Here is a 72,089-nt window from a genome sequence, read left to right on the forward strand (position 1 = left end):
TTGTCATAAAGGAAGGTATCTAAAATGACAATTCATATGCAATGAGGGCGTACGAGGATTACGCACAATGGGGACTGACATTCAAAAGGAACAGCTTCCCAAACCAGTTGCAGTTTTCAGTGAACTCAGCACCCCTCTCTGCTGAGAGTCAGGATCCTCGCCCGTCCCTTCAGTGAATGCAGTGGCTAGTGGCTGAGGAGGAGTCCACCGACCCTGCCCTCCTTCTCCCACAGAGAGGGACCTTTTATTGAAGGAAATTACAATGTACAAAAATTGTAATCTACACGAATGTATGAAAGTTATTATCAAACAGTGTGTTTCTCTATGGTCTAACCAATGCAAACTCAAAGTAATTAACTTTTTTTTTTAACGTGGAAAGGGAGAGATCTTGTCAAACTCTTTTGAAAATATACTTACTTTGTGTTCAGACATTGTCTTATCAGTTCTGGAATGTGACAGTCGTCTCTGCTGCCGTCAAGCCTTTTCTGATGAAGAGCACATCCATCAGGATTTAAAAATAACATGCAGATAAGTCAACGTTGCTTTCGAGAGCATGAAAAGGAGCATGACTCTTTGTAGTGTGACAACCACAACGCAATGTCCTTGTGAATTCCCACTCACAGCGGCCCTAAAACAGCCCAAACCACCTCTTTGGCCTTGCAGAACTATGCAATCTTCATGAAAGAAGCCCACATTACCTTTCTCCTGCAGAATGGCTGGTGGTTTTGAACCTCCAAACATTCCATTCATAGTCTGATGCTTATCCTGCAGTGCCACCAGGGTTCAATGAGTGAATTCCAGCTCATAGTCAACCCTATAGGGCAGGGTAGAACAGCCCCTGGGGCGGTTCTCTTTAAGGGAAAAGAAAGTCTCATATTTGAGTTGCTCTATCCTAACATGACTCTTATTTATTTTTCCTTTATGATAAACTAAAACCCTATCAGATTTTCTCCAAAGTCATCCTGGAAGATTGCCCAACTTCGATCACTCTGCTGGGTGGGTATGTTAGTCTCTGAGCTCAAAGGACTTGTACCTTGGTCTCAATTATCTATACATATCTATGTCAGTTAAAGCTTCGGAAACCTGGGAGGTAAGATTAAAATATCCATGTTATTTGGGGAGGAGCAAAAGAGGAAAGGAAGGATGCCACTTATGATCTTTTGAGCCCTTGAACATACATTACACCCCGACAGGAGCCAGACACAATAAAGCCATGGTTATTTGAATCATTTCATTGAGAAAACTCCAAATCATGGCACCCAACATACTTAGAGTAGGACTTTTCAATGACTATGAGGTCACTGGTTTGAAACCACCAGATTCTCCTTGGGAGAAAGATGAAGTTTTCTACTCCAGTAGAATTACAGAATCTGAAACCCAATGGTGTAGTTCTATAGGATCTGATAAGAGTCGTCCTATAGGGTTGCTATGAGTCAGAATTGATTTGATGGCAGTGAGCTTATGGGGTCTTTTTTCTGATTCTACAGAAGTAACTCACTGTATCTTTCTTAAGCTACACTGCTAGGTGGATTTGAACTGCAAATCATTTTGTTCATAATCAAGTGAAAATTTCAGCATCCAGGGACCTCTTGGCTTATTTATACCTCCTATAAAGATGGAGGAGGACTTAGTAGCTCTGTCTTATGGAGCAAAGAAGTTGAAGTCTGGAGAGTTTAAGCAATTTTTTCTAAGCCTCATAGTCATTAAGTTGCAGACCTTTTATAAAAATAGGACCTTTTCATTGGCATTCCATCATATTACCCAAAAGGAAGCATTTAAATATCTACATTCAATGTAAAACCGTACATTATCTAAATCTGCCTGAGTTCATTTTTTAAAGTAATATGGTATCACTAGGACAAGTACAAAGGGCTTGTTTAACCCCTATTAAAGTGTATTTGCTTATCTTTGAAGTGCACACTTCTGTATTAAGTGTGTTTTACATTAAGCTTTGTTCTTGAAGGCGAAAGGGAACTGTAAGCTAATTTTGAAGTCAGGCTTGCACTAAACTTCTTTTGAAGAAAAAGATGTCAGAGATGAGATTCATTCAGTTCCATTCCAAGGGAAAAACAGAGTCAAATAGTTCAATGCCGAGTCTTTGGTGAAGTGAGGGGGATGGTTGCAATTCTGAAAAGAAAACATCATAAACAAAAAGATGAAATTTACTGGCTCATGACAATTGAAACAAACAAAAGTGGGTGGTGCAAGAGGCAAAAAGACAAAACCTGCCCCTAAGAGCAAAAGACCAGATGTGCAATGAAGCTATCAAGCCTGTCAATACTCTGTCTTTCAAGAGAGAAGAGAAACTTTTCCTGGGGAGTCTCTTGATTAGGAACAGGGGTGGTGGGCATTCCCCTCCTCCACATCCTGGGTTTTACAGGGAGGGTGGAGACCATGTAGGATTTTGCTGCCATGTTGTAGAAACGAAGTAAGAACTCCCTGGTCTGTCTATGTGTGCTCATCACAAAACCCGACTTCCGTCATTAATTACGGAGCCATAGTGGTGCCCAGGCCATTGCAGTGTTGTGAGGATTAAATCAGTGATGCAAAATTCTTGACATAAAAAAATGCCTTTAGAAAATAATAGCGAGTTGATAGATGTCAAACTTTATCATGCCTTTGAATTTGACTCAGTTGCCACTCATAGCAAACAACCTATTAGAACCTAGGTATAAAAATAGAGGCTAGTTAACACAACACAGAACAAGATCAAATCACAAGATGGTTACATTATTAAATAACTGTCCATTTCTTCATTACTTAACTGCGTAATTGTATCACTACATATCTGTCAAACACTGAGAAACGTCAGCCAAGCTTGCATGCAGGCATCAAAACCAGTATTGCTATAGCCTTGCACTTCAGCGTTTGGTACTGCCAGACATAGACGGCTAATTTGACAAATAGTTGGATGGTGGGATTTTTACTCTTGTTATATCCAATGTTGGGGAATGAGATAGTCTGTCAGTAAGCAGTAGGTATACTATAAAATACTCTAATGAGCCGACATTGTTTTTCCGGCGCTCTTCCGCTTTCCCTACCAGGGGAAAAGTCCTCTGAGATAAGCCAAGAGACATCTCCAGGCTCTGAGGACACACAGTTCACGCTGAGTAGAGAGAAGGAACATGAGAAACAGGAAGTAGAATCAGAGAAAGTTCATTTATCAGAAATCTAATCGGCTACAAGTAATATAGCATGCAGCTAACAGAGACGTAAATTATGAGGACTCTTTTTGTCTTCTGTGAAGGAATTTCAAAAAGTTCAGGGGAAAATTCCCTTCTCGTTGAATTTCAGTTTTCCACAAATTATGAGGTCCCTCGTGTAGCTAGCCTGGGGGAAGTGATTTGGTGGTGTTGAATGTGCACACCACAGCTCTGAGAAATAAGAACACTGTGGTCTGTCTATGTGTGCTCATGAGATCCCTTTTCCTCACCACCTATGCTTCAAAGAACATGGCAGCAAAATCCTGCATTGTCTCCACCCTCACTGTAAAACATAGGATGTCGAGGAGGTGAATGCCCAGCCCCCTATTCCTAATCAAGAGACTCCCCAGGAAAATTTTCTCTCCCATCTTGAGAGTCAAAATATTGACAGGCTTGGCTAATTCAAGCTGCAGCCAAAAGTAGGCCAACACACATGTGATGGGTCTCATGACTCAGAAACTCTGTTGGCCCAGTGGGTTAAACCATGGGCTACTGTCTGTAAAATTGGTGGTTCAAATCCACCAACCACTGTGCAAGAAGAAGTGAGACTGTCTGTACCCCTAAGGATTTGCAGTCTCAGGCCCCCAAGGAGCAGGTCTACTCTGTTCTGCTGCGTCAGCATGATTTGGAATTGACTCCATGACAAGAGGTTTTGTTCTGAGTGCTCTGGGCAAAGACTAAGTCTATGAATGGGAACGTGGAGAGACTAATGGGAAGAAATCCAGCAGTGTCTGCCATGGGGCAATTCTCCGTGCTGGCAGAGGAGGTGATGTTCCTTACGGTAAGTGGAGAGATTCTGCCCTGTTCTAAGCTTGCTGGCATTTCTGATGACCGTGGAGGCTTCCAGAAGTCACTGCCCTGGAGTCAGGCCTGCATCACAGAAGGATTAGTAAATGTGTGTAAGACTCGGGGGCGGAGGGAATAATAGAATAGGTGAACATTGAGAGGGTTTTGAGATGCTTAAAGTGATAGAATGGAAGGAAATTTTAACAGATTCCTTGAGAAATAATTTTGTTGTCATTGATAAATTTCTCCTTCAAAGTAATATAATGGGACTTCAAAAAGTTTGTGGAAAATGGAATTCAAAATCTATATATAATAGAAAATTTCCACAAACTTTTGAAACTCCTTTGGCCATGTATTTTATAACTGCTATTCTTGTATTGTATGTAGAAATATTATATTGGCCCCTACATATAGGTTGTTTTTTTTTGTTTTTGTTTTGTTCTTCTAGGTGAAATAAATCTCATTTGATCGAGTCTTCAGACTGGTACCATTATGTTTAGGCACTGTGTTCAATGCTGTTTAGCACTCCATTTGAAAAGCACATTTAGCTAGGGATGTTCTGATTTAAACGTTTTACGTTTAGAGGGACTCGGGGAGGGGGTGGAGAGGATTATTCCTCAGTTCTATTCCACTGGGTGTAACATGGAAAGTTGTTCCCTGAACATTTGAACGAGTCAAGGCTTGTAATTAAGGGAGACCTGATAAACTCTCCATATCTATTAGAAAACAATCCACATTGGGAGTATTTTGTTTTGTTTTAGTAGTGTGAGTTTCAGGGAACAGATGATGGATTCTATCCCTTTACTTCATTACAACCACTTTTTATAATATGGAATCAGGATAGCGAACGGACCTAGTACTGTAAGACTGTAAACTTTTACTTTTTAAAGTGATTTCACTTCATTCCAGGAGTAGTATTTGGTTCCAGCACCACCCAGTGACAAATCTAAAAATTACATGTTGCTGAATGCGAGTTCAGACTTCATGGGATGTTGTTCCACACACAGACCTTTGAACATGGGCAGCTATTAAAAAAACAAACTTTGCTCATTAATAATTTAATATATCGATTACATATTAAAATGATAATATCTGAAGTTAGAGAAGGTTACAGAAAATTCATTAAAATTAATTTAGCACTCTCCCTTTTTCCTTCATGGTTTCTATTACAAGGAGCCCTGGTCCTAGCCACAAGGCCAGCTGTTCAAACCCACCAGTCATTGCACAGGAGAAAGATTAAGCCATTTTCTCCTGTAAAGATTTACAGTCGGATACCCAGAGAGGCAGCTCTAGTCTGTCTTAGTGGATCACGATCTATGATGCTTGGTGTTCTAGAGAAACATAACCAGTGAGAGGCGTATGTGTACTACAAAGAGATGTTTAGCGACAGTTCACGTCCCACAGAGGCAGAGAGACATAAATCCATGGCTGGAGCCTCCTCCCGACTAATGTAGGTAGGTTATTGGAAGGTTTTCTGGACTCATCTGGCTGTGGCAGCTGGGAAACCAGGAAATCAGAAAACAAACCAGGATGTAAATGGGTAAAGCAAGAAGCAGGGACCCTGGCTGGCCGGCAGGAAGAAGAAGGGACGAGTCAGCTCTGCGCAGTCTTTATCAGTATGAAATAGGCTACACCCACAAGGAGCTCTATGAGGCCACGTCCGCACCACACTTCTCAGCGTCCGGCGCAGGAAATACGAAACCATCACAGACTGCTGCAGCTTAAAGTTGTAGGGCAAGGCTAGGGTAGGACTCTAAAGCAGACGTTCTCAACCTGTGGGTCGTGACCCCTTTAGGGGTCAAATGACCCTGTCACGGGGGGCGTCCAATTCATAATAGTAATAAAATGACAGTTATGAAGTAGTAACGAAAATCATTTTATGGTTGGGAGTCACCGCAACATGAGGAACTGTATTAAAGGGTCACAGCATTAGGAAGGTTGAGAACCACTGATATAAAGGAATTGTCCCAGAGGGCATTATTCATGCCACTGTGGTTAACTGAGAAACGGGCCAGCCTCACAGTGGATCAATGGAGGCAAATGTAACTTTGGTGGGAGATGAAAAGTTCTGAATTTGACTTGAACTATCTCCCTCCCCCTCCTCCTTTAATATTATCTTTTCATGTAATGAGATGTATCTCATGGGCTTAAATTTTTTTTCTAGGAAACTGCAGTTCACAGAACTAGTTCAAAAATATGTCACACTAAACTTGAAATATGCCGTGGGCTTCCTGAAAATCAAAGGGAATCATATGGGTGACAATGTTTTGAATACTGCTCCGTGTCACTGTAATGGATTGAATCTCCCCAAACACGAGTTGTGCAGGCTAACTTCTATACCTGTGGTAACAATCCCACTGTGGAATGGGTCGCCGTGGGTAGGCTCCCCATGCAGAATGAGCGTATGCAATGTCTTGAGGTAATCTCCTCTGAGGCATAAGATGATTAAGCAAACAGGCCAGCGAGGTAGAAGTGGGAGGACAGAGAAGTGAAGTCACACGAGGATGGTCTCAGCGCAGAAGCTCAGAAGAGACAAAGACCTTCCTTCTGAGTGGACAGAGGGGAAAGCATTGGGCATCTAATCTCTAAAAGAGTGCGAAAACAAAGTTTCCTTTGCTAAAACCACACAGTTGGTGCGTTCTGGCGACAGCACGCTGGAGAACTGGGAACAACATGTAGATGGAGGTGTTCAAATGTTTGCCCACTTAGAGCTAAATCCATCAGGCTATTATTGGTATGTTTTTGTTGTTGGGTATCATCAGACTGGTCCGCCCTCCCAGTGATCCCAAGTACAACAGAAAGAAACACTGCCAGGTCCTGCACCATCCTCACAATTGTTTTGTTTTGAACTTGTTATTTCAGCCATTGAGTCAGTCTGTCTCAGGGAAGGTCTTCCTCTTTTTTACTGACTCTCTATTTGACCAAACATGATGTCTTCTCTTGGGACTGAACTTTCCTGAAAACATTTCTGAAGTACATAAGATCTTTTGTGCAGATGAATAAAGGTTCTACTGGATGTGAATACTATCAACTATTTGTCCAAAAATTTAGAGCTGTTCCTAATATGTCTTTTCCCGTAGCAGATACAAATACTCAGACGCTGATATTGTGATGTTTAAAGAATACCTTAGTTAATACTCTCTTGTCAGTCTCATTTAATCTGGCCTCAGCATTCTAAGGAATTCACGTTAAACCATCTCCCAGCTTGCTTGCTAATGAGCATTGTGGTAAATCCTCCATCAATTGCTTTTCTTCCTTAAGAGAAAACAATAACAACAATCAATTTTCCCTATTTCCATAGAGAAATTCCAATTACTTGTAGTATATCTGGAATAAAAGAATAGGTAAATAGATAGATAGATGATAGATAAATGATAGATAGATGATACATAGATGATAGATAGATAAAGATAGATATATAGATGATAGATGATAGACAGGTGATAGATAGATGATAGATGATAGATTGATAGATAGATAAATGGTAGATAGATAGATAGACAGATAGATGGCATTTGGTAGATAGATAGATGATAGATAGATATATAGATGATAGATGATAGATAGAGATAGATAAATAGATGATAGATATATAGATAGATTATAGGTAGATAGAAGATAGAGAGATAGATTGATGATAGATCGGTGATAGATAAAATCTGATTTGAAATTAGTAGCCACATCAGTTTACAATTAGACCAATAAATAGATAAACCTATTCAATGCACTTGATGTTATCTGAGTACTGTGTTTTCAAATTAGATAATGAATAATGTTATAAAATTCCTGATTTTTTAAAGGTGATGAAGATATATGACATATAAACAGGTATATAATGGAGACATATGTTGTATGGCTTTTTTGGCATATTTATCTGAAGGCACAATGGGTTGTGTAAAGTGCCTATTTTCCTGGTTTTATGCTTGGCAAAAAAGTCTTTCTTTTGAGCCTGTTTTCCCCTTTGAAGAGCTGTTATATATGTGTTTCTATGTTCTGTGGCAGAATTAAACCAAAAGAGTGATGTTTGAGAAATGAATATGTAAGACAAGGGTGTAATTATAGTTTAGTGTGCATTTGGTTATGATATTCTTACCCATATGGTGTTATGGTCTTAAAAAATAACATAGAAAAACAGCATTTTTTTCAATTTCACATTGAGTCTTGGTTAATACAGCGGTCAGAAATATGACCACATTAAGTAATACTTCTCTCACTTAACTTACTGCCACTGAGTTGATTGTGACTCCCAGTGACCCTATGGGACAGTGCAGAAGAGCCTCTGGGGGTTTCTGAGACCATAACTTAGTGGTTCTCAACCTTCCTGATTCCGCGGCCCTTTGATACAGTTAATCATGTTGTGGTGACCCCCAACCATAAAATGATTTTTGCTGCTTCATCATAGCTAATGTTGCTACTGCTATGAATTGGGTGATCCCTATGATAGGGTCGTTCGACCCCCAGAGGGTTCGTAACCCACAGATTGAGAACTGCTGCCATAACTCTTTAAAGGGGTAAAAAGACTAGTCTTTCTCCTTTGAAGCATCCGCTAGTTTGTTTCTGAAAAACAGAATGATGGGTAAAAGGAGAAATGGTATTTCAGATCAAGAGAACGTAGGCAAAGTTTCAGAAGAACGGTGAAATTTAGACAAAAATTTAAAGGAATGATTAGTTAAATCAAATGATCCATGTGAAACTTTCTGGGATAATTTTAAGTAAATTTTCAGAAAACCACCTGACCTCTGCACTCGCGAATGAATGGAAGTGTGGGTGCTGAATGGGGTTCAGGGGAATACAGATGACGGCCACAGACTGACAATCTCTCCCGCATGCTTTCTCCTCACTTCCCATCATTTAGAGAATGTCTAACCTACTTAGTGCCCGAGATTACTTCTTTCATAAGCGAACTCTTCCTCACCTAATTTCCTCACTCTTCACCAGTCTGTTAATTAGGAGGAAATATTAATTTCCCTTTTGAGCACATAGCAAAACTTGAAACAGAGATGGATCTATGCTCTATTTTGCTCCATTTGTAACAGTAAAGGTATTTGGGTGACATTTTATTTTCATAAAGAAAATATCTCCTTATTATTATACTGTTACAATTTTAACTCTTCATTTGGGCAACAGGGAGAATTTGGCATATAGCACATTAATAGTCAGGATTGCAATGGTTCAAAGGCATCAGCTTTAGGCTGGTGTGGGGGCACTGGGGGGAGTTGTACAAGAATAGAGAGACAAACACAGGCACACAGTCATTACTTTTTAAGCTTGAAGCAAGCGACAAGTTAGATCTAAGCTAGTATAGAGAGGGCACTGCAAATGCTGGACAGCACTAATAGCTATGGTAATGTTATTTCCTCTAGATGTTCTCAGATAATAGAACTACATAGCATTATCCCTAGATTGCCTGCCCCTGAGAATCACATTTCTGTGTTTCTACAATGTAAGTCTGAATCGAAGAACAGAGCTCTAAATTCCATCTGTGGCTGAGTCATTGCCCTCCAGGGCTGGCAGGATTGCTGAAGACTTTGAATGGAATATTATCTTTCTGATCTCCCCCTCCCCTGCCCCCACCAACCCTGGGAATATTTAACATGTCACATTTAGAGGAAAATCGGTGCTATTGGAGATATGGAGGGGACGATGGTGTCTGTGTGTGACCAGTTTCATTCACATAAATCCAGGGATATAAATTACAGGTAAGGATTCAGTTACTACTCTAGCTTGCTTTAAATGTGATTTATACAACATGTTTCCTGTGTGTGCAGTCATGAAAAAATATTGGTTTTGGTTTCTCTGATGTGTTATCTATTCACGTTAAGGCAAGTTGTGTTCATGTGTGCATGTGTTGGGGCATGCATGTGATCTGGAGAGCCAGAGTGAGAGTATCTAAGGTTCTGCAGTTAGTACGCAGATGCTGATTAAAGGCAATTGTCTAACTACACATTTTTGTACTGAAATGTATATCACTTACCTATGCAGGAATTCATGATTGACCGAGTCATTGCAGTTGGTTCCAACTCATAACAACCCATGGGCATTAGACTCAAGCCCTGCTGGGTTCTGGGCTATCCTCCTCGTAGTTGCAAAGTCTGCGCTCATTATTGCAACCCGGTGTCAACCCATCGTACTGAGTCTTCTGTGCAGACCCTCTGTTTCCAAGCATGATGTCCAAGTATGAGAAACACAGTTTCACCCTCTTTGCTTCTAAGGACTATTCTGGCCACCTTTCTTCCAAATCAGATTTGGTCCCCCTCATTATTCTGGCTGTGTATTCGATATTATTTCCCAACCCATCATTCAAAGACATCTTTATTCTTTATTCCCTGTCCAACTTACACATTAATGTGAAGTGTTTGAAAATACCATGACTTGGGTCAAGTATACCTTAATCCTCAAATTGATACCTTTGCTTACATTCAAGAGGTCTTGTGTAGCAGATTGACTATAGATCTCTAAAATATTGGAAAGGCAAGAGAATATGAGGAGATGTGGCAACAATTTAAAGAATTCAAATTACCTTGATATATAAGAAGTTCAGAAGTTAAAGATGATAAGCATGTATCTAAATTTTATGCTATTGTTCCCTTTCTTATGCTTTAAAGTATAGACTTTTCTATGATAGCAATTAACAAAACATTGGATCCTGGAATTCAAAAGAGGAAGAAAAATACAGATCATTATTCATTTTTAGAATGCATCAAAAGAAGATATTATTAGAGTCATTTGAGAGTTCTGATATAATTTTCTAATCCTACACATTCAACATTTTTAATTCATGTCCCACGGATTTAATTTTTTATTAGAAATGCTCTTAATTGGAATCATAAGACTAATACCCTTGTTAGATGAAGTCCTTTATTTTACATATGACTAACATATGTAATATTACTCTAAAGCTTGATATTAAAAAAACAACAACAAACTAACACTTCATTTTCTATTGTTTCTTTCCATATATTAAAGCAGGTTTTTACTTAGTAATAACTGTAAGAATTTCTAATCTGTTTATATGTGATTACAATTTAGCATTAAATCCTATGCTTGCTGCCTACTTTACTCAGGCGAGAACAGTAAAATTGTTTTATGTTTTATGGAAGAAATAACTAAGGTGAGAGAGATGTTTTTCAAATGAAGTTGCCAATGGTCCAATAAGCCCTTGTGGTGAGTCAGAGGAAATTCAGATCCGGTGAAGGAAATCCTTATTGACCACAAGGTAGCAGCACTGCCCAGCTAGCTACTTTGGAGCTTAGAGAGGGCTGCCATAAAACTGCATTGACTAATGACAGTGAACTTGGAGTTTCTTATTTATTGTGTAGAGTCAGCAAAAAAAAAAAAGAGTGAAAAGATGCTTAGGACAATGGTTTGACGCTGTAGCTAGAGCCATGGGTCTAAACACAGGAAGAACATGCGGACTATGCTGGTCTGGACATTGTTGTGTTCTGCAGGACCCAGAGTCAGTCTGAGTTGGAACTAACTAGTGGGCACTAGCAGCAAGAATAACGAAGGGAACCCCAGTGGGGCAGGGGTTCAGTGCTCATGAGCACTCAGTTAAGCTTCGGTCTGGGAAATTCTCTGGGAGAGTTCTAGAGTTAGACTAGACTCTAATTTAGTGGTGGTGGTGGTTTTTCCTTTTTTCAGTCAGTTAACCATTGACAAAAAGCTCTGGTTGCTAATGGTTAAGACACTTACCTACTAGCTAAAGGCTGGCTACTCAAACCACCTGCTCCTCTGAAGGAGAAAGATGTAACCACCACTTCCACAAGGTTGACAGCCTCTAAAGCCCCATGTGACAGTGCTGCTCCGATCCAGCGAGGTTGCCGTGACTCAGACTCTGCTCAGTGCTGTTCTCACTCAGCTCAGTGCTGCTCTCACCTACAGGGTTGTTATGACTCAGGCTCTGCTCAGTGCTGCTCGCACCTACAGGGTTGCCGTGACTCAGGCTCTGCTCAGTGCTGCTCTCACCTACAGGGTTGTTATGAGTCAGGCTCTGCTCAGTGCTGCTCTCACCTACAGGGTTGCCGTGACTCAGGCTCTGCTCAGTGCTGCTCTCACCTACAGGGTTGTTATGACTCAGACTCTGCTCAGTGCTGCTCTCACCTACAGGGTTGTTATGACCCAGGCTCTGCTCAGTGCTGCTCTCACCTACAGGGTTGTAATAAGTCAGACACTGCTGAGTGCTGCTCTCACCTACAGGGTTGTTATGACTCAGGCTCTACTCAGTGCTGCTCTCACCTACAGGGTTGTTATATGTCAGACTCTGCTGAGTGCTGCTCTCACCTACAGGGTTGCCGTGACTCAGGCTCTGCTCAGTGCTGCTCTCACCTACAGGGTTGTTATGACTCAGACTCTGTTCAGTGCTGCTCTCACCTACAGGGTTGTTATATGTAAGGCTCTGCTGAGTGCTGCTCTCACCTACAGGGTTGCCGTGACTCAGGCTCTGCTCAGTGCTGCTCTCACCTATAGGGTTGTTATGAGTCAGGCTCTGTTCAGTGCTGCTCTCACCTACAGGGTTGTTATGAGTCAGGCTCTGCTCAGTGCTGCTCTCACCTACAGGGTTGTTATGACTCAGACTCTGCTCAGTGCTGCTCTCACCTACAGTGTTGTTATGACTCAGACTCTGCTCAGTGCTGCTCTCACCTACAGGGTTGTTATGACTCAGGCTCTACTCAGTGCTGCTCTCACCTACAGGGTTGTTATATGTCAGACTCTGCTGAGTGTTGCTCTCACCTACAGGGTTGCCGTGACTCAGGCTCTGCTCAGTGCTGCTCTCACCTACAGGGTTGTTATGACTCAGGCTATGTTCAGTGCTGCTCTCACCTACAGGGTTGTTATGAGTCAGGCTCTGCTGAGTGCTGCTCTCACCTACAGGGTTGCCGTGACTCAGGCTCTGCTCAGTGCTGCTCTCACCTATAGGGTTGTTATGAGTCAGGCTCTGTTCAGTGCTGCTCTCACCTACAGGGTTGTTATGAGTCAGGCTCTGCTCAGTGCTGCTCTCACCTACAGGGTTGTTATGACTCAGACTCTGCTCAGTGCTGCTCTCACCTACAGGGTTGTTATGACTCAGACTCTGCTCAGTGCTGCTCTCACCTACAGGGTTGTTATGACTCAGGCTCTACTCAGTGCTGCTCTCACCTACAGGGTTGTTATATGTCAGACTCTGCTGAGTGCTGCTCTCACCTACAGGGTTGCCGTGACTCAGGCTATGCTCAGTGCTGCTCTCACCTACAGGGTTGTTATGAGTCAGGCTCTGTTCAGTGCTGCTCTCACCTACAGGGTTGTTATGAGTCAGGCTCTGCTCACTGCTGCTCTCACCTACAGGGTTGTTATGACTCAGGCTCTGCTCAGTGCTGCTCTCACCTACAGTGTTGTTATGACTCAGACTCTGCTCAGTGCTGCTCTCACCTACAGGGTTGTTATGACTCAGGCTCTACTCAGTGCTGCTCTCACCTACAGGGTTGTTATATGTCAGAATCTGCTGAGTGCTGCTCTCACCTACAGGGTTGCCGTGACTCAGGCTCTGCTCAGTGCTGCTCTCACCTACAGGGTTGTTATGACTCAGACTCTGTTCAGTGCTGCTCTCACCTACAGGGTTGTTATATGTAAGGCTCTGCTGAGTGCTGCTCTCACCTACAGGGTTGCCGTGACTCAGGCTCTGCTCAGTGCTGCTCTCACCTATAGGGTTGTTATGAGTCAGGCTCTGTGCAGTGCTGCTCTCACCTACAGGGTTGTTATGAGTCAGGCTCTGCTCAGTGCTGCTCTCACCTACAGGGTTGTTATGACTCAGACTCTGCTCAGTGCTGCTCTCACCTACAGGGTTGTTATGACTCAGACTCTGCTCAGTGCTGCTCTCACCTACAGGGTTGTTATGACTCAGGCTCTACTCAGTGCTGCTCTCACCTACAGGGTTGTTATATGTCAGACTCTGCTGAGTGCTGCTCTCACCTACAGGGTTGCCGTGACTCAGGCTCTGCTCAGTGCCGCTCTCACCTACAGGGTTGTTATGACTCAGGCTCTGCTCAGTGCTGCTCTCACCTACAGGGTTGTTATGACTCAGGCTCTGCTCAGTGCTGCTCTCACCTACAGGGTTGTTATGACTCAGACTCTGCTCAGTGCTGCTCTCACCTACAGGGTTGTTATGAGTCAGGCTCTGTTCAGTGCTGCTCTCACCTACAGGGTTGTTATGAGTCAGGCTCTGTTCAGTGCTGCTCTCACCTACAGGGTTGTTATGAGTCAGACTCTGCTCAGTGCTACTCTCACCTACAGGGTTGTTATGAGTCAGGCTGTGCTCAGGGCTGCTCTCTCCTACAGTGTTGCTGTCACTCAGACTCTGCTTAAAGGCCATGGGTTCCAGAGGTCTATACATTGACAGCAACATGTGGGGGATGGCCCGCAGCAAGCATTCTTCCTCACTCAAGCAGCTCAGGGCCCTCAAAAGGGAAGTTGTTAGGTGCCATAGAGACCCCATTAACAACAGCACAAAACATTGCACTGTCCTGTGCCATCCTCACTTTTTACTATACCAGAGCCCATTGGGGCCACCACTGTGGCAATTCATTCCCTCGTGGGAACTTCCACTTTTTCTGCTGTCCCTCACCTTTACCAAGCACAGTGTCCTTCAGGAACTGTTCTCTCCTGACAACATGTCCACATTATGTAAGACGAAGACCTGCCATCCTGGCCTGGTAGGATCACTCTGGCCTTACTTCTTCCAATACAGATTGGTTTGTCCTTCTAGCCGTCCATGGTACTTGCAGTATTTTTCACCAGCACAACCATTCAAATGCATCCATTCATCCAAGGTGCTACTTATTCAATGTCCAACTTCCACAAGTATATATATGGCTTGGGTCGGGCACACCTGAATCCTCAAAGTAACATCATTGCTCTTCAAGGTGCTACAGATCTTGTTTAGCCTTAGTGAATCTGTTACACACATGGAAAAGGGGTATAGGTAGACCTACGGGGGAAAGAAGAGGGAGTGGAGGACCATCATCACACCTCCCGATGGCCCCCTGCAGCACGAGCCAGGAGCCCCCAAGGAACAGCTGTGTCCTTGGGTCCTGAAATCCATAACTGAAGAACTCCATAGATAGATAGATAGATAGATAGATAGATAGATAGATAGATAGATAGATAGATAGATAAAAACCTCACTGACATCAACTTGATGACGGCTCATAGCAACCCTTTAGGAAAGGGTAGAACCCCCTGAGTGTTTCTCAAATGGCAACTGTTGATGGTAGCAGAAAGCCTTGTCTTTCTTCCGGGGAAAGGCTGGTAGCTTCAAACTTTGGACCTTTCAGGGTTGTAGCCCAAAGTATAAGCCCTGCACCACCAGGGCCTGATAATCATGGGTTATCTTTTCTAAGGCTGACGCATATGGGTTGCAATTTCTAAGGACATGAAATGAAGGCAGTCCATATAGAGATTTTGAAATTTTGAGGGGGACAGGTAGAAGATAAAGTTTTGGGTTTTTTTGTTTTGTTTTGTTTTTTAGGATGACAAGCTATTGGACCTCAGCTTCCTATAAGAAGTAAGCAACCTAAGCCCCAGTACACATAATGAACTTTGGCTCATTTGTATAACATTCACTGAGTGACAAGGGAGTTTACGTGGTACAACAGTCAAGCACATGGTTGCTCCCCACAAGGTTAGCAGTTCAAACCTCCCTAGCAGCTCCCTGGGAGAAGACCTGGCAATCTGCTCAAGTTTACAGCCGAGAAAACCTTCCGGGGCAATTCCCTGGTGTGCCAGCTGGGTGCTCTGGCTCAAAAGACCCCAACTGCCACAAACCTATGAGGAATGAATTTCAGAATCTCAAATCCAGGCTTGTTGACTCCAAGCGAGTGTTCTACCGGCTATCCAGCACACTCGAGAGGGATGATTATTGGAAGTGAAGTGACATGATCTTTTCGCGGCGCCCATGCTGGTTTGAAAGGGGCCCGGGCAGCATACTGGCTGCCCACAAGCTCAGCAGTTTGAAGCCACCACTCGACCCTTGGGAGAAAGGCAGAGCTTTGTCCCTCCATAGAGACTCACAGCCTCCATGGCTTCACTAGAAGCCAGCGATGGTTTTGAGGGAGTCTGACGATGGATGCAAAGATATGAACATTTTAAAATCCTAAATAATATCGAGGTGAAATGTTTACTGTCTTGTAGTTGATTGTGTTAGTTGGTTGCTGTAGTTTTTCATTTACTCCCTATATCCTAGATTTTGAAAGGAATTTAATTATTATTGCCTTCATATGTGGATTTTGGTTTACCGCAAATAAATTATAGGAAATTGTAAATTCCACGCAGGATGTACTGTTTGTATTTCTCTCAGGAATTAAGCCTGCATTGTAAATATTCATTATCTTTGTGTATGTGTGTATGTTTAGGCCTGGGTGTAATTGTAATAAAAACCGTCTAATATATTGCTTAGGATATAAAACAACTTTTCAAAGAATGGCTATTTTTATGAACTGTGAAATCAAAGTGTCTATGGATTATAATGTTCTATTTCAAAATGACTGCAAAATTATTAGTTTTATTAAGCTTTCTGAAAATGAATTTACTTCACCACACTACTCTTCCCAGTGGAATTTCTCCATGTACTCAAAGATAACAAGATTTTATTTTTTATCTACAAATTTTACAATTTTTTTCTACACAATTTCCCCCACTTATTCTAAATATTTAAAAGCGCACTTAAGTATTTTCCAGTCGGATATAACCTGAAGAATTTTCTATGTGGAGAAAAGAAGTATCCTTGGAGACCTCTTACTCCCAATATGACGTAAATATCAATGATCTTACTTTGAGGCCTAAGGTGGACTTGACCCATGCCATAGTAGTTTAAATAACCTTACACACAGTTGTGAAAGCTGGACAATGAACAAGGAAGACTGAAGAAGAGCGTATGCATTGGAATTATGGTGCTAGCAGAGCATATTTAACGTACCATAGACTGCCAAAACACACACAAATTTGTCTTGGAAGAAGAACAGCCGGAGTGCTGCTAGAGGCAGGGATGGGAGACTACAGTTCACATACTTCGGGCATGTTCTCAGGGGACACTGGGACCTGGAAAAGGACAACATGCTTGATAAAGGAAAAGGGCAGCTCAGAAAAGGAAAACTCTAGACCAGGTGGAATGTCGCGGTGGCTTGCAGCAAAAGGCTCACATAAAGCCACTGTGTGGAGGATGCCGTGGTTCCTTCTGTTGTGCATAGGGTTGCTATGGGTCAGCACCAACTTGAGCACACCCAACAACAAGAGTAACTGACTGGAACTTTAAAGTATATTGCTTATGCTGTCACAAAGTCCCATTGGATTTTAATCACTATTATGACATATCTTCTATTTTTAAGACCTTCAATGATCTGTGAGGAAGGGACTTTATTGAAGGGATTTTTACACTTCTTATGGTGAGTAGCTTTGTAACTAATCTACTTCCCAAGAAGAACAGCGATTTTTTTTATGTTAAAAATGTCTGCCCAGGTGTGACTCCATCCTGCGCTGCTGTATTCTGCAGCAGTAGTGGTTTGTCTCTGATTTCCGTTTCTGTCACCGAAGTGCGTGCCACCACCCATGGAGGATTCGAGGGATAGGACATGGACCTCCTGAAGCCTCAAAGCTATATTTTTGTGGACTAAAGACCCACGAAGATGGTCATTTTGAGATGGGCAATGGTGAAAGTGAGCACCCTTCTCTTTCAGAAGGGTCAGTTCACGTGCTGGTGCTAAGGGTGGATCACACACCATTGAAACCGAGGTAGCGGAGGATGAGGCAGCTCCCTGCGAGAAACACTGGAAACTGACAACGTCTCTACAGCCAACAGTGCCCCCTGGGGGCTTTGAAATCGCACCACCAGTGGTCTTCTGCCGTAAGTGTGACTCAGGGCCCGTGCATGGTAGTGGACAACAGTTAGTAGCTGTGGAGGGAGCGGCAGAGGCCGATGATGGAGAGGAGAAGGATGTGAAACAGGCAAGTCTGTCCCCACAAGTGGTAACAAGGTTCCACGGGGAAAAGTACACCTTGCTGCAGATGAAGATGATGAGGGCGATTTGATGAGGTTGATGAAAGTGAAGAAAGACTCCAATGGAGAAATCCACGTGGGATCCCATGACCAAAATGCACGCAAATCAAACCACAATGGAAACAACTCAAAACCATCACAATCAAGATCCAAAGGTCAAGAATTCATCAAAAAAAAAAAATGGAAAGAATCTTCCCAAACACAGAAAGGACCTCGTTCTGTAAAAGACATGAAAGCAAAACAAAGCGAGTGTAGAAAATGGTGGTTCCTGAAGCGGAAGCCAGGCTCATCATTTATGGAAAGAATTGCTTCTGAATAACTGGTAGTGGAGGACGTCTCTTTAAGAAAACCATTTAAACAGTTTGTTAAAATGTCCTACCTTTTCTCATGTCTGTCACAGTAGCTATCTGGCCGTCCATTTTCATAAAGCAGTGAGGAAGACTGTCTGTCTCCCGACTGGTGAATGGTGTCCAGTTTCCTTCACCAAGACTGTGCTGTCCAAAATACCTGCTTGGCTTTTGAAAGACGAAACTCCCCCCTTGGTTGGCTCTAAGCATGTATGGAATGTTATGATAGGACAGAGTAGTAGCCGTGGTCAGACAAATGGAAATGCTGAGGAGACAAAAATGACACTCACTATTTTATTCAAGTGACATAAAAAATGCCAATGCATAGGAAGACCATAGGACAGAGTAGAACTTACCCATAGGATTAGGAGTTAGTTTATTGTGCCAACCTGGCCGATAAACACATATGGGGTTAATTGAAGGGTAGAGGGAGGGTAGAGGGATAAATGGCTCAGTGAGCCTCGCCTTTCTAGTTCTCAGGTCTCTGGCTTTGTTATGGTCGGGCCAGGGTGCAGCTGCCTTAGCCAGTTCCCTGCTTCAGCTTGCAAGGCTCCCTTCCTGCAAGACATTCCTCACCTAACCCTGGTGTAGCCCTGGGTGCTGGAGAGGCCTTGTGGAGACCCCTGCCAGAGCTCACATGTTTGCACATTCACTGATTCGGCTTTCCTCCTGCAGTCGGCATGATTGTGTCTGTTTTGTGAGATGGGGGAGGACTTTGTGGATTGGTGTCGGACATATGGGTTAATGTCGGACTGGAGGGCTTGGGCAGCACTGGGTTGGGATGTGTTCTTGATGTGCACTTACCCTTTATATTAGACTCTCCCTTATACATATGAATTTCTGTGGATTTGTTTCTCTGAATGTACCCAGACTCACACAGATTGTGATAAGTCTTCAGAGGAGCAGAATGCTCTTTTCGGTGGAGCAGCTAGTAGATTCCCATGGTTGATGCTTCATTAGCAGCCTAACACTTAGCCATGGAACCAGCAGATCAGTAGCCGACATTATCCCTTGCTCCCTTCCTGGTTGTGAACTTCCCAGTTAGGTTTTGATGTGCATTTGCTTGTGGGACAGTTGTTCTTTGTTGGTGGGTTGGTAAGTGAATAAGGCCTATGCATTTTTTGTGAGACAGAGATGCATAATTGATCTTACTGGCACACCTACCACGTCTATCTTCTCTCTCTTGTCCACTCATTCATATTCTTGACAAGCTAGAGCCCAAGACTTTAAACTACACCAATTTGGGCTTCAATAGATTGTTCTGTCAATTTCTCTTATTTTGCTACATTATTTATTTATATACCTTGCTCAATAAAATTAGTAGATCAAGGTGATAAAATGTAAATTAAAATAATAAAAGAGTCTAGGGCACAGAAGAAGGACAAAAGAAAATTCGAATGCAAAGTTTGCACAAATAGATAACCTTGTTAATCTGCTTTCTGTGATCGGGGTTCTCCTTGCTGGGCTTCCTTTGCTCACTGTCAACCCTTACGTACCTGCTCCAATTCTTGTTTGATGTGCTCTTGTGTTTAGTTTGTTTGACATCGCTATCAAAGTTTCCCTAGCCTAGACTGCTTTAATGTCAGTACTTCTTTCAGGTTTTATGCATCTCTACCTGACTTGATATATAGCTTCTTTGCCATTTCCTTTCATTTTGCTTCATATAACATGCTTTGAATTTATGTCTCTTTTCCTACTCAATATTTTCCTGTTTCAAGGAAATCAGACATTAGAAATTAAATAACTGGGTTGTTTTCCACAGGGCTACAAGTTCTGAGATCGCTGCACATCCATAGTAGAATTTAACAATTGAATAAGTTCATCGTGAATGGTAAAATCTAAAATATACTTTTGATGTAGGAGAAGAAAATTTAAATTCTCTTACACTGCAACTATTCTGGCTAATAATAACCCTACAGGACAGAACAGAACTGCCCCTGTAGGTTTCCAAGACTGTAACTCTTTATGGGAGTAAAAAAACCTCCTCTTTATCCTAAGGAGCAGCTAGTAATTTCAAACTTCTCACCTTGCAGTTACCAGCTCAACACCGCTATGACACCATATGCAAGTAGAGGCTAGAGTGATGCCTGTGGCAATGAATTAGAGTCAGAGACATCAGAACTACTTCCTGTTTTGTTAAATGTAGGCATAAATAGCTATACACATGTAAGTATTTATATGTGAAAATGTATGTGTTTTGCATAGGTTAATGTAGAGACATGCATTTCCTCTATCAACTGAGAAGGCCTGGAAGCGAAGAAAGCCCAGTAGTAACAAGTGGAAATGGTCCAACGATTTTGGTTTCTAATATCAGGAATCCTTAAATAGTTAATTCTAGGACTGCAGAGGACCTATACAATATGAAAGTTTCGCAATTTCAATAAGTAAAAAAGTGATCACAAAAGAGTTAAAATAGAAACACAAGGGTCTCACTGCCATTAAGTCAGTGCCAACTCATAGTAACCTTATAGCACAGAGTAGAGCTTCCCCTGTGGGTTTCTGAGACTGTAGCTCTGTAGAAGAGTAGAGAGCCCCACCTCTCTTCCAAGGAGTGGCTAGTGGTTTTGAACTGCTGACCTTGTGGTTAGTAGTTCAATTTGTAACCACTATCCCACTAGGGCTCCTTCACTATAATTATGGGTGATTGGAAAGGAGTATGTATATGTAATTTTATTGGGGGCTTGTACAGCTCTTATCACAGTCCACATATACAGCCATTGTGTCAGGCACATTTGTACATTTGTTACATAACAGATAATATATGTCAAAGGGATACAGGGGCCAACTGAAAGAACTCCCATTAGCTGAGGCTAAAACAGTCTGAGTAACCACAAAATGTGTGATCAAATAAGTCAATTGGAAAAGGTAGACACATATCTCATGCAAAATAACCCTAAATGTATTTCTTTTAAAACTATTCATAACGAGTAGGGACATACATACCCACACCTTCAGTGTGGCATGTGCAAAGTGACTTCTTTTGAAAGGGTGGAGGATGACATAGGCAGGACAAGAGTTATTTTACAGTGGAGAAAAATCACCCACAGCGACTTAGAAATCATGTGGTAAAATTGACACTTTTGCCTCTGTGACTTTCCTAACAAAAACATCTATTGTTCAAATCTTTGCAAGAAAAATATCTAAAAATGCAACTGACATACATGCTCTAAAATACTTGACTAGCTCACCTTAAAGCGATCAGGGTCAATCAAAACAATGTCTAGGCACCTGGCACAACCAAGAGGAGCCTGAGAAGATATGCGGTGGATGGACTATTGAACGGTCCACCCATGTAAGTCACGGATGGCTAAGTCCACATGAAATAACTTTAGGGAATAAGGAAATCTGAACGAAATAGAGATTTTGTATGAATAAATATTGCAGTGATTGTACAAATGTGAAATGTTATTTATAAGTGAAACTAAGTATGACATATGAGATAACTGCTTTATATCTATGTGTATATGTACATCTATCCATTTTTTAAATTAAGAAACAATTTGATCTACATAATCATCTGTTTTCAATGTGTTCTAGTTTTCTGCTTTCTTTCCATTTGAGGTTGTTATCTGTTGTTATCTGTTTTGTTGTTTTGTTTGTAATTTTTTTCTGTATATGATATCCGGAATAAATGAATGCATATGGCCAGTCAGTGGATTAATGGTGCCTTGTTAACATGTCAGGGGAGGTTGTGGGAAAATGGGGAGTTAATAACGATGAGAACAAAATGAAGAAAATGCTGTAATTTAATTTTGATGTGATTGAACTGTTGACTTGTATGATATGTAACTGATAGGCCCCTAAATCTGTTAAAAGTAATCACAAAAAAATTTGGATAGAAACTGGCCTGTTTGGGAGAGACAAAATTTTGAAAGAACATTTAGAATTAGTTTTAGCTGCTACACATGAGAACAATTTTACTTTGCCTAGTCATTTTTGAGAAAGGGGAAAGAAACTCAGTTTCCCCTTAACATTTTTCATGCCCAGTCAATATATTAGCAAGAGGTAAAGCTTCGTAGCATACTGATATGTCCAAAACCCACAGCTGCACTGATGGAGTTGGAGATGAATGCTTCCAATTCCTTTGATCTGGGGGGACCGGGAGATAAAACACGGAAACCATCTAAAATACATTACTTACTTCTTATCTTCCGTGTTCAGAGCATCTCTGTATTTACAAATTCAGCTTTTATCTTCGAAGTTGCTTTTGAGTTGTGGAATTATTAGCTCGGTGTCCTAATCCAAGCCCAGAGCACACTCCTAAACCTCTGAAGTGCCTGCAGCTCCCACCCACAGCATTGCAAGAGGAACTGAATAATTCATTGTAAAAATAGAGGAGCTTGGAGAGGTCATGTCCAGAAACATTTTCATAGGGATGAAACAGCATTGGGGCAAATTTAAAGTAAGTAAAGTCGATGCAGTCAGTCTCCATGATAGGTAAGCCTGCCCTGGGATAGTCAGCTACTTGAGCCAGAGGGTGGAGAAAGTGAGAAGCTGGGTCTCTTGGAGTCTAGAGTGTTCATCCTTACGCCACATGGAGGGAAAAATATAATCAGAATGATTCCAACTCGATGCCTGGCTCACCTGTGAAAGGCAACCGTGAATGCTTTCCAGAGGGAATTCTCACAGAAGGACTGCTTAGAGACTGCCCTGAACTAGATTTTCTTTGCTCCTGGCTCCTTTATCACTCAATAGTTGACTGGCTTTTACATTCTTGCCACTGACACTTAATGTGGGTACATGTCTTTGTTTTCTGATGTCTCTCTAATGGAAATACCGAAGTGTATGTCTTTAAGTGACATACATTTATATTCTCACAGACCTGGAGCTCCAAAATCCAAACCAGGTACTTGACCCTGTAGACTCCTTCCTTGCTGGTAGACTTGAGTTCTCCATGATTCCTCATATGGCATTGTTCTTCTTCTCTAGTGTGCTTTCTCTGCATGGAATCAGAGGACTCCTGGTGGTAAACGGGCCATATGTTGACATGTGAACCATAAGGTCAGCCATTGGCAACTACTAGCCACTCTTCAGGAGAAAGGCTAACCAATCTACTCCCATGAAGAGTTACGGTCTCAGAAACCCACAGGGTCAGTTGGTATCAACTCAATAGCAGTGAGGTCAGTTTTGGTTTGTTGTGTAACTTACTATTTTCAGAATTCAGAAGCTAGTTTAATTGCTCTGTGCACTCATGGAGAAGCAAGCAGGAAATAGTTGGATGTAAGTCAAAATGACATGTACCAGACCTGAGATCTTTAAGAAGACCCTTTAACATTACAAGACTCAAGTAGTCGGTGGGAAGAAGGCATACAATCTGGATTAAGACAAGTGTTCCCAAAGAAACAGTCGAGTTCCAGTTTCACTTGGTTCAAACCTGAATCACCTCCCACCCACCCCTACCCATTACATTGCAGCGGAAATGCCATCCCAAGGGTCTTTGTGACCTTGATCCTTTGGAGGAAGGAAACGAGAGCTCTCATCTGAGGAGCATCTTAATGAGCTTTAGCACTCTGTTCTGCATAGAAGGCAGTTAATTCTTGGTTAAAAACAAAACAAAAGAAAATAGGGACGTGGATGGGAATGAAAAATCAAAGTCAAACAAACGAGGCTTTAAATCCAGACTTCAAAGTTAATTTGAAAAGGTTCAGAAATGGACATTAAAACAGTGGGCCGAGAAAGAGAGGGGGGAGAGATACATCAAAGAAAGATGAAAGGAAAAATAGAAAAAGTTCAATTGCTTGAAAAATAAGAAAATAATAAGCAAATTGTTTTACTTGGTGGTGTTGTCCAATAAATAGAATGGAATAATCATGAAACAGGAAGGATATGTGGACAGGTCAATGTCATAGGCCTAGAGACATGGAAACCCGAGCGTGTGGAACTTCAACTTGCTTAATAATTAGTTGGCCTAGTGCTTAACAAATTTCATAAAGGAACAAACTAGAAGATAAATGTGGATGCAGATTTTTGCAAATCGTACAGGAAAATGCATCCTGCTTTGCATTTCTTAGGAAAAAACACTCCATTGGTAGTCTGACATTAGGGTAACACTTCAGTTTGAGGCAGGTCCACAATTTTAATCACTCCCTGTGAGCTGTTCATGGAACTTCTGTACCTAGCACACTCATGGGTTATTAATTATATTGTCCATTTAAAATATTTTTGAGAGACCATTATGAGAAGTAACATGTTATTTCAAATAGGGTAACCTCCTTTCTCTCTATGGTAAATGAATAGATGCAGAATGTCAAGGAAAAGCACAGGGCAGTCACCTTTGTCACAGAAAAGCTTCTGACTCTGCCCCCAGGGCCTGGATCATCCATGGTGCTGTGGACACCGTGACACATGGTAGGTCGTTAAATGGAAGTCTCTCGTCAAAGAGGGGGCAATTTTACCTCCAGAGCCCGAGACAAATCGCTAGGAGTCAATGGGATTCTATTTTGGTCTCTGGGTTAGATATCTTCATCAATTCTTTGAAGGAAGACTATCACACAAGTTTATTAACGTTTATGTTGAAGAAAGGATACCAGGCACAGTTTTGAAGAATGACATGGCATGGCAGTGTAAAGTGGCCCTAGCAACCTACAAAAATATATTTAAAATAATTATTCATTAAAAAATTCAGAATAATAGACAAAGTGAAGACTAGTTGGCTTTAGGAATATGGTCACATAGACTGTGGGTTCTAAGCCATTAGAACCTCGGTAGTGCAATGTCTCAGCACTGAGTTTCTAACTAGAAGATCAGGAGTTCCAATCCTCCAGCTGCTCGACAGGAGAGAAAAGTGAAAACAGCTCACTGTCATCCATGGCTTTGGACTCTGAGTGCTCAGTTAGGATGGAGTAGAAAAGGCCTGAGGTTCTGCTCCAGAGGAGCTCAGTCTAGGAAAGGGAGAAGTTTTACTCTGTGCTATGGGGTCACCATGAGCCAGGATCAACTTGACAGCACATAGGAATTAAAAAATAATTATATTGATATAATGGATTCAATCTATCGCACTGCTTTTTAAAGTTCAATTTTAATCATTTTTCAAGGGAGAAAAGCACGTCACTAGGACAGTCCTGGAGGTCAAGGCCTGAGGTGCACCGGTACACCTGCAACAGCTCCTGGTGAAGGTGAAGGGTTCTAACCTAAAAATGTGTCCAAGGAGAACAAGAACTGAGGTTACTCCATTCTACGCTGTAAAATGAGCTTATTCAAGTGGAAACAAGTACATAAGCTTTACAAACTCTATAAGTTTCATATAAAGCTCTTAATATTAAAATATAACAGCCACACTGCTATGGAGGCACTTAAAAGGCATAGGGATCTTATTCATGAGTTTGAAACTTTGTAAATCTTTATGGGAGAGTCGGCTGCACCTTTCCCCCATGGAGAGGCTGGTGGGTTTGAGGCTGGGTGCTACTTGCAGATAGCAGTACAAATCCTCCTGTTCAATAATACCACCATGTTAACATTACTGTGATACAGTAACTATTTTTTTGATACAGTAACTATTGAAGAGAGTATAAGTCCCATCTTTCTACTGAGGTGTGGTTGGTGGTTTTGAACTGTGGACCTTGTGGCAGCCCAACATGTAACAATTATGCCACCAGGGAAGGCCAATATATAATCTGCTCTTCCATGAATTATTATTTCTATATAAGGAAACATTTATAGTTCCGGAGGTTGAATCATGGGTCATTTGGGGGTGGCCTATTGATCATCCTACCCAAAATCGTTTTTAATGTAACCATTTTCATTCCTAACTTGACTTTCACTGAGAAATTCAGCTAGTAGAATTCTGAAAGTCTTTATCAAGCCTTTGGTTTTGGTCCCATAAGTATGTAACGACATTCATGATGTGACTCACCTGTCAATGTGGCAGCATGAGTTCACCGTCACTCCTGTCTTCTCTATGTTTTAGTTTCTTCTGAAATATCAAGGTATAAGTATCCATCAGACTATAACTCAGGTTGGGGTAAAGTGAAACTGATGTGTAAACATCCTAGCAAATTAAAATCCACTTTCATATAAAATAGAGAATTGTTCATTTACCAAAGAATACTCCACAGTGGTATTTTAGAGGCAAGAGGGTAACATGGTTTCTTTAAAAACCAGTTGCCCTTCAATCTTGGGAGTCATCAGTCTGCTCTCAGGTGTGCTGACCTTAGGCTCATTACCTCTGCATCCATCAACATTGGTCTTCCTGCTTCCCTGCTTCCCTGTTTGCTGCCTATTTCATCAGACACAGCTAACTCTTGCGACAAATTAAAACTTTCGACCACTGATCTTTTTTAACTAGACCTTCTTCGGAGGTGCCTTTGAGTGTACTTTAATCTAAACTATTTTATGTAGCACACAGTATGGTTACAATTTGCACAGTTTAGGAACTCTAGTGGAGCGCTGGTGGCATAATGGTTACTCTGTGCGTTGCTAACTTCAAGGACAGTGGTTTGAAACTACCAGCTGCTCCATCAGTGAAAGAAGAGGCTTTATACTCCCTTAACTATTTACAGGCATGGAAACGCACAGAGGCAGTTCAAACCTGCCCAGTAGGGGGTGCTATGACTTGGAATTGATCCCTTGAGAGTGTGTTTTTGAGTAAGAGGAACTGCAGTGATGCTAAACTTATAATAAGAATATGTGAAAAGAAACACCAGGATAGAGAAACTGTGGAAAACCTAAAGAAGACAGAAAACAGAGGACTTTAAAAAATGTTGTTGTATTTGCTTGCTTCCTCCTTACAAAATGGCCCCTCCTGCTTCTTTACCCTTCCGCTTCCCTCACCCTTGCCTGACCCTGTTCAGCCTCTGCCTAAAGCCATCAATAAAAGAGATGCTACTGGGGCAAGGCCTTCTCCTGATTGAATCTTGGGAATTCTGGGCTGGGAGGTAGGGAGACTTCCATATTTTATATTTCATAAGTTTCCATTTCGTTTTTAAAGAATGACTAATATAATTAATCTCATAGATGGGTGATATACTATCCTACAAAAGGAAGAAGGTGGGGAATAAAAGGACAGAAAGCTATTGGGAAGTTTGATGTGTTAGGTGGAATCAAAGCAATGACATTTATATGCATATGAAGCAAGAAAACTATCTCAAGGGACAGTGTCAAACAGACGTAGAAAAAGGTAAGTCCAGTTCAAATCTGTGGGTCTGCTGTTAAGCAGGAAGCTTTGCCTGACTCTCATAACTGCCGGGCTGAGGAAACAAGAAGCAGAATCAGGCAGTAGGGAATCAGAAAGACAAAGAAGAACGATGATGGCTGGTGGATTCAAAGGCTGATGGATCCGTGGCTGGCAGGTGTGATGACAGGCGCTGATGGCTTCCAGGGATGGTAGACCATAAAGAACCAGACACAGGATTCAAATCAGCAAGATGTGACAAGGCATCCCTTAGGGCCTGCTGAAGTAGGAGTTGACCACACCCCCAAGGGAAAGTCCTTCCAGGTGCATCAGGACTATACCTTGATTAAGAGTGTTACACTCAACCCTGATCTTCCTGGAACGCTTGCTTGCCCACAGCAGATCCCATCATGACGTAGACAAGACTGTGTTTGATCCCATCGTGGGGCAGTATTTCTACACTACTGAGGATCTTGGTCTAACCAAGTTGACACAAGACTCACAACTACAACATTTCATAAGCTTAAGTTGTGAAATACAAAAATGATGATCTGACGTGTAGCTCCCCCTCCGCCCCGCCCCCCCCACCCGCCACACAATTACTTCACAACTTAAAACAGAGGGCAAAGAAGCATAACCTGTGGCATGCCATGTCCTCAGACTTCAGATTTGCTGCAACTGTTTCATTATGATTACAGAAACATGAGCATAAAAATATTACCGGTTCCATCTGCAGACTCCAGGCTAATGGAACTATGGTGCAGTAAATCGCTCAGTATACTGTGAAAGTTCATTAAAAACCTTACCCAGTGGAAGTGATTGATGGACACAATCCTCATTGTTACGCATTTGTTTTCGTCTTGACTGCTCTGGAGCAGACATTTGGTTAAATATGTCCAACAAAGAAAATTCATGAGTGAAGATGATTAACACCCGCCTGAAATAAAATAAAGGCCAGCCATTTATTGGAGAGAGCTAACATGATTCTCCACAGCTGTCAATTCTTTACCAAACTCTTACTTCACAGTCTTATTATAAATCCTGAGTGTTCTTTGCTTCCCTGCTACCTCCACGTAACTTCTGAAAATACTGACTTGACTTCAATCTAAAAGAGTTCCTCTCCAAGCTTTCTTTTTACACCCACTAAAATTATCTCACCTAATTGAATGATATAAATGGATTTTCTGCAAAGTCCCCATTTCTACTGCTCAAATCTGAACCTCTAACAGACAATATGGAAATCAGATCTTATTTTCAGGCTTTTATTTAGTTAGTTTTGTGTGTCTTTATAGCAACCATCAGAAAAATGTTTAATTGTCTTTAAAATTTATATCATCCCCTGGAAGTGGATCAGACATAGCTTACATTGCCTGTTATCAGTAGCAACTCACACGAGACAAGGAGCAAAGACTCGTTTTTCTATTTCTAGGTGAAATGATAGGCAATGTAAAATATTTTCCTATATTCTGTAAGACCCATAGCTTGATATGTATCTGTCAGGACAGAGTGGAGTTTTCTGCAGTTGCAAATGCTCCTGAAATAACCATGACTTACGAAATCCAAAGTCATTGTCCATTATTGTGGCTTTTTTTTCAAGTTATCTTTATATTGAGACCATAAGAATGCAGTATTTATCAGTAAAAGTTTGGCAGTCACCATGTCAGAAAGAAAAGAGATCAAATTTTAATTTTCCTGGTACAAAGCCCTCCCAGTTTAACTTTCTAGGCCCTAGTGAAGCCCCTGGTAAAACCTGATGAGAGTAAGGCAGTGAAGTATAATTTTTCCTTAGGAAGGAGCTAAAAATATCTGTGGACTTCTGCCGCCAGCTACTCATGATACTTGTGAGGCGTGTACTAAACTAAGCATCGCAGATCCTAATTCCACTCCTATTTTATTTTAATCATGGGGTATTGGCATTTTTAACCAACTGCATGCTTATACTCATACATCAAGGAAAGGAAGAGCCATGTATGGTGGGATCCAGATATATCTGAATCGATAGCCTGACTTAAGCAATATTTCTAATTGTATTTCAAATTATGCATTTTTCATGGTTATTAATTATGGAGAAATAAACAGCAAGTCCCTCAAAATCTGTAACCCAGTGTATGAAACTTTGTAATCCATATTTTCTCAAACATGAAAATTCTCTCACTAAATGTGTCATCTAAAGGAGGAAATGAAATGCATGAATTGGGATGTGACTAGTCAGTATGATAAGAAATCAAATATAGCGATTGGGAGGCTGGTCCGGGCCAGCACATGTCTGGGCCGGTTGTCGCTGGGATTGCTCTGGGTTGGAACACACTGGACATCACCTCATCCGAACAGCATGAGAAGAAACTCCCCACATTTCTACCACATTCACACAAAATAATTGTTGTCACTCCAATAACTACTTCGCGTGTAGTTTCTTGGGAGACTGAAGATTTTCTCTCCCAGCGTTCAGAATTCTAAGGTTCCAGTCATCTGCTTTCTCTACCACCTCCTAGCACCTCAGTCTCTTCCAACTTCCATGGATGGTAAAGGGGTGAAGGAAGTACACAGGGTTCCCACCTGCATTACTCTGGACTTGATTCCCGGCCATGGCTCCCTTTGGATGTAAAGAAATGAACACCTTGACGAGGGAGGGGCTTCCGAACAACAACAACAGGATATTCTCTAAGAGGGCCCATGGCTTTTGCTGTGGGGAATTGTGTGGCATGCTTGCAAAATAAAAACACACCAATGGGGTGGGGGGGTGGGGAAGGACAACCAAAAAACACCCAAAGGCTCTGGGTTTGGGAATACCTTTAGAACTCCTTTTGGCCCAGGATTCTCTGTGCCCCTTTCTTCTCTGGACCAGTGTTTCTCAGCCTTCCTGATGCTGTGACTCTCACATAGCTCCTCATGTGGTGGTGACCCCCAACATGACATTATTTTCACTGCTACTTCGTAACTGACATTTTGCTACTGTTAGGAATCCTAATGTAAATATCTGATAGGCAGGATGTATTTTCATTGCTACAACTTGAACATAATTAAAGCATAGTGAATCACAAAACAATAAGGAATTATATAGTGTAAATATTTATTTCTAATGAAAATAAATGAAATTTTGTCTTGAAGCATGGTGTAGCATGGGTTACAGTCTTCATACCAGGTACTCGTATGTGGGCGTATCTGAATGTGGGGGACCCACCTGGAGACAGATAAAGGAGTGGTGTCTCAGTTCCTAAGACCATCGGACATATGGTCTTACATATCCTATGTTGCCATTTTCTTCCTGCCTCCTTCTTCCCTCTCTCTTTTCTCCTCCTCTCCCCCTCGTTCCCTGACCCAAGACCAATGGGCGAAAACAAGAACAAAAACATTGTTTCTGTGGAGTCCACTTTGACTCACAGCAGATCTCATATATGTCAAAGTACAACTCTTCTCTAAAGGGTGCAGTGGGTGATGTTCACGGAGTAGGTAGGCTGCATGGTCCGTCTGCGAAGGCCCTTTGGCACAATGGAACCTCCACCTTTACTTAGCAGCCAGTAGATCCATTTTTGGTACGACCCAGAGACCCCATGCAAAAAACTGACTCAAGCTAGCCTAGTCCTCCTTTGCTATCCCCACCCAATAGTTTTAAAAGGCCAACCAACCTCCCTGAAACCCTGGTAGTGTAGGGGTTACACATTGGTCATCACTTCAATAACCCCTGAGGCTCTGCAGGTGAAAATGAGGCTCTCTACTCTCCATGAGATTCTGAGCGTGGGAAACTCTTCAGGGCCAGTTCTGTTCTGAACTGAAGGGTCTGTCTAAGATGTTGGAATTGACGTGACAGCAGCGAGGGTGTTTCGGTTGTTGTTTTCTTCTGTTGTCATCATGACCAGATCTGATTTTCCTGTTCTGGTACAATTCACATACTAAGAATCTGACTAAAGTCCTCACAGATCACTCTGCTCCGATGTGTGTTAGTTAGATGAGATAATGAAGAAACATATAAAACTCCCTGAGTAATACTTTTAGGGATTTGGGCAGACATTCCCAGTGTGATCTATATTGGCCTCCATCTCTTTCCCCAGGCTGTTTATGGAATACTCGTGTTTAGCGCTGCTGAGTCGGCTGCCCCTCATAGAGGCCCCTGGACAACTCATGGACCATCCTCCCAATCATTATGTTTGAGTCCATGATTGAAACCAATGTGTCGATCCATCTTATGACGGGCCTTCCTGTTGGTCACTGACGCTCCACTTTACCCAGTATGTTGTCCTTTTCCAGGGACTAATGTCTCCTGGCAACATGTCAAAGATATGGAATTAAGTCTCACTATCCACATTTCTAAGGATGATCTGGCGTCCTTCCTCTAAGAAAGATACGTTTGTTCTTCTGATGGTCCGTGAAATGGTCAGTATTCTTTGCTGACATCATAATTCAAATGCATTTGTTCTTCTTCCGTCTTCTTCATCCATTGTCCAACTCTCCTGTACATATGAAGGGACTCTGAAAAAACCATAGCTTGGGGCAGGCTGTGACTTCCTCACAGGGACTTCTTTATCACTTTAAATAGGTCCATTGAACCTGATTTGCTTAAGTTATGAAGTAGGCAACAGAAAACACACGCGCGTGCGCACTCCTTGAATCTTCTAGAAGTAATGGGTGTTTCTTAAACTCAAAAGACTGGTCATTCTCTTGATGGGATCGTGTATTCAGACATAAGTAAGAGGGACCTACATAATTGATAATCTTCATATTTGGAAATAAGATTCCCCCCCTCTCTTTCAGCTTTTCGGTCTTCAACAGGTTCATTCGTATTACATTTATGTCGACATGCTTTGCCCCAGGATATCTGGCAGCAATTAATACTTAGTTTCATTCTCCTTGGGGTCTCCCATAACTCTGGTAGTTCAAGTAAAAAAATAACAAAAAAAATTATTGTTATGTTTGTCTTGAACTTTAGGGGGCAGTAGAGGAGCTGTCTGAAAAATGCGTACTTGAAAAAGAAAAGCACTGTTCATTCTTAGATTATAAGGTTTTCTCTTTGTAATTAAGGGGGTTATTAAAGTGCTTTCAATATATTTTAAAACAAACAGCATATTCTATTGTATTTTATACATAAAAGTCATATTTCCCTCTATGCAATACTATTTGCCTCCTATTCAGTATTTGGTTGTTGGGGGTGGGGGGTGGGGGCTGGGGGAATAGACTACATCCAGAAAACATGTTAAAAAGAGATCATTGGCTATAATAAACTAATTTAGATTTTTTGTTAGAAGCGTTTATTCTGCTGGTTTGTTTTTCAATATAGCCCAGAAAGGGGAAGGACGTTGCAGGGGAATGAGACTGAGGCAAAGCTAACTGACTTTGTTCCAAAACAGATATCCCAAGTAATGAAGGACAGAAGGGACTTGATTTTAAGAATTTACAAACATCCAAACAAAGGTAAAAGGAATGTAGAAAGAAAGAAAGAAAGAAAGAAAGAAAGAAAGAAAGAAAAAGAAAGAAAGAAAAGGCTGCTGATATGGGTGATTAGTTCATTTAACTGGCTTTGTGAAACTCACAAATCCAAATTAAGCCAATATTCAGTTTAACAGAAAGAAAAACAAAAGGTCAGAAAGGGGTCCTTAAACTCTGTGAGAACCACTGTGAGAAGTGCTTGCCCTGAATTCCTACCTAATCTCTGGTTGACTCCTCAACCCACAATGTCATAGCCACCACCATGACACACCCCTGTATCCAGCGGATGGGACCTCCTGAGGTCTGGAGACCAATGTCCATGACAGAAACTATTGAACTCTGAACTGTTTCTGGGGTGCTGTACAAGCAAACAAAGGTGCACTGCATAATATGGGGGGCCCAAAAAGGAACCTTCCCACCACGCTCTTGTTTGTTAAAATTACTGCTCCTTTTATTTATCTTTCTGGGGAAAAGAGATAGATTCAGTTGTGCTTGCTGCCAGTCCACTCTGTCTACCATGAATCCAATTTACACAAATGTCATAAAAAGGGGGTGCCCACCCCCACGGGCAGCTTAGTACACAACGTGGAATGATATCCACAGGCATATGAGCAAGCTCTGTGAAGCTTCCCCCAAACGTCTGTCTCCAGAGAAAGAAGCAGAAGTTTCCCTTGGGGAAGGCAGTTTATTTAAGCATTTATCACATTTATTTTGGAAGTTGGCTACAGAGAACTTATGTTTTCTCACTTACCCACCTTAAACAAGCAAAGCTGTCTACCAAAATAGGCTCTGATCTTGATACTTTTGTGTAGAATTTTTAAGCAATTAACATGGAAATTATATCAAAACTACAGTGAAAAAAGCCATTTCAGATTTGTTTTCTTTTGTGTTTGCATTTAAGTCCTTGGGCTGTGTGTGTGTATGCGTGTTTGCAGTTGGAAAAATTGATATGGCACATTTTACAATTTCTTGTTTGCACATGTACAATTTTGGGACTTAAAATGCACTGATCATGCTATGTAATAATCACCAATACTTCTTCCCCAATTCCCATCAACTAACAATAGAAATTCAATGCTTCCTAAAAGTTATTCCACCTTTCTTTTTATTTCTTCTCTCTGTTAACTACGAGTAAGCTTTAGTCTCTATACTTTCATCTGTTCTTACTCTCCTCTAGAGCATAATGGTGACCACTCAGCTACGAATGTAAAGTTTGGCCACCTGAAGGTACCCAGCTTCTGAAAGGGCACAGCTTTACAGTCTTACCTGATAGAATGAACTCCAAATGTACTACACATTTACATTTTCATCTGTTCGGGAAGTTGACAGATGTCCAGAGTGAGGTTTGTCATTAATCAACAGTTCACCTTTTTTTAACATTTTATTGGGGGCTCATACAACTCTTATCACCATCCATCCATCCATTGTTTTAAGCACATTTGTACATTTGTTGCCATCATCCTCAATACATTTGCATTCTACTTGAGCCCTTGATATCAGCTCCTCATTTTTCCCCTTCCCTCCCTGCTCCCACTCCCTCATCAACCCTTGATAATTTATAAATTATTATTTTGTCATATCTTACACTGTCCGATGTCTCCCTTCACCCACTTTTCTGTTGTCCATCCCCCAGGGAGGGGGTTTTATGTAGATCCTTATAATCGGTTCCCCCTTTCTACCGCACCTTCCCTCCACCCTCCCGGTATTGCCACTCTCACCACTGGTCCTGAAGGGATTCCATGATACACACCTACCCTACATGACTACTGAAGACAATTATGTGCATAAGAAAATGCGGTGAAGAAAGTTGATGATTCCTGGCTATCAAAAGATATAGAATCTGGGGTCTTAAAGGCTTGAAGATATATAATTGGCCATCTAGCTCAGAAGCAACATTTCACCTTTTTTGATACAAGAAAACCACTCAGACACTTGAGTTCTTCCCATAGTGCTGTCCTTTTAAGATGTGTTCAACATAATAAGTTTCTGCAGCACTTTTCCCAAGCAGGGAACAAAGTTTCAGAGCTACACACTGTTCTCTTAAATTTCCCAACACATACACACACACACACACACACACACACGAGATTTGAGCAAAACTGCTTTTATAAAAATATTCGACACGACCAGAGAGAAACTTCCCAGGAGACGCCACTGAATGCACTGACTCAGAGCAAGTTGTTGGATGCTTGCCTAGCAGGAAAAAATGCATACTATGAGAGGTCCACTCTGCCCAGCACAATTCTGTTTTTTGGGGAGTACCCCCTCATATAGCGTCAATATAATTTGGCTCCTAATTAATAACAGAGCATTTGATTTTGGTTTGGTCCCCATATTTCAAAGTCCATGGTGGCACTGTGGAGCATTGGGTTTTTCACTGAACACTTGGCAGTGTCAATCAGTACACAGAGAAAGAGAAGGCAGCCTTTTTTTTATAAAGCTTTTTAGGTTTGCAAAACGCATGAAGCAGTCTGCTCTCTCCCATAAGGTCACTATGAGTCAGAATTGACTCAATAGCCTGGGTTTTTGATTAGGTAACATTTTGCATTCTGACCAGCAGTGACTCAGATCATGTTCTCTACACCCTCACCAGCATTTGTTGCTTTCCTTTATCTTTTTTCCTTTGAAGTCTTAGTAGTAAAGGGGAATTCGTATCTCATTATGACTTTGAATTGCATCGTCACAAAGGACAATGTGGACTAGTATGGTAGCTGGACTGTGGGGGCAATCCGTTAAGATGGAAAGGACGGTTCAGGATCAACTACTGTTTGGTTCCGTTGTACATAATAAGACCACAACAATATTTGAGCATATTTTATAGGTATTTTAATCACTTGTTTTTCTTTTTTGATAAAATAGTTAATCAAATGGTTGGTCAACTTTTCATTGAGTTGTTTAGATTTTTTGATGTTAACTTGTCAGAGTTCTTTATATTTTCTTGATTTAAAACTATTATTCAATTTATGCTTCCTAAAAATTATCTCCCAGTCTGGTGGTTGTCTGTTCTCTTTGTTGTCAAAGTCTTTATTTTGATGAAATTCAATTTACCCTTTTTTTTTTTGCTGACAGTGCTTTGGTGTCACATGTAAGATTCTTTAAAAAGATAAACAACGCAATTATAGACATATTATTTATTGATATGTGTATCAATATATTTATTATTATCACTATAATCATTGTCAATTCCTTTATTAATTTTCAATTCTCTTCTATGGGTCTTTCTGTCCAGTATTATGCAAGTACAAAATTATTGTCTGATAACTGTAGCGTTATACTTTGTTTTTAAAGTGGAAAACATAAGCCTACTTGTCCTTTGCCTTCAAGATTGATTTGTTATAGAGTCTCTTGCAATCCCATATATTGTTTGGGTTTTTTTTAACCCTCATTTCAGCTAATAAAACATTTTTAATGGGATCACAATGACTGTAGAAATCACTTTAGGTAATAGTAATATTTGACCATGTTCAGTCTTCAGGTTCGTGAACATGGGCTGTCTTTCCAGTTCTTTGAGTATTTTTTAGTCTCTATCAGCAGTGTTTTGTCATTTTTCTTGTATAAGGATTTCATCACCATCGTTGAGTTTATTCCTAGGAATTCATGTCTTTTAGGTGCAGTTGCTAATAAAACTGTTTTCTTAATTTACTTTTCAGATTGTTCATTGCTGGTGTCTAAAAACCTAACTATTTCTTGTATGTTCACATTGTACCCTATAATTTTGCTGCATTTTCCTATTTCTTCAAGAAGCTTTCTTGTGAATTATTTGCTTACCCTGCTATATTTTAGGAGCTATGTTTCATCATTATAAAAATATTTAAGGTCAGGTTTATGGAAAGGATGGTTGTTTCTTTTCAACTGCACATAAAATAATGTTGACTAATGCAATATCTCTGCCAGGATTATAAATGAGCTTGCAAGGTCAGGAAAACGACGTGTGTGTGTGTGTGTGTGTGTGTGTGTGTATGTGTGTGTGTGTGTGTGTGTGTGTGAATTCTATTTGTTCTAAATACAAGTAGTAAATATGATATTGACTAACGGGTTATTGAGGAAATTGTGTGGGGCTTATGTCTGACCTCCTTTAATTTAACCAAGGGGAAAGAGATTCAAAGTCATCCACATTAGCTGCCAAAATCCAATTCCTATGAGCCTGATGTCAGACAGGCCTCTACCCTCTAACTTTCCTCACAATTTTTGTACCAATTTTCATTCCCATTCTAGACATCTCAGCTGAGTTTAATACTTCATTGCATGACCCCACAGAACTCACGTATCTTACTCATGTGTATGGGTTTTACTAGGGAAGTAATAGGTTACAATTAGGGACCAGAAATATCCAAGATATAGGTCTTAGGTCGATGCAGCCTGCTCTCAGTGGTGCCCACAAACACACCTCTCTGTGGTATTTGATTTCTCAGCTACATGGTCCTTTGGTCTCTACCCTGATTGAGCATGATTACAGACGTCCTTTCGTGCTGCTTATAAATTCCCAGAGGGTACATACACCACTTAGTCCTAAGCCTCAGTCCTAAGGAGATCAACATTAACTCCCCTGCACCAGCAGCTGTCCATCGAAGTGTCTGCAGGCACCCTACGGCACATGTAGGCTTCCTGCCAGAATGCACTCAGCTTCACGTGCTCTTTGGGCCAAGAAGCCATCACTCTATCTTGTCTTTGGCTCTTATTTCAGACACTGCTTCTCCCCTGACACCTATTGTGACAGTTTTATGTCCCTGGATTAAGGAGGTTCAATGTGCAGATAGAGTTCTTAGGGTCCAAAGGATAGCCATCATTTCTGGATATTTTTTCTTTCTTCTCATTTTCCCCTCACAGTTATATTTTAATGCTGGTAAAATCTCCTCTTTCTGCTTCTGAGATAGCTAATTTTAGATGTCCTGTCCCACCCCAAAGCAAAAGAAAACAAAACAAACTCACTACTATTGAGTAGATGCTGACTCATAACAACTCTATTGGACAAGGTAGAACTGCCCCTGTCCGTTTCTGAGACTAACTCATTATAAGAGTAGAAAGCCTCAGGTTTCTCCTTTGAAGAAGCTAGTAGTTTTGAACTGCTGATCTTGTAATTACCAGTCCAACTTGTGACCACTACGCCACACCAGGGCTCCATTTTAAACCCAATAGGAAGGCAAAACTGACCATTCCTCATGTTAGAGTTCTAGGTTTTTATAATCACAATTAGTTTGTGTCAGCAAGGACTCACAGCTAAATCATGTAATCCTATCAGTATCTTCCCCATCTTTTCTTAATTAGACCAACCAGGAAAAAAGTCTTTTTGCGGGAGTTTTAAGACTATAGCTAAAGGGCCAATTAAATAATTCACTATGTTGCAATTATCTCTACCGGAATCAAGAGGTTTTCTGTGCCATTAACAAAAGTCTGAGATAGTATACTTGATGAACTTCTTAAATTACATCATTTGAGGGGACTACAGGTTGGGAATAATGTTTCTTGGACAATACTTCTTGGAAATGAACCACTGGATAGGGACCATGCTTCAGTAATTTAGCCAATAGAAATTACATAGATTGCCTCGATATATTATGAAACCCTTGTCTTGTATGGCAACATGCCTGTAGGTGGGATGGGGATTCCAAAATGAGGCAGAAACATACCTTATGTCCTTAGTATTGACACTGTACTGAGCATGAGTTAACGTCTTTCTGCTGTTCTCACATTGGCTTTCTTTTTCTCTCACTCTCTCACAATCCCCACATTCTAAAGTGATTTTAGAATCTTCTAGCGCCTCCGGTTTATCACTGAGATAATTAAGTTTCTTCGAGCTGGCAGTGAAAATGCTAGGTAATGGATGGTATTTGTTGATAAAGTGCCAGATAACAGATAATTAATTGCAATGGGTCATTTTTCGGGGAAAACAAGTCTATCAGAATAAGGTTAATGATCAATTTGCCATCTGGTCTAGATGAGGCCACAGTCCAGGTCAGTGTTGAGTCACTCTTAGGCCCCTGAAGTGGCTTAATACAGATCATTGCATAATAGAACCATGTGGAGATGACACTAGATTTCAGCCTCCCCTGTTACCATGTGGCTGAGCTCACTACTGAGAGGAACAAGGGTTTCAGTAAATGGAATAAATGAGACAAGGTGGAATAATAACAAGACAGGACAGATCCCAAGACTGTGGTCTCAGAGAGGAGCAAGACCCAGGCTGGAGCAGCAGCACCTGAGACCATGTGGCACACGTGAGTGATGTCAGAACAGGCTGTTACTCACCAGCAGAACATTGGGAACAGGTGGCCAATCCTTTCATGACAGAATCCACCTGATGACCAGAAAAGTAAGAGTAAAGACCACCACAATCCCTCTCATTGGAACCCCATAGAAGGGTGTTGGTCTTTGTAAGCACTAGACAAGCTAGAAGTCATACGTAGTGTAGCACTGACAAAACATACAACTTTCCTCTAGGTTCTGAATGCTTCCTCCGCCCACTGTGATGAATCAGTTCTACCTTACAAATCCGGCTAGACCAGAGCAGGTACATTGACACAGATAAGAGCTCTCAACACATGGAATCCAGGACAGATAAACCCCTCAGGAGCAGTAGTGGGAGTAGTGTTACCTGAAGATAGGGTTTGGGGGGAGGGAGAAAGGGGAACTGATAACAAGGTTGGGTATATAACCTTGACGCCCACCCCACCCCCACCCCGGGGAGACAGATAACAGAAACATGGGTGAAGGGAGAGAACAAACGATATATAGTCCAAAATAGCAATAATAATATATAATTGATAAGGATTCAGGAGGATGGGAGGGGCGGGAGGCAGGGGAGGAGAAAGGAGCTGATATCAAGGGCTCAAGTGGAAAGAAAATGCTTTAGAATAATGATGGCAACATGTGTACAGTGTGCTTAATACAATTTAATGATTACTAAAATCTTTTAATAAGCTTGTTTCAAAATGCTTTCAACTACTAGCTGAGTGGCCAGAAAACAGAATCGTGGGTTCTTTAGCTACTGCATGAGTCTAAACAGAATCAATGTCAATGGTTTTAAGCTGCCAGTGGTGAAAAATGCCTATCATATTCCACATTCATCAATTCTATGGATTCTGGTTTTTTATTTCAGTTTTCCAGATTAAAATGGAGAAACAGAGATGCGAGGAAAATTGATCAATATCAGACATCCAATACATTTTAGGATTCGGTTTTCACCAGGCTTGATCTTTATCCAGAGATTTAACAACTTTAAGATAGTAAATGAATGTAAAGAAGATGAATATCAGGAAGTGATGCCTGGTAGACCCCCCTGGACACTAGAAATTCCTTAGGATGCATCGAAAAGTGCAATCGGGGTCTAATTCCCATTTCCTTGTAGGCAAGGTTATCAGGTAAAATGATCTTTGCCTAAGTCAGCCGTTGATTTTGGTGGGAAATGTAGTCCAGGGTGAATCCTGTGGAGAGTAAATAAGCATAATTCCACCTTTACTTGGAAGCTCAGGCTGGAATTGCATTGGAGGAGATTCTTGGTTTGTCTTCGTGGGAAAACCCTGTGAAGCCTGTGGGTATTCCAAGTATCGGGCTCCACACAGAACAGCAAAGCAAGTCAAGTGCTATTGTGGTGCAGTGACCCTGGAGGACAGACTGTCACTGCTCCAAAGGGTTTCTGAAAAGATACATCTCTGGAGAAACAGACTACTTCATTGGTCTCTCCAGGAGCAACTGAGAGGTTTGAACCACTGACCTTGTGGTTAGAAGGTAAACATTTAACCTACTGCTGCAATCTGGCTGCTTGTTTGGCTCCAATGAGACATTAAATCCATTGCTCTTGAATCATGAAACAAATAGGTTCATCCTCACCAATAACAGAAAGCAGTGGCACTGCCCTGCTGTATGCGTCCAAGGGTGAGGGCTGCTTCACAGGAGAGAAGATCCAGCAATTTTCCCGCTGCCATCCATCCCAAAAGAATTCTCCCAGAAACAACCTTCTTTGAACTTTTCAGCGAACCAGTTCAGTGATGGTCTGTTTTATAGAAACCTCTGGGATTGTAGTAAACCCTTGATGATGGATGGAATTGTGCCCCTGTCTAAAATCTAAAGGCAGTGCAAACAGAGAAGATGCAAATGACATTAAGATCCTTCTCCCAGAGCAGATAGAAGATAGAGACTTGTACCTTCCGACTGGTTGGTAACCTTCTAAATGATGAACAACTAAAGTTCTCTGAATTAGAGTCACCTATTTCTGGCAGTGCAGCACTAAGAAGCTAATATGCCACAGAAATTGCTACATTCGACACCCGCCCTTGGTGGAGTGTTATTAAAATACAAATTTTTGCTTATGAGCAACTAATGAGACTATCAAAAGGAAAATGAAGGCTTGAACAGACTGTCACCTAGATCTAGTGGACCTCCACAAAAACCCCCACTCAGAATCAAAATGCACAGTCTCTAGAGAGATCATCTGCCGGGTTGACACATAAACCACTAAAGACTTGAGGTCATGCGAGTTATGTTCTGCAACCGCAAGAGAATGACATTAAAAATCAATCATGAAATATAAATTAAGAAAGTATAGATGTGTTTAAATAAATTAACACTCTCCTAAGTGATCAGTAATTCATAGGAGACAACCCAAGATAAATGAGAACATTTACTGAGATGAATGAAAATGAAGACAGACATGTTAGAATATATGGACTGCACCGAAAGCAGTGAGGCATTCATCACAGTGAATGCCTATCAGGCAGCTCCTGAATCATGAACTTCCCTGCTTAAACAATGAGAATATCAAAGTAAACGCCAAGCAAACAGAAAGGGCGATGAATAAGGGCTAGAACCGAAATAGAGAATTAAAAAAAGAGTGGAGAAAAGTCAAAAAACCCCAATTGGCTCTTTGAAAAATTCATTGTACTTGACCAGCCTTTATTCCCAGAATAGTGGATTAAAAAGCAGTTCTGGTGGCACTACCAGGTAAGTGTTGAACTAACCACAAGGCCAGTGTTCAGACCCCTCCCCCTGATCAGCTGTGTGCTCTAAAGATGTGGCTTTCTGCTCCTGTAAAGATCTCCAGCCTCAGAAACCCTGCGGAGACTCCCTGTGAGTCAGAAGCAACTTGATGCTAGTGGGTAATGAAGAAAAATACACATAAGCCACAAACAAAAGGGAGCTACCACTAACAGAAATAAAAATGGGTTTAAAGGCATGCCAGATCATGCAGGGTCCTTAAAAGAATTTGATTTTTCCCTAAATGAGAGTAGAGGTTATTGGAAGGTTGAGATAGGGAAGTAATATCATGAACACACCCAGGCTGCTCTGCAGAGAGAAAATCAAGGGAGACAAGGGTTAAGCAGACAGATAGCTGTGAGGTTATTATAATAATCTAGGTTTGAAATGAACAAAACTCAGAGCAATTGTAGACCCAGGGAAGGCAGTGAATGCACTTGGAGTCTGCGTATATTTTTAAAGTAACTTTGACAATGTTTACTCAAAGTTTGCACATGAGGTATTAGAGAAGACAATCAGGATTCTAAGGTGTTGGGCAACGACTGGAAGAATTTACATATAGAGAGATAGAGAAAATTCAAACACGAGATTTGGGAGTGCGGAAATCAGGGGCTCAGTTTTGAACATGAGACATTTGAGACACTGACTAAACATTCAGGCAGGCATTTGTGCTTGATCTGGAGGACAAAGGGAAGACTGTGGCTGATGAAAGACTTTAAAGATCTCCTAGTATTGTACTTTCTCCTTAACATCATAGCACAAGGTACAATATTCAAGGGCTGAATGCGGGCTGAATGGAGAAATCCAGAATACTGCCTATTGAAGATGCTGCAGGGATCAGGAGGAAGAGCGCAGGAGACAAGAACAGCCTGAGGAAATGAGAGCACCATAAGCACTCTGTGTCACAGTAACCAAGTACGGAATGCGTTTCCAGCATCCAGTTGTGTTGCTGCTGAAAGATGCCATCACATGCAGAACAGAATAAAACACTGTCTAGTGCTATGCCATCCTCACATTGTTATGTTTGAACCCACTGTTGCAGCCACGATGTCACTCCATCTCATTGACCATATTCTTCTTTTTTCTTTTTCCCCTCCACGTTACCAACCGTGACGTTCTTCTCCAAGGACTGATCTCTCCTAACAACAGAGCCAATCGTAGTGATATCAAATCATGACACTAGTCAGGTAAGACTAGGACTATGAAGCAGCCATGGCATTTAACAAAGTGGATATCTTAGTAACTTTAACAAAAGCAGTTCAGATGAGTAGCCAGAAGATAGATTAAAGTGTGCATAATAGAGATTTGGAATAAAGGCATTGAAGGTTGTTGTTGTTAGATGCCACAACGTTAGTACCAACCCATAGCGACTATCTATACAACAGAATTAACACACCCAATCCTGCAAAATCCTCACACTCATTCCAATGTTTGAGTTCATTGTTTCAGCTACTGAATCAGTCCATTTGATTAAGGGCCTTCGTCCTTTCTACTGCAACTCTACATTACCAAGTATGTTGTCCTTTTCCAGGGACTGGTATCACCCGATGACGTGTCCAAAGCACATGAGATGCGGTCTTACTATTCTTGCTTCCAAGGAGAATTATTTTTGTACTTCAAGACATAGCTATTTGTTATTTTGCCAGTCCATTGGACTTCCAATAGTCTTCACCACCCACGCCATACACCAAACACACAGAATCACTCTACTGTCCTCTTCCTTATTCAATGTGTAACTTTGCCACGCATATAAGAGGATTACCATTGTTTGGGTCAGACACAGCTCAATCCTTAAAATAACACCCTTGCTTCTGAACATTTTAAAAGAGTTCGTTTCAGTAGATTTAACCAATGCTTTGCTTCTTTTGATCTCTTGACTACTGTTTCCATGAACATTGGTTGTGGATCCAAGAAAGATGGAATCCTTGACAGCGTCAAACTTTTCCCCATTTATCATCACGTTGTAAGGATTTTTGTTTTCTTTTTGTTGAGTTGTAATTTATACTTAAGTCTGCAATCCTTTATCTTCATCAGCAAGTGCTTCAAGCTCTCCTCTGTGACAGTTAAGTTTACTGTGCCAACTAGGCTGCCTTAGGAACATGTTGACAGAGTGTAATCAGGTCACGGCTTGATTGGAGGACAACTGAGATTGCAGCTGGCATCCAATCTCTCTTCCTCACTGGTGATGGGGCCAGTGTGCTGCTGCCTGAGCAAGTCCTTTGCCTCAACCATGTGCTGCACTACCTGTAGGCTGAGCCACCCAGTGGTTCAGGTCGCTTGAGTTGGAGGCAGGCTCCTTTGAGACCTGCTTCGCTGTGCTGCCGCTCCATGCTTCACTTGAGTTTGAGATCCCATCTGGGCCTACTTTGCTAAGCTCTCATGCTACTGACTGTTGCTGCCCACCCTACCTATCTTATCTGAGAACAGACTCTACTTCCTGCTTCCTTGACCTGGGACCTGCACCCCTCATGAGTTGAAGGACCTTCAGTTATATTAACAGTTCCGTGAAAGTGAGTTGGACTGAGTCCCCTTTCCTTTGTGGACTAATTAGCCATTCTATTCCTTCTTGCTGCATAAGCCTTTATCTCTATTTCTGTATCATCTGTATCTATATAATCACAAGTATCCTGGTTTTACTTCTCTAGAGAACCCTGCTTAACACACCCTCATTTCATACAACAGCCTAATAAACCTCTTCTTCATATAATCTAGCTTCTCTGATCGAAGGCAGAGTCCATGAAAACTCTTTCTAGCATTTTTGTAGGGACCGAAAGTAAGTTGTATTTGGAGAGAAGATGAGAATATATGAAATTAAACACATTGATATCATTGTTAGTAATGTATTGGTGGTCGTGGTCAAATTAGTGGTTAGCAGTGTTAAGTGGGCAAAGCAGCATGCTTTCACATTGATGAAAAAGTTAAAGTACGGGAGAAACAATGGATAGATCTCCAGCGGAGAGGAGATGGGGTCTTGTGCATAGGCAAACGGGTGGGATTCATTAGGAATAAGTGCCATCGGTCCAAATTAACAGAAAGGAGATGTGTTTGACCACAGAAGCTGGTCAGTGGGCAGTTGTGGTGGATGCCAAAGAAAATTCTCTTCTGATTGCTTCTATTTTCTTAAGATATGAGAAAAATCAATGTTACTTCAGGAGAGAGAAGTCTAGGAAAGTTGTCTAGGAAAGGGTAGGAGAGAGTTGTCTAGAGAAATCTGGCCAAATGCTTTGATGACACTGTGGGTTCTCAGGAGCTAGTGATAATGAACTTCAAGTGACACCTACAAGAAAGGCTTTGCTATTTAAATCCAGAACACTTTAATGTGCCACTTGTGCCAACCTGCCCAAACTCTTTGTGAAGCTCTAGGTTATAGTTGGACGGTGTTAAGTAGAACAATGACATGGACAAATTGACATCTTAGAAGACCACAGGGGCAGCAATATACAGGAGTGGACTCTTGGTGAGCAACATTGGAAACAGGAACTTTGCTAATAGGACACTTACTGAGTTGCGAAAAATGCATGAACTTGAAAACAAATACTTTTTTTTCTTCCTGTGGGGTTCCAGGGATGTCATGTTTGAGAAAGTACTCCCTTTTCTCATAGACCAACACCAGTGTACATGCTCAGCAGTCTTGTTTGTCAGACGACTTTGGCATTTGAATGTGATATTAATCTTGTTCGGGAACTGCCATATGCCAGCTCTGCATACCCTACGATCTTCCATCTGTCCCTCCTCTCTAGATGGGACAGGTCCACAGGAAGGAAGGCTGCTGGCCAGGTAGTTTGGGTTTTTTATTTTCCCGAATGTACTGATCTTACTGTGCTTACACTGTGATTTTTTTCTACCTCTGTCCATCACCAGCCCTAGAGCACGTTTTATTAAGATTATATAATGTTCTGATGTTTATGGTGGTTCTTTAGATGGAGGGACAAATTCTGTGGGTGATGAATTGAGCGAGGGAAGGATGGTGAAAGGTATCTGAACATATTGCTGGATACTTGCTTTGTCTCGTCTCCCTTTGTGGAGGAACTGAAAATGTAACTGGCATGCTAAGAGGCATTACGCCTGGCATGGGGGTAAACAGAAAGGGCCAGCAAGGCGCCAATAAGGAATTAAAATGGATCATGGAATACAGCCCACGGAGCTGTCAGGCTGCGAGGGTGATCCAGGCAAGGCTGCAACAGATGACAAATGATCTGAAGTGGATACCTGATCCATTCCATGGGAAATAAAGATGGCAGCAAGGGCAGGAACCGAGTCTCCTTTCCTAAAGGCTGACTTTGTAAAATGGAAGGAGAGGGACAACAAAAGTTAGGCACAATAGATATCAGGGGTTCACATAACTGAAGAAGCTACAGGAAATGCCACAAAAGATTTCCAGGTACAAGTTTGGACTCCTCTGAAATGTCCAGCAGAGAACATGCTTGTAGAAAGGCTTAAGAAAACCTAGAGCTGATGGAAGGGCAAGGGCAGTCACAGAAAGAGGTGTCCCTTGGAGTTCTTAAAAGCCCACTTGGAAATTTCTGGGAATTTGCAAATTCATGAAATAGCACTGTAGTGATATTTCTTCCCATAAAGTGAATTGCTTACACCTTTAAAGTAGAAGAGCCGCTCCAGCTCGGCACTAATGAGCACTAGCCAACAATAACTGAGGAACAGTGAATCTGCAAGGAGCTACAGAGGTTGGCTAGCTCACCCCAAAGTCTTGTAACTTACCAGGAAAACCGCTTTTCTTCAGGCATCTATCTCAAATGGGGCTTAACAATAAAAGACTCAAAGATAAAAACAGAACATGCAAAGTGCCCTTACATCGAGAGTTCCCAGAATGCTCTAGTTCATTTCTGTTTTGCACGTATTAGTGAGAAGTTAAATCAGAAGACTTTCTTTTCTAGCAAAGCAGGGAATGAAAACCACCGGCTAGAAAATCTACCATTTATTATGTGTATGTTTGGACATCTCAGCCTGACAAGATGGTGAATTATTTTTTAATTGTTACATATTCCTCGAAGGTTTAATAGAAATGACATAACAATCTGTAATTTCACAGATATTACTTTGAGTTAGTTGAACTATTGTAGGTGATAAGAAATTATGCAGGTAGGTGGTGGATTACTTTGACAAAACTCACACCGAGGTATTAATGTAATTTTATTTACAAATGTAAGTTGCAGCATGAGAGAGAACATTGATTTTGTATGAAGCCATCATGCACCACCATTCAATCCTTGCTGGCCCAAATAGGATGTGCAATCAAACCCCAGTCTGAATGGGAGGCTCCATTTTAGACTAGAGAGGTCGCAGGCTTTGGGAGAGAGATAGATCGAGATTCACCTGGCTCCACTTATGTGTTTGCTTTATGTTTTAGGGAAGCGATTATGCTTGCTGTTAGGGGCCATTGAGATGATTTCAATGAAGTGAATTCTGTGTGACAGAGTGGAGATGCTTTACAGGGCTTTCTAGGCTGGAGCCTAGAAATAGAGACCAGGAGACACTGCCAAGGAAGCGTTGTACTGCTAATCCGAAGGCCTTTCTTTCTTTTTTTATTTTTTTAAACATTTTATTAAGGGCTCATACAACTCTTATCACAATCCATACATATACATACATTAATTGTATAAAGCACATGCGCACATTCCCTGCCCCAATTATTCTCAAAGCATTTACTCTCCACTTAAGCCCTTTGCATCAGGTCCTCCTTTTTTTTCCCTCCCTCCCCGCTCCCCCCTCCTTCATGTACCCTTGGTAATTTATACATCATTATTTTGTCATATCTTGCCCTATCCGGAGTCTCCCTTCCCCCACTTCTCTGCCGTCCATCTCCCTTGGAGGAGGTCACATGTGGATCCTTGTAATCAGTTCCCCCTTTCCAACCCACTCACCCTCCACTCTCCCAGCATCGCCCCTCACACACTTGGTCCTGAAGGTATCATCCACCCTGGATTCCCTGTGCCTCCAGCCCCCATATGCACCAGTGTATAACCTCTGCCCTATCCAGCCCTGCAAGGTAGAATTCGGATCATGGTAATTGGGGGGAGGAAGCATCCAGGATCTGGGGGAAAGCTGTGTTCTTCATCGGTACTACCTCGCACCCTAATTGACCCATCTCCTCTCCTGAACCCCTCTATGAGGGGATCTCCATTGGCCGACACTTGGGCCTTGGGTCTCCACTCTGAACTTCCCCCTTCATTCAATATGGCATATATATATATATATATATATACATATACACATATATACATACACACACATATATACATATACACACATATATCTTTTTTTTTTTTTGCATGATACCTTATACCTGGTCCCTTTGGCACCTCGTGATCACACTGGCCGGTGTGCTTCTTCCATGTGGGCTTTTTTGCTTCTGAGCTAGATGGCCACTTGTTCACCTTCAAGCCTTTAAGACCCCAGACACTATCTCTTTTGATAGCTGGGCACCATCAGCTTTCTTCGCCACATTTGCTTATGCACCCACTTGTCTTCAGCAATTCTATCATGGAGGTGTGCAGCCAATGATATGATTTTTTGTTCTATGATGCCTGGTAACTGATCTCTTCGGGACCAGTAGATCACACAGGCTGGTGTCTTCTTCCATGTGGGATTTGTTGATTCTGAGCTAGATGGCCGCTTGTTTATCTTTAAGCCGAAGGCCTTTATTTCAAACACATTAGCTGCTCTTTAGGTAGAAAGACCAGAGTATCTGCTCCTGTAAATATTTGCAGCCTCAGGAACCCTCGCTTGGCTCACTGAGTCAGCATGAACTCCATGGCACTGAGACACGTTACAAAGTCAGATCACCTGATTTCTGTCCTGGGTGGGTTTGCAAAACAAAATATGAAACTCACTGCCCTCAAGTTCATGCCAACTCATAGCAAACCTCTCGGGCAGGCTAGAACTGCCCCTGTGAGGTTCTGAGATGGGTGTAGAAAGCCGAGTTTTTTCTGTCTTTTTTCCCTCTGAGTCACTGGTGATTTCAAACTGCTGACCTTACGGTAAGCGGCCCGTCGCCTACCCACTATGCCAGGAGGGATTCCGAGCGGGTGTGAAATGCCAGCATTTTATTCAGCAGCAACGTTTGCACCCTCTGGGTTGCTCCTTTTGTTGAGGGTTGGTGGTGTTGCTGTTGGGCGAGTCCCTCCTCCTGGCACTCCTAAGCAAGAAGAAGGAAACGGCCCTGTCTTTCACTCTCCTCATCAATTTCATATGTGAGCCCACGGATACAGTTACGGAGTCAACCCAGCTTGTCAAAGTCTGCGGCTTTGTGCTGACCCTCACCCTAACCAAGCATGATAGCTCTGTCCAGGAAGTGGTCTTGCCTGATACCGTGTCCCAAATTCTCCCCAGCCTCACTTCTAAGAAGCATTCTGGCTGTACTTCTTACAAAACAGATTTGTTGATTCTTGTGATAGTCCATGATATGTTCAAGGTTCTTGGCCAAAGATGTACTTTGAATTCTTCCATCATTTGGAGGCATCCTACGCCTTGCCCAGCTTTGACAAGCGTATGAGGTAACTGGAAGTACAATGGATTGTGTCAGGCCACAGTACTTCATTCTTAAAATGCCCCCGTCCTCTTCAGTACTTTAAAAAAGGTCTTCTCCAGCAGAATTGGCCGATGAAATGCCATTTCATTTCTTGGCTACTACGTTCATTAGTGTTCCTTGTGGATCCAAGCTAAATGAGATTCTTTACTTTCTTCGCTCATGGTGGTATTGTCTATTGATCCAAATGTGAGGATTTGGGTTTTGTTTACATTGAGTGGACATCCATTCTGATGGCTGTAGTCATGTGCAGTAAGTTCTGTCATCAGCATCTCACAGGTTATTAATGAAACCTTGTCTTATCTGGCTACAAAATTCTTTTTCATGTCGCCGAGCTTCTCACAGGACTTGTTTATCAAACAGATTGGATATGTGTGGGGAATGGATGTAGGTCTGATGAACACATTGTCTGATTTTTTAAAAATCATTTTATTGGGGGCTCAAACAACTCATCACAATCCATACATACATCGACTGTGTAAAGCACATGTGTATGTTCGTTGCCCTCAACATTCCCAAAACATTTGCTCTTCATTTAAGCCCTTGGCATCAGCTCCTCATTTCCCCCCTCCCTCCCCACTTCCCCCACCCTCATGATCCTTGATAATTTATAAATTATTATTTTGTCATATCTTGCCCTGTCCATCATCTCCCTTCACCTGCTTTTCTGTTGTCCATCTCCCAGGGAGGAGGTTATATGTAAGTCCTTGTAATCAGTTCCCCCTTTCCATTCCACCCTCCTGGTATCGCCACTCTTATCACTGTTCCTGGATTCCCTGTGTTCCCAGCTCCTATCTCTACCAGTGTACATCCTCTGGTCTAGTCAGACTTGCAAGGTAGAATTGGTATCATGATATTTGGGGGGAGGATACATTTAGGAATTGGAGGAAAGTTGTTTGCTTCATCGTTGCTACACTGCACCCTCATTGGCTCATCTTCTCTCCGTGACCCTTCTGTAAGAGGGTGTCCAGTTGCCTACAGATGAGTCTTGGGTCTCCAATCTGCACTCCCCCTAATTCACAATGATTTGATTTTTGATTATTTGATGCCTGATGCCTCATCCTTTCGACACCTTGCGATTACACAGGCTGGTGTGCTTCTTCGTGTGGGCTTGATTGCCTCTCTGGTATGTCGTATCCCTTTGTTCTGTTAGAATGTTTGTCTCTTGGTGTTTCCTGTTTCCCAAAGAGGGTGATAGCAACCTGAAGGGGTGGGGAGCAGGGCAGATGCATCACTAGAATAATCAGAAGGGCTGCAAAAGAAAATGCCTACACTTTGTTCTGGATTATGGGCTTTAGTACAAAGTATTGACCTGCCAGGTGGAGTGCTAATTTTAATTAGTTTTTTGGTTGTTTTCCGAAAGAGGGTTGGTAAGCCATGTAAGTTTGGAAACTCCTGGTCTGTATACCGATTCTGCATGAGCACAATTAAGTGTTCTGAAATTCCCATGATTCTCAAGGATATCTTTAGTTTGTTATGATTCACAAAGTTTAATGACTTGGTATAGTCAATAAAACACAAGTAGCCCTCTTCTAGGTATTCTTGGTGTTCAACCAAGATCCATCTGATGTTAGCAATGATATCCCTTGACCCACATCCTGTGTAGAATCCAGCTTGAATTTATGGCAGCTCCCTATTGATGTACTGCCAAACGGTTTCTAAATTATCTTCAGTAAAAATTCACTACAGGTGATGTTGATGACATTATTCAATGATTTATACCCTATGTTGTCCCCCTTTTTTGAAAGGAGTACAAACATGGGTTTTTTCCAGTCAATTTGTCTGGTAGCTATCTTCTGAATTTTTTAGCATTTATGAGTGAGTTGCCTCCGCTTATTGAAACATTTCCATTGATATTTCTTCAATGCCTGGAGTATTGTTTTTTGCTAATGCCTTGATACCATTTGAACTGCTTTCTTATATGTGATCAGTTCTTGAATATGCACAACCTTCTTGACATGCTTGAATGTCAACTAATTATCTTTAGCATCGTGACTGTGTCAACCAGGTCCTTGTAGTGCAGTGCCTGTGCAGTGTAGTGCAGTGCCTGTGTGGGCCTACCATCTTCTTTTGTATAATTCAGTAATGTTCCCACAGGATCTTGCAGGATGCGAACTTGAGAGGCTTGACTTTATGTCCCAGTTTGTTTAGCTGGAGGTTAACTGAATTTGTTATTGTTACAGTGAGGGTGACACCTGGAAAATATTTTGCTCAACGAAGATACTGAAGACATTCTGTCGCCACCATCGCAAATGTCATAACAGGGTCGGTTTTCTTCTCTCTGTCAACAGTCTGGTGGTGTGATTTGATCTTAAGAGTCCAAGATACAAACACAAAAGATTTGGGTTTAGTATACAGCATCAAATATTTTGGTCTTAATGAATGTGCAAGATCTTTGCTAAGGTAGTCATCCATGCTTGTTGACCTATAACTGAGCGATTTCCCATAATATGAGATTCTCATTGCGAAAAGTGGCACAATCACAGGCAAAAGACCAATTTGTCGTGCTGATCTGCTTCGGTCACTATTCATAGCTTCGTTGTTAATCCTTTCTTGGATGCCTCCCCTTGTATCTGCCCAATCAACTGCATTTCTAAGCTAAAATTATTCATATCGGGACCAATGACACTACAGTAACAAACAAAGCAAAACATGGCCCTATCTCCAGAAGGCAGTGAAAGAAGTGTTATTGAAAAGCACCTCAATATAAAACAGGAACTGTTCTTCAAGCTGGCAACCTGGAATGGAATTTTTCATTGTCAGTATTCGTGCTAGAAAACTACTGCTTACTTGAGCTTGCAGAATGCATGCCTTTCCTGATGTTCCTTAAAATATGTTGAATTATGTTAGTAAATGGAAAGGGATTATCTACTTACCCAGTTAGGAAAATTGACTCATTACCTCTGTTACAGAAAGGGATGAGGATGTCTTAAGCATTAGAGGCGTTTTGCCCTGAAGTCCTGATGATGAATCAGGAATTCGATCAGGCAGCGCCTCTTGTGAATTGCACTGTCAAGTGATGTTAATAGAACCCACTGAAGCCTCTCTCACAGCTTCCCCAAGTTTCGGTGTGCCTTTAATTCCTTCTGAAAGCTGCTTAAACATTCAGTCTCCTAGCTCTTTCCCATTTTTTCAAATGATTCCCTAGATCATAGCCAAGTCCCATCCATCCACACTGTTGTAAAGCCCCCGAGGTTTCTACTAGTCGCTGTCACCTGGGACGGCAGCATCAGGATCATCAAAGAGGTTATGATACCGTAGATACCACTCTGACTCTGGAGTCCATGAGTGGTATGAGCACGAGGGTTCTCAGTGGTTAACCAGCCATTGGGTAGTCTGGTACATCCCGAGGCATCTCAGGAGAAAGACCATGTGATCCACTTCAGGAAAACAGTTAGCCATTGAACTTTCTATGGAGCACTCATCTACTCTGACACACACGGCGTCTCTATGCATGTGAGTCTTCTCCACACTAACTGGTTTGGATTTCCCTAGATCTACTGAATAGGAATGTTTAAAGGGGGCTGCCCTATGGGGATTTTGGACCATATTTTGAATCAATGTCTTTTAGCATCTCATTGGCCAACAGGAACAAGGGTTTCTATTTATTGAGGACTTATTAAGTCTGAATGTTTTTCTTTTTTTTTAAAAAACAATTTATTAGGGGCTCATACAGCTCTTATCACTGTCCATACATATACATACATCAATTGTATAAAGCACATCTGTACATTCTTTGCCCTAATCATTTTCTTTTTATTTTCTCCTCTTTTCTTTTTTTTTTTACATTTTATTAGGGGCTCATACAACTCTTATCACAATCCATACATATACATACATCAATTATATAAATCACATCCATACATTCCCTGCCCCAATCATTCTCAAAACATTTGCTCTCCACTTAAGCCCTTTGCATCAGGTCCTCTTTTTTTTCCCCTTCCTCCCCGCTCCCCCCTCCCTAATGTGCCCTTGGTAATTTATACATCATTATTTTGTCATATCTTGCCCTATCCGGAGTCTCCCTCCCCACCCTTCTCTGCCCTCCCTCTCCCAGTGAGGAGGTCACATGTGGATCCTTGTAATCAGTTCCCCCTTTCCAACCCACTCACCCTCCACTCTCCCAGCATTGCCCCTCACACCCTTGGTCCTGAAGGTATCGTCCACCCTGGATTCCCTGTACCCCCAGCCCTCATATGTACCAGTGTGCAACCTCTGCCCTACCCAGCCCTGCAAGGTAGAATTCGGATGATGGTAGTTGGAGGGAGGAAGCATCCAGGATCTGGGGGAAAGCTGTGTTCTTCATCGGTACTACCTCGCACCCTCATTGACCCATCTCCTCTCCTGAGCCCCTCTGTGAGGGGATCTCCATTGGCCAACACTTGGGCCTTGGGTCTCCACTCTGCACTGAACGTTTTTCTAATACATGAATTCACTCAATCTATCCTCAGAACAACCCCCCCAAAGCAACCCCCCCCCCTGCTGGGTCAAATGAGACTCCCAGATGCCATGGGACCAGGTAGAGCTGCTCCATTGGGTTTCCAAGGCTGTGGAGTTTTCATGGACAAAGGCCACCAAATCTTTCTCCCATCAAGGTCTATTTGAACCTCAGACATTTTGGTAGCTGAGCGCTTTAATCACTGTGTCACCACGGATCCTGGTGGTAAAATTTCCACATATGGAAATAGAGACCTCCGAATGTAAAACAGCAGGTAAGTGGTAGGTGCTGGTTTTAAAGGCAGGTGGTCTGGCATTAGAGTTGAGTTCCTTAGCCAGCGCACATCCTGTTTTCCTGACAAAGGGAAGATTTGAGAGTGGAAAGGGGATAGGAACTGTGTTCACTCTGCAATGTAGATAAGAGAGTTTTCCTAACCCCAAATGCAAAACCCCCAATGCTCCGTTTATCGTTCACTAAAAACTAAGCTCACGGCCATCAAGACAATTCCAAGGTTCTTATATTTTTGTGACCCATAACATTCTTACTGGCTAAAGAGTTGAAAGTAGACACAGAGGCTATTGTTCCTATTCAGTCATACTCTGGGCTTAGAGGCAGTAATCTTACTTCAACTTTTCCCACCCTCAGTCTGCATGTCTTATCCAGGACCCTGACCCACTCAGTACCATGAGGAGATGCTGAGCTTTCTAAGAATCAGGACCTCGCTTTAAATCTAAAAAGACAAATGAGTACCCTAAGGTAATCAAAATAACTTCTGGATGGCTAAAAGTTTCTAAAACAAAGATTTTCTCATCTGATGCAAATTAAAATTATTTTCTTCTTGGCATAAACACATTGGGAATGAACAGGATTTATGATAATTAAGTAACAAAAAGATGTGTGGCCCTCATAAAGAAATACAATCTTCCTTGGAAAATGTAACGGGACTGACTCTTGTGAAAAGCTTTGTCTCTTTTTCAGAGACAGTGGAAGGTTGGGCGTTCTGCCCGTGCGCTGACTTCTCCAAAGGAACACAATCCCCCACGAAGGACAAACAGCAGCCGTCGTGATGACGGGTGGTAATTATAGCAGTTGCTTTCATGGCATTGGCTTCAATAGAGGAGAATGAAATGCATCACCTGTTTATTTTGTGCGAGTTGCTGTTTTAAGCACCTTCCTGATCCAGGAAGTGGTTGAAATCGTCCTATGAAGTAAGCATTAATATCATTAAAGTAATATTAAGTTAGCCATCCAAGATTATGTAGTTAATAAACATGAAGTCAAGGTGGAAGCCACACAGCATGATTCCACAGCTCAATTCAAAGTAGATCCACCAAAAGTCACAGACTAAACTCACGGTCATTTAGCCACTTGTGATTCTTTGCGACCACGTAGGACAGAGGACCTGCCTCTGTGGGTTTCTGAGACTGCATGTCTTTACTGCAGCACAAAGCCTCCTCTTTCTCCATTGGAGAAGCTGGCCAGTTTGACCTACCAACCCTGTGCTTCACAGTCCAGCAGGTAACCCACTGAATCTCCAAAGCTCCTCAGAGCAGTGCTGGTGACAAGTAAAAAACAATCACCCCCCTTCCAGAAATTTCTACCTTTCATTCTCCAGGATTCGCCCTGCCTGGAAGGTCCTGACTCCTTTCGTTTTAAGGTGTCTTAGCTGTCTGCCAGGCATGCTGATGAGATTTCTAATATGGACTCTTCGATGCAGTGATATATTTCAATGAAATAAAATCTCTTCGATTTTATTTTAAGATGTTACATTTATGGCAATCTCCCCACACCACACACCTCAACCATGGCCCTGATGTGTCAGTGATATAGGTGTCCAAGTCCCTAGTGCCTTAATTCAGACATTCAGGAAAGTAACTTTTCCTTGCCAGCTCCTGGGAGATTGGAGAAAGTGAATTAGCTTTTCATATTTAGCTGTCAGAATATTGCACTTTTGTTTTACTTTATTAGCTTGATCATAGGACAGAATGATGATCTTTCTGTTTAAAGGAGTAAGAATCTCCAACCATCTTGAATGATCAGAAGGCCTGATCCTCCGCAGTTTCTGTTTTCTCCAGGTCTCTCCTGACTCTGGGCCTGCAAATGAACTTGGAGCTGATTGGGTACGTTGCTGCCTGCAAAGATGCTGCGCAGTATCTTCTCCCATGTCTTATAAAAGTCACTGGGACTGTCTTCAGGTGTTTTGATTCCTGCCACCACATCACGGACATCTTTAGGGACCATTATTACTGTGCCATGCAACTACATGAGAGGATCTTTTATTTGTCTTTCTGGGGAAAACAAAACACAACACTATTTGAATTATCTTCTCTGCTACAAAAACAGTAAAACTCACATGTAGCATGTGCTAAATCGAAGTGCACTCAGATGCTGCTTCTTCTTCAAACCATCTTGCCAAATAAGGATTATCACCACCTCTATTTGGGTGTTGCGGTGTTAGGATTTGTTAAGCTGAGTATGACGCATTGCAAGCCTGTGTACAAGAGAAGCAAACACCGCACAGCCCCACACTGTCCTCACAGCGCTCACTGTGGCTGGGGTCATGGTTGCAGCCACTGTGTAAGCCTATCTCACTGAGGGCCATGTCTGTTTGGGGGGCCCTCTCCTTGATGGAGTAAGGTGACTGTGTTAGTCTGGGTACATTCAGAGAAACAAAACCACAAAAACTCATGTATAAGACAGAGTTTCATATAAAGGGTAGGTGTGCACAAAGAAAACATCCCAAGCCAGTGCTGCCCAAGCCCACAAGTCCAACCTTAGCCCATATGTCCAACACCAATCCACAAAGTCCTCCTCCATCTCACATAACACACGCAATGATGCCGACTGCAGGAGGAAAGCCAAATCAGTGAATGTGTAAGCATCTCAGCACTGGCAGGGGTCTCCACACGGTTGCTCCGGCACCCAGGGCTCCATCGGGGTAGGACCATTTGGCTTTTCCTCAGGGATGTCTTACAGGAAGTAAGCCTTGAAGTAGGGAACTAGGTAAGGCAGCTGCACCTGGTACACCCATCAGAAAGCAAGAGACATGAGAACTAGAAAGGGGAGGCTCTCTGAGCCATTTATTTCTCTGCCCTTCAATTAACCCCCCATGTGCTTATCGGCTAGGTTGGCATAATACACTTTAACTATCTCAGTGTCCTTTTCCAGGGACTTGTCGCTCCTGATAACAAGTCCAAGGGTACATGAATGAAAGTCTCATCCATCTCTGTTCTAAGGAACATTCTGTCTGTAGTTCTTCCAAGAAAGATTGATCTTTCCTTCTTGTAGTCCACACTATATTTAATAATCTTCACCAGCATAATACATGTATCGATTCTTTGTTCTTATTTATAATCCAGCTTTTACAGACATAGCTGGTGATTGAAAATACCAAGAAACGACTAAGGCACCTCTTGTTTCTCAAGGTGAGGTCTCAGCTTTCAACATTTGAAAGAGTTCTTTCATAGGAGATGTGCCCAATAAAGTAGATACATCCTTTGATCTCTTGACTGCTGCACAGATTGTGGGTCCAATTAAAATGAAAGCTTTGGCAACTTCAATCTCTTCTCTGCGTATCATGTTGTTTATTGTTCCAGTTGTGAAGATCTTGACATTCAGCGCATTAAGGTGTAACCCATACCGAAGGCTGTGGTCTTTTACCTTCATCAAGAAGTGCTTCATGTCTTCTTCACTATCAGCAAGGAAGGCCCTGTCCCGTGTGTAGCACAGGTTCTTAATGAGTCTTTCTCCAATTCTGATGCAACATCTTTCCTTCTTTAGGCCAGGTTTTCTTTCTTTCTTTCTTTCTTTCCCCCCCCAGATTTTCTCAGCATATCGATTGACTATGTATCCTGGAAAGATGCATCCCTTCGACACACCTTCCTCCTGTTAAATCACCCTCCATCCTTTTGTTCTTCTTCTTTTTTTAAGTATTTTATAGACTAGGAAAATCAGAAGCCAAGACCTTAAGTGTCATAAAGCATTAATCGGTGGAGTTGAGACTCATAGTAGTTTTTGAATCTCTTCTCGCTCTCTCTTTCCGTTGGGTTCACATGTAGCGGTGCATTTGGGAGGATGTTACACCATCAGGGATGTTTGACTCTGTGATCATATTTTGAAACTAGCATAAACCACTGTTTATCACTACTGACATTTCACCTTATGTCACTGCAATTCTCAGCAACAAAATACCAGATGGAAAAGTGATCTTGTTATTCATGACTCGGGAAAAGCAATGACTACGGAATGAAAACTAACTTCCGATTTTAAAGAACGACTTGCCGCTATCACAGGTCTAAGATAACTCCTCCGCTGCCTGTGAGTAGGGTATTGAATTTTTATGATAGAATATTTTCAAATACTTTAAAAATATTTTTATGAAACAGCTCTCTTGCTTATCTTACATTGCTATGTGTTTTTTTAAATGTGACTTTTACTTCTGTTTAGAACCCAAAGTTGATTCTTTATATTTCTAGGAGCATGATATCTCACTTCTATTGCTCTGGACCCTTGCTAGGAGAAAATGTAGATTATTTTGTGATAGTTAAGATGACCCTAAATTATGCTTGGCCCATGGTAGCATCACAATAAAACATCTTCATGAGCAATAACTTACAGGTGGAGAACCCTTCATGTGGCCTCATTTGCTGTCATGTACACTTAAAGTTCTTCTAGAAACAGGCAATGTAAATGTTATTAACAAACTCACTTTATAGTTCATGAACTGAGGGACAGATCAAAGAAATGACTTACCAAATTTCCATTGAATGCTCAGAGGGGGAAGACCTAGGATGTTAACTCAAGCTGTCTAAAGTTACATATACCATAAGTTACTGGCCTTTCAAAAATGCTTTAGTCTTTTTTCACCTTTCTATTCATTGTCATCTTGTTTTCATGCACAACCAAGATGTGGACAATCTGAAAAAATACATAGATCTTTCATCTTATCTCAGGCTGTGCATACCCAGAAAGAGAAAAGGGCCCCAAGTGCATGTAGTATTGTGTTTTGTGATGGCAACGTATTCTGTGGATTAAAATGGTTGAGTGTTTCATCAGAGTATACTGTCTCCATAGATAAAGATTAGTACCATCAAAACTGAAGTGAATTTCAAAGCAGATACTCAATGACTTACTGGCTTCTACTGTACTATAATCAGAATGAGGTAGAGAAATTGATAGGAAATTTCCACTCTTTACTGGTCATAGGAAGGATAATACTGTAAACTTACGTAATGAGGAAATGTTCCCTGAAGAGTTTGTCTCTGGGTTAAACATTCTAAGTTGTTCCTTTATTTGCCCAGTAATAATCATGTCATAGCATTTGCACAGTTCAGTTACTCTTTGTCTTCTCTACCAAGGTGAAAATGATCTGTAGGTTTTGATCCAGTCTTGCTTAACATTAAATCATCAACACATATGATGTGTGTGTGTCCATTCAAAACATTATGAGCAACTTCTATATGTCAAACAGTGTACAAGCCAGTACAGATTCAATGGTTTTAAAAATTACATTCTACTGTAGCTGACTTTCTACTGGAAAGGCATAAGGACAAGTAACAAAAGAAATACTTTTCAAAATGTACGTTGTTGTTAGGCATCTTCAGATTGGTCCTGACTCCTAGAAACACTGTGTACACAGAAGAAAACACAGCCCAGTCTTCTTCCATCCTCGCAATTAAATAGATGGAGTGAACATAAAGGAGGAGATGCATAATTTTGAACGTGATGTTTCTGTAACAAATGACCACAACTGTATCAGCCCATGTGCCTTACCCAATCCATGATATTTTCATTCACCTCACATGCACAAGGGAGTTGGAAAATGAGTAGGGTCAACTGCAGAAGGATTGATGCATTTGAAAAATGCTGTTAGTTAAGAATATTGAAAGTGACAAGGGACACCGGAAGAAGAAACAGATCTGTATTGGAAGAGGTGCCCCTAGATTGTGCCTAAAAGGGAGAGTAACAAGACTTCGCCTCACATATTTTGAACATTTGTTATCAGGCTTGACTGGGCCCTGAAAAAGGATATCATGTTTGGCAAGGTAGAAGGAGCCGACTTGTCCATCTGGCTGCAGTCTTGAGGTCTTAAGAGCTCCGCTTGCAGCACTTCTACTCTGAGAGTGGTTGCTTTGCTCTGCCCCATGTCTCAGGCTCTATCACACAGGCAGGGACCTTGAACTTGTTCTGTTGATGGGTCTTCTGTTTTGGTAGTCCAAGGATTCACTCTCTGTTTCCAAGATGACTTTTCTGCATAGAGGAATGGTGTTAATGGAGGAGTGATTTTTTACCTTTCCACTGATGCTACTCCCAAGGAAATTCAGGGTGGTCAGCTGGTTCAAACTTTTTTGGAGACTCAGACTACCTTAACGACGCTAACCTTGTCCACTAACACAGCAGAGAACTACCTCCATAATGGGATTATAATGACATAGAGGTTAGAAATTAGAATATATCTCAAAAGTGATTGCGGCTAGCAGAGCCATATTATGGAATGTAACTGCTCCCCAGTGGCACAAGCTGTTGGGCTTCATTCTTATGGACAGTGGAGCACTTGGAGTGGGAGTCAGCTGAATCCTACCTAACAACAATGATATAAAACAAAATTAATGCATCAGTAAAACATACAAAGTTATCCAGACCTGGCGAGTTTATCTCTTTCAATATATGGTAGTTTCAGGTAATCCTACAATGGCAACGTGATGTGTATCTATCAGTCTATGTTCAATAAATATTAGACCTTTTCTCTGGACCTCACAACTATTTTGTCACTGCCTTTTAGATCCGACAAAGCTTTGGAAATGAATAAGAGTGTTGACTAGGTGTGGAAGTAATGGCACAGGAAAGGATGAATGGGATCATAAGTAAATGGTGGGGAGAAAGATGTGATTTGTTCTTGCTGGGTTTTTTTTCCAGTAACAAAACCGACACTGTACGTTACATTGTTTACTCTAGTTCTGTGCTCCGTGACATTTCAGGCATTACCCTTTCCGACAATTACATTGCATTTTATTGTGAAGTGTGGATCAGGTGGGCTTCAGTGAAGACACGAGGAAAAGAAACCTTGAGAAGGGCAGTGAACAGGGCACATGGAAGTCCCTGAAGCCATGAGAATCATTTCAATTTGCTACAGAGGATGACAGGCAGCCCCGGAGGCTCTAGAAAGGGAGGAATGTGGTCAAAACAGTGGGCAGAGAGGATGATTTTGACAGCCCTTGGTACTAACTTGAAACTGCATAATTCAAACAAGTCTTGAGTTCTTGAAGAAAAGGTTTTGACATCCATTGATATGTTCCGTGTTTATATAATAGTGTGCCAATTGCTGTACATTGCAGAGAGACCAGGCTCTCTGTTTTGCTTTGCTTTGCTTTGCTTTCCTGCAGGAGGTCATACAATTGAATTATGCTACTGACACTAAATAGCTCCAATCCAATCACTTCATTTGGCTTAACACAATTTGCACAGTAGAGAAATGATTCTGAATGTATTCAAGTTGAATAGAGATATGTGATCCCATGAAGTTAATTATTAGTTTAAAAAAATGAAAGAGTGATCTTGTGTAAATCGGCGATGTGTTAATACAGAGTAATTATATTGACTGAAATGAGCAGTTCTGTGATGCAGACTCCTAATTTTTTTTTTTTTTACTGCCAGTGTCAACACTGAATGTCTTTTAATTCACCGGAAAATTACTAGGCAGATTTGAAATAACAAAGCAATCACTGCAGGCTTTGTTTAAAATTTCTCTGGAGAATAGGACAAATAAAATGATCACAGTGATTTGAGGAGTTGGGTTTTTATAGCTATTCATTTAGAAAAACAATCTTCCAATTAGTTGACAATGGATAGCTTCAGATATTTCTGAAACGGTTTCTGCATCAGGATTATTGATCCCTGTTTCTAGCTGGTAGGTTACCAGAGAGAAAGCCACGCTCATTATAGTGAATGCATATACTGATGATATACATATACACATACATATACGGTTGATAATTACATATTACTGGTCTAAATGGAATACCTCTCTATAAGCGACTTGTTTGTACAATTCACAATGTTGCATCAAAATATGTCTGGATATTCGTGCATTCGGAAGCTCTTACTGCCTTGGCTAGAGCTCTGAACTTAATTCTTTTATTTTCCTTTGCAATTGGAGCAAAGAACAAATAAGTTCATATTAGTTTGTTGTTGTTGTTGTTGTTTACATTGTATGTGAAGTCTGAGCTTATATTTTTATTTCTCAGGTCAGGCATATAAAAGATAGATATCTTGAGGGAGATTTTCCTATACAGGAAGTTAAATAGACAATTGTCCAATCCAATTGCATATTACATAGCTACAGCCTTTGCCTACTTTTGAACAGAAAATCAAGCAAACACTGCCTTAAACAAAATAAAAATGGCTTGGATTCCTCACCTACTAATAAATATCCTAGTAGCTATCTGATGATTTGTCCTATGGATCAATCACAATAAGCTATGGTTTAGCATCTCTTATGAGCATCTTTAACTCTGGGGGTTTCCACAATTCCCGGCATAACAACCACACTTGAGAAAATGTTAGCATCAACCATGACATGTTCATTCATCAGTCAAAAATAAACAAAAAAAACCCTCATTGCCATATAATTAATTCACACTCTTAGGACATAGAAAAAACACCCTTGTAGGTTTCTGAGGCCATAAATATCTATGGCAGCCGACCGCCTCAGCATTCGCCTGAGAAAAGACTGGTCGTTACATGGCTGACCTGACAGGTAGCAGCCCAATACAGAACCCACTATCGCACCAGGGATCCTAAGCAAATAATCTTTAATTTTGCCAGCAATCCAAACATGCTCTGATGACATACCACTGGCTAGGGCTGTAGCACCTCATGACCATTCTAATTTACAAAGGAGTCTGGGGAGATGAGACTGCAAGTTTGATAATACTCTAGTTGACTGGCAAGGAGAAAAATTGGGAATGGGTGTCGATTTAATTAGTCAGCCATCTGTATAAACTGCAATCAATGTTATATGAAATATTTTATGCCACAAGTTTTCTTTGCTGAAGTACATAGATTATCCAGTGTGTGCTCTGACACAAGGTAACCTTATGTGTACCAGAATGGAGCATTATCACTCGGTGTTATCTTCACAATCACCAACAAGTTGCATCCAAAATAAAATATTGGACAGTGATTACTTATGATATATGAAGGTTTTCATTGCATTGTTTTTAGAAATAAATTCCTACACCTTTCTTCCTAATCCCTGTTAGTAGGGAAGCTCCTCTCAAATCAATAATTAAATTTGACCATGCTAGCATTTGAATGGTGGTGGCATAACTTCTAGCATCGCAGCAACACACAAGCCATCACCGTATTACAAAGTGACAAATGCATGGTGGTTCATTAGTGTAGTTGTAATTAAGTGAGTTTCTGATTCCATTAGACTTTCATAAGAGAGTTACTAATGCATATATTCAAAACTTAAATAGTCTCGTTCCCAGGAGACCACAGAGTCATCAGTAGGTCTAGAGCTAAGGTGAGTATGCAGAGTTTGCTCCAAGGGTGCTTGGTTCTACATGATAATCGTTTCTCTAAATTACTTAGCATAACCTAGCTCTATACCGAAAATCTCCCGTGACAATCTTAGAAGAAATCCAGCAATGTTCCTCCACAGATATGGGCTCAACTGCATTTTAATTAGCATAACTATGCTACACACCTAAAGGTAATACATTTAGTATTTAAATTTACCACTCATCTGCCACTTTGTCTTGCTGTGGTGGTTTGAGTGAAATGCTATCATGGAAACTGGCATACCAGTGTTTCCAATACCAGCAAGTTCACCAAGGTGGACAGATTCCAGCTGAGCTGCCAGGATAAGAGAGATTGGGAAGAAGGACTTGGCAAGAATGCTGCTGAAAAAATTGACAGTGAAAACATTATGAATACCAGTGGAATCCAATTGCCTGCTTCGGTATCAGAAGATGTGTGTGTCTTAGTTACCTAATCTGTTGTCAACTTGAGACTATTAAGAGTGAAGGGGTGGAGTTTAGTCTGTTGATCACGTCTCAGCTTGATTACCTCATTTGGAGGCATTAAGGAGATAAATACCTCGCAGGAGGTGGAGCACACATTGTGTTAGTCTGGGTAGACTAGAGAAACAAATACAGGGATTAGCATGTGTATAAGAAAGAGCTTTATATATAAGAGCAATTGAATATTGATAAAACATCCCAGTCCAGCTCAGGTCCATAAGCCCAATATTAGCCCATGTGTCCAATACCAATCTATAAATTCCTCTTCAGACTCACACAATACATGTAATGATGCCGTGAGGAAGATCAGTGGGTAGAAATTCTTGTGAATCCAGTGGCAGTAGAAACATCTCAGTGCTGGCAGGGGTCCTCACATGGCTAAAAATCATCATCTTGGCTTATGTTAAAAAGAGCATATAATGTTATTCAGCATATTGTGTAAAGCTGACAAATTCTGTATATGTGTATTAAATAGCATCCAACACTATGAAATTGGATGCAGAGACCTCAGAATTATTGCTCTAGAAAAACAAAGGTCAGAAAACCACTGTCTTCCACCAATCAATAATAGCATCATGCTGTCTTCTTCCTAGGCCTTCTCTGAAGTGTGAGGTGTCTGTCAGCTGATAGAGGAACGTTAGACTGATAAGAAGGTGGGAAAAGTCCAGATACTTTTAGGTTAACTCAGAGAAAATGTATTGTCAGGAGCACTGTGTAATGATGATTTCACAGCAGAACATCTCAAAACCCAGGAGATCCATTGCTAGAAAATTACAATACGTGTAAGCACAAATGATAGAAGTATAAAAGTTCATGGGCTCAATCAGTGTCATTCTACAGACCAATAACACTCACACACCCTGAATGCCATTTGTAAAATAACAAGACAGAAAAGCAGAAAAGTTATTGACTTCACACAGACAAATCACTTTAGCTATGCAGGCTTTAATTAAAGGAAGATTAAAAGTAAGAGAAGCTTGATCAGCTGTTTTTGTTAGGAAAAAGTTCAGTTTTCTTGGCAGTCTCCCTTAGCAATCCTATCAGTAATTGTTGACTTGTCACTTCAGAACATCCACATATCCATCACCCAGTGTTTACCTTGTTGAAACTGCAAACAGGACCAGCGGCGTGTCAAAGGAAGTTAGGTGAGTAGGAGTTGGGCCCTTCAACCTGTTGGGATGTAGAACATGGTGTCAGTTACTCCTCCTCTGCTCTTCTCGGATGGAGACCCAAGTACATGTTCAGTCTAGCCCATCTGAGCCTGGAAGTGCCATTGAAACCTGTTCAGCTTTATGACAACTTCCAAGTGACACATGGCAGTGACAGGCGGGGATTCACCTGTGTTTCCAAGGTATGTGATTGCCATTGTTGGGAGCCTTCAAGGCAGTTCTAACCCATTGCCCCCTGTCCCCCCCGACCCCCGTGTACAACAGAAGGTTCCAAGGATGTGTGATGAATCTTGCTATCCTTGCCTCTGAAGCACATTCTACCTGTACTGCTTCTGAGATTGACTTGTTTCTTTTGCCAGCCCGTGGTTCTTTCAGTATCCTTCATTGATTCTTTGTCAGCCTTTCTAGCACAATGTCCACATTTTACATGCATATGACACTATTGAAAATACAACGGCCTGGCTCAGGTGCACCTTACTCTTCAAAGTGACACCTTTGTTCCTTCTTCAACACGTTATAGAGCTTTAGCACAGCAGGTTTCCCCAATGCAAGGCATCCTTTGTTCTCCTGACTGCTGGATCCAAGTACGATGAGATCCTTGACAACTTTGATCTTGTCTCCATTTATCATGATATTACCTACTGGTCCAGTTTTGAGGATTTTCATATTGGATTATAATCTATGTTGAAAATCGCTAAAGGTTGAGCAAAACTTCCTTAGGATTTAGGGGATAGGGTAGGAGAGAGACGAAACAGTACCAGGGCAACTTCAAAGATCTGGTATCTTTGCTATTTAAATCCCTGGCGATATCCCAGAGCTGTTTCTTCAGTAGCATAGAATTTGGCTCCTATGTAAATATGGTTTCATGCCAATGTCATTGTTTAACTCCTAGTTCATGAAAACGATTCTTTAAAGGGAGTTAAAGATATATGAAACAAAAAGCTTAAGAAATGGTGATGTGAATAACACCTAGGGAAACATCCTTTTATCCTCTGCCTTGTTTTTGCAACCTAAGACAAGAGACAAAAGAGAAAATTCCATTCACAAGTGCTGGGTTAGGATCCGCATTGCTTCGCACTCTAATTGCCTAGACAGTGAGTCCAAAGGAAGTAACTTACCTCCTCAGGAGAAAAAGAGGGCAGGGAAAACAGCCACAGTCAAAAAACGAAGACACTTGAATTATAAACATTGACTTTCTGTGCCCTGGCTTTACAATTACCTCTGGCCACTCCTATTTACATTTTAATTGGACAGTTTGTAATTTGAGACACGGTTATTTGCTTACTGCCTGCCACACAGGCGTCCCTGAAAGGGGGAAGCTGGTTAATGCATATGGCTAATAACAGAATGTCCAAAGTTGGGGTTCAGATAGAAACACTCCAGAAGAAAGGCCCTGTGGATCTACTTCTTGAAAAGTTTACCGATGAGAACCCTCGATCACAGCTCCACTCTGATACACATGACACCGTGCTCCTTGAGTTGGAAAGGCCTGGAAGGCAGTAGGCTTGGCTTTTACTATATGGGCCAGGCCCTGAGGCTCCAAAGATAAATAGGACAGTAAGATCTACTTCTCTGACTTGGAGGGACTCACAGACTAGAAGTGCCATTCTGAATAGTGAACTGGCTAACCATCAGGTAATTGTTGTAGGTTGGATAGGGTCCTAAGCACTTTTATAAGACGTCTGCATTTAGTCTTTGTGGCAATCCTCTTAGGCACATAGGTGTTACTGTTTTATAGGTATTACCCTTTTGTAGAGGACAAGGACCAGAGTGGTGACTTACTATCTCCAAAGTCATACTGCTGAAAAATACGAAGTGAATCTCCGTATTTAGATCTCAGAATTTTAGAGCCTAAACAATTCTGCTCTAGTTTTTTCCCCTAAATTAAGGAAATACTGTTGTTGGTTTCAGGTGTCATTGATTTGCTTCTGACCCATAGTGACCCGATGCACAACACACAGAAGGAAGTACAACCTGGTTCTGAGCCATTCTTAAACAATGTGTCCTATACTAGAGCTCATTGCTGCAGCCACTGTGTGAATCCAGCTTATTGAGGGACTGATGCTTTTACCCTGCCCCTCTCATTTACCAAGCGTGATGTCCTTCTCCAGATCCTGGTTTCTCCTGACAACATGTCCAAAGTATGTGAGATGACATGCTGCCATCCTTATCTCTAAGGAACATTCCGTGTGTACTTCTCTGAAGACAGACTTGTTTGTTCTTTTGGAAGCCCGTGGCATGTCAATAGTCTTCACTAGCACCTTCATTCACATGCATCACACCTTCTTCCGTCTTCCTTGAATAAGGAAGGAGATGCAGAGAGAAGAAATGATACAGAAATATCCCATGCACTTTGGAAGCACTAGTGTCTTTGCCAGTTTTAGTTACTGCTATGCTAATGAGAGAAATAATTTAAAAGTTAAATCGCCATGAGAAACAAATGTATGCACACACACATACACACACACACTTGCAGGCTATCAGAAGTATCATGGGTTGCCAAAAGAACAAACAAATCCCTCTTGGACAAAGCACAGCCAGAGTTCTTTGTAAAGGTCGGGATGGTGAGACTTTGCCTCACATTCCCCGGGCATATTAGGAGAGAGTGGTCTCTGGGGAAGGGCAACATGCTTGGGGACATAGAGGGGCAAGCCAAAAAAGCAGAAGGCCCTGGACAAGACGGAATGATACAGTGTCTACAAGTACAGGCTCAAACATAAAACGATCGTGAGGCTGGGCAAGACCAGGGGGTGTTTCATTGTGTTGTGCATCGGGTTGCTGTCAACAGCACCTAACAAGAGCAGCCACATGGGGTTCACGGCAATGACCTTATGCTGGATTCTCCAGTCTTCCTTCAGAATCTCCTCTGAATTCAATACTGTAGGGAGAAGAGGAAAGGTTTTGTATTCCCCGGGCTCAGACCATAGTTCATACTTGCACTGGTTTATTCTAAACAAAGTGCATGTAAATGTATTTGGGTGCTCAGTAGCTAGCCGCAAACAATGTCTCAGCAGTACACTCTCTTAGTGTACGTAGAGTACCTTCAAAAGTAACAAAGGACAGTTTGTGCTAAAGATTTTGAAGCTAGCATGATGAGTGAGCGCCTTCTCCAGCCATTGAAGCTCCATAGCAGGTCTGTTGGAAAGCTGCCTCCTATAAAGCAGCAGTCTTTCGATGGTCTTACGTTTCCAGGAAGGTCAGGATGGCGTCAAAGATGCAATCAAGGCAGAGATGAGGTGAGGGCACGTGTTTTTTGGGGACTCCCAATGGTCCCGACAATCATATGCGTTCGAAATCTTGATGTATTTTCTCAAAGGACACAAGGCAATCATTGACGCTTATTAAGAAGAAGTGTTAGGAAATGGAAAACATCATTCAGGATTAAAGCAAGGAAGTCAGGAAAGTTACACCACAATTTGCTTGCCTTCACAGTGATGCCTCTGCTCTGTCTTAGAAGGCAGCAAGGACAATGCTGTGAGGATCCCATTGGAAACCCTTCCCTTAGCCGCTCTATAAGCCTGTCCTTGCCACTTCAGGCTAAAGTGTGTTCCTCAAACTCAAAGATTATTGAAAAGAGACACAACTGGAGTTCCTCCAGGGTGAGCAGATGTCCACTTTGATGTGATGTGCATCGGACAGGGAACACCTCGGGGAAGGCTTAGAGGGTGCGCACACTGACTCCAGAAGGGTGAAAACCCAGATGGTGGCCATGTTGATCAATGGTAACTTCATCTTTTGATATATTTTTAAATAAACATTCCTAGGAGTCCTAATGTTGGCCTGTGGTCTACAGGTCAGCAGTTTGAAACCACCAGCTGCTTTGCAGGAGAGAGAAAGAGGGAGATTTCTTCTCCTATAACATGATAGAGTCTCAGAAACACCAAGGGAAAATTTGACCCTGTCCTACAGAGTCACCATGAGTTGGCATCAACTTGATGGCAGTTAGGTTTGATGATATGGTAGCAGCACTTTTTGATTTACCCTTGTAGCTAAGCCTCAATGGCCATTAAAACAATGCAAATATGACTTTCAGGGCACTGGGCTTGCCATGAGTTTAAGTAAATGTTATGGTCATTGCTAACTGGTACCCCATGGAATTTTCCATCTGGAATCAATAAGGAAGAAGATGTAGAGGGAAGAAATGATGCAGCAATATTGAATGCACTTTGAAAGCACTAGTGTCTTGGCCAGTGTTAGTTACTACTATGGCTGTATGAACTCCCGGGGACTAGAGGATGCATACTTTAAGGGAAGAAATGGGTGACAAATTACTTGACTTGTATTCCAAAAAATGTGTCAATCAAATATTGACAAGAAGTAATAGTAAGGAGATACCCAAGCTGGAAGCCCTTCTTCTCTCTGTTAGGCTTCTGTGTGCTATAATGCATAAAAGCTGTCCTATCGGTAGCCCATTTGCTGAAACTCCATTTGTCAAGCAAGCAGGTTTAAATAATGGAAAGGTCAATGACAAGACTGAAACATAACCAAAGTTAAGCAGAGTGTTCAGCAGAAATGCCTTCAGTGACATAGGTCAGTGCTAACATTCTGAGATCAGGGATTGGTTTTAATTCGGTTAATGGATTAGAGAGAAAAAAATGTATCATCTACATTTGTCATTTTGGTAAAGCTTCCTAGCTTCTGCAAAGTGTGGCCTTTAATCAAGAATTTGGAAATAGACATTTCCAATATTCGCTCTCCAGTGTCACTCCTCAATTAACTTCTATTCATTCCACCGCCGAGAATTGGTGTTCAGCCCATTAAAAAATGAGGCTTCGTTTGCTGTTATTGATATTGTTAATCATTTTAATTAGTAGCTTCCACGATTCCAATCAAGCCCAATTAGACTCAAGCCTTATAAACAATGAAGAGGTGAAAACAGCAGTGAAAACATGAATTCATCTCTCAAGTACAAAGCGGAAATAGCTGAATTTTAAATTACTTCCATTCACCGTTAAACAATGGCATTCCAGCTCACCCTGATTTTAATAGCATCCAGTTGTGCAGGTGAAATATATTGCTTTCGATGACCTTTCCCCTCCGTGTTCCCTCTTATGTATATCCATTTTCCCACAAATTATTGTGTGAACTGCCTTTGTTTGCATTGTTTCCTACTGACTATCAGGGAGGTTAAATTTCTCACACAACTCCTTTCCTTCACGCCTGCGTTCATACTTTCCCTGCCTGTTTCTGTCCTTGGAAAGACTCTTTATCCTTTAGAAAAGAGTGATTCTGACTCTCGGTTAATCAGTAAACATGCAAAGCATATTTTTTTTCAGACAAGCACAGTGTAGCCATCCTGGTGCCAGAGAGAATTACATGACTCGTGTATTACAGGCTGAAACTCATGGCAACTTTTTTCATAACTGAACTATGGACCTGTGCCTTCCTGCAGATCATCAGTGTGTTTGATGTGTCAATTGTGGTGGCTAGGAGGCCAGTCTGTCTTACGGAGGGTCTCTCTCGTGCTCGCTCTCTCTGGGTGGCTACTACACCAGACTGTCCTTTGACAATCCATCCCTCTTGATGTAAGTCGAGAACAAATGGGTTGGAGAATGATGTCTGACAATCTATAAAGTTTGCACTGGATGATTCTTAGAAGTAGATCACCCAGTTCTTTCTTCAGGCTCCACCAAAACCTGTCCACCATGTAGTACCCTGATGGTCTTTAAAATGTCACTGACATAACAATTGCTATAGCAACTTGTAAGCCATCAGAGTACAGCAAAATGATAGACACATGGTAAAATACAGCGCAGCAGACTTTCAATGAGACTTTTTCTTTTTTTAATCATTTCATTGGGGTCTCGTACAATTCTTATCACAATCCATACATGCATCCATTGTGTCAAGAACATATGTATATTTGTTGCCATCATCATTCTCAAAACATTTGCCTTCTGCTTGCACCCTTAATATCTGCTGCTCAGTTTCCCCCTCCCTCCCCACTCTCCCCTGCCTCATGAACCCTTCATCATTCAAGTTATTATTGTTTTGTCATATATTCCACTGTCTGATGTCTCCCCCACCTTCTTCTCTGTTGTCCCTCCCCCAGGGAGGAAGCTATATGTGGATTCTTGTAATCAGTTCCCCCTTTCTAGCCCACATTCTCTCCACCCTCCAGGCATCAAAACTCTCACCACTGGTCCTGGAGGAGTCATCTGTCCTGAATTTCCTGTGTTTCCAGTTGCTATCTGTGCCTATGTACAGCCTCTGGTCTAGCCAGATTTGTAAGGTAGAATTGGGATCAAGATAGTGAGGGGTGGGGGGGGGGGGAAGGAAGTATTTACAAACTAGAGAAAAGTTATATGTTTCATCATTGATACACTGAACCCTGCCTGGTTCATCTCCTCCCCACAACCCTTCAGTAAGGGGTGTCTGGTTGGCTACCATTGGGCTTTGAGTCTCCAATCTGCACTCACCCACATTTTCAATGATATGATTTTTTGTTCCTTGATGCTTAATACCTGACCCCAGTCACTATATATTTTGATAGCTGGGCATCATCAGCTTTCTTCACCACATTTGCTTAAGTACATGTTTGTCTTCAGTGATCGTATGTGGGAGGTAGGCACCCATTGATATGATTTTTAGTTCTTTGATGTCTGATAACTGGTCCCTTCTGCACCTTGTAGTCAGACATGCTGGTTTGCTTCTTCCGTGTGGGCTTTGTTGCTTCTGAGATAGATGGTTGCTTGTTTATCTTCAAGCCTTTAAAACCCCAGATGCTATATCTTTTGATAGCCGGGCACTGTCAACTTTCTTCACCACATTTGCTTATGCATACATTTTTCTTCAGCAATCGTGTCGGGAAGGTGTGTATCCTGGAATGCCAATTTAATAGAACAAAGTGTTCTTGCATTGAGTAAGTGCTTGAGTAGAGGCCCAATGTCCATCTGCTGCCTTAGTACTAAACCTATAAATATATGCACATAGATCTGTTTCCCTACACTCATATAAATATATTTACATATGTTCATTCCAATTTTGGGACCTCTATAAATACCCTTTGTCACCTAGTTCTTTCCTCTATTTCCTTTTATCTTCCTCTTGTCCCA

This window comes from Tenrec ecaudatus, chromosome 3, assembly GCF_050624435.1.
Source record: "Tenrec ecaudatus isolate mTenEca1 chromosome 3, mTenEca1.hap1, whole genome shotgun sequence".
NCBI lineage: Eukaryota > Metazoa > Chordata > Mammalia > Afrosoricida > Tenrecidae > Tenrec > Tenrec ecaudatus.